Raw genomic sequence first — 70,393 nt, forward strand, 5'->3', positions numbered from 1 at the left:
GCTGCCACCACCACCGGGGACTGCCACATGCCGGCCTGGGAGGGTGTGGACGCACCCAGCCCGACCTCGGCAGCCAGGCCCGGAGTCCAGTGCCCCGGGTACCGTCGGCGGGCTTGGGCACATCACCGCAGGTCCCCCTTATCTCCTCTGGCCTAGATGCTCAGTCACAATACCAAGGAAACCACACCGCCTGCGTCCCGGCCACCACGGCACGAGGAGCTGCCTCGTCTTACTAATCACCGCCCGGCATTCATGCAAAGGAGCAAACCTTGCACCCAAAATACACCAGAGAAGGTCTGGGGGGAAAAAAAAAACTCCCCTTTTCCAAACCAGCCTTTGAAAATCAGCTGTCCTGTTCAGCCTCGTGCCACCGGGTGGCCAGGCCACCGAGTGGACGTGGGGAACAGACAGGAGCCATGTTCATTAACAAACCAACCGTCTTCTTTTTTATTAGAGATAAAAACAGAGTAGTCCCACATACCACACCCTCGGGAAAACAGGACGGCAGAGGGGGGCTATTTACAAGAGCTGCAGCAGGACACGGGTGGCCTCGGGCCCCGAGGGCGGCTGCGGACCCCGGTGCGGCTTCCGGGGGGGCGGGGATGCCTGCAGGTCAGTGGCAAAGGGCGATGGTTTCCATATTGAGGAAGCGGACGTGCATCTTGGTCTCGATGTCTATTCCCTGCCAGATCTGCAACGGACAGAGCAGCAGCACTGAGCACGCGTCCCTGCCGCCACCGGGCCCGCGTCCCCGCCCTCCCCTCCACCAGGACAGGTGACAACCAGAGGGCCGGTTTCAAGGCTGTGAGCCGAGCGAGGAAAAGAAACTTCCACCTGCCTTTCTGCGGGTTAATTTGGCTCTGACGCGTGGATCCTTTCCGACGCCGTCACAGCAGGTTGTTATTAAGTGCTGGACCCAAGCTCTTCACTCCAAGTCATTCCCGTCCCACCCACCACACTTCAGGCTCTGCGATTTTCACGCAAGTTCCTTAACCCCAGTAAACCTCTTCATCAGCACCACGCCGGGACCACCACCTGCACTGCCCACGTTAAGTCACGCGATGTCGGGGGCTCAGAGGGGATCACCCGTGGAAACATTCTGTAAACTATTAGGCGCTGTGCGTTAGTCGCACCGTTTCATTAAGCCATCCTCGCTAATTAAAAGGTCACGACCGTTTGGTGTTTACAGCCTCCCTGGGATAAGCCACCTCTGTTCTACGTAGCCAAGCTCACGCCCGGGAAAGGGCAAAGATGTCCACAGGCACGTACCTGGCACGGGTTCTGCCGTGACAGTCCACCCTGGCCACGGCCCCGGGGGACATCTGACCCCAACTGCCACGCTACGAGCCCCCCCACTCCCAGGACTGCGCTTGCCAGCTCTTTGGCCACTCGGCGCGGCGGGGAGGCCCGAGAGGGCCGCAGACGGAGAAACGGCCAGACCTGGCTCGGCCTCCCCGCTTGTGAGAACTTCTAACACTCAAGCTGTCGCCTGCAGCATCTCCAGGGCCTGCCACCAGGCTGCAGTCAGAGTCCTGCCGGCACCCAAGCTGCTTTCTGGGATCCTGCACCTGTTCTTGGTGTGGTGCCGGGAGGGGGCAGAGAAAACAGACCCGGTTCCTGGGGAAGGTCGTGGGGCACCCGGGGTGCTTTCTGCTAAATGCCAGGTGGGAACAGGGTCACCGGCAAGGCCCAGGGGAGGGGAGGGGCCGGCCGGTCAGGAAGGGCCCCCACGGGGTGGGGACAGGCTTGGGGAACACTGGAGGCCTCGGGTGGGGGGCAGAGGGAGCCTTCCCGGGAAGAAGCTGGGTCTCACAGGCTCTTCGCCCTGCCCGGCCCCGGTGGGTACAAGGTGGAAGAGGCTGCCCACCCCCCTTCCTGCAGAGCTGGCAGCTGACTGGCCAGGTTAGGAGCACAGCCCGGGCGGAGTGCCCATCGAGCTGCCCCCGGGCTCCATGGGGCCGTGACCGCCCAAGTCCCGGCCCGGCTCCAGGCCCGGGCCCATCAGCGCCCTCGGGCGGGTCAGAGGCTGGCGCGGCAGGCTGGACTGGGACCTCTGGGTCGTGTTCCCCTGACTTCCTGTCCTAATCCTAGAATGAGCCTGGTGGCCTGCTGTCGGGGCACTCGGCACCAGGCAGGCAGGTTCATCTCCCTCCGCCGGGCACCTGCCAGTCCGAGCAGTGAGGGGGTCCCGGTTCCCAACCTCGGAGCACGTTTGTGACGGCAGGGGCCTGGTGTCCACCCGTGGGGGCTGGGAGAATGGGCAGCTAGGTCCAAGGCACGGGAGAAGCGAGGGGCTAAACCCCACTCCGCTGACTCCACTATGTGACTCGCAGGCATAGAACATTCCAGAACCCGGTTCCGACTGTCGGCAGTGACGCTTCTGACACGGGGACCGGGGACTTGTGGGGGAGAAACGGTATCGTTGCGGCCCTTTTGTACGGCTCTAGTTGCTCTGACCACGTGTGACTATTGCCCTCCCGATAAAAATAAGTACAGCCGTGCGTGCCCCCTCTCCACAGAGGTGCCAGTCTCCTCCTGCCCAGCGGGCAGGAACCCCCCTCAGCCCCCACCTCTGCTCCTAGACACCCACCTTCAGGAAGTCGTCGAAGGTGATCCCCTCGTACACCTGGTCAGGCTCCTGGGGACAGAGCACACGCAGAGTGAGCCGCCTCCCCCGGGGGGACCCCCATCCCCCCCCCCCCCCCTGCCGCCCCGGGACGCAGATGGTCGGGCCCATTCAGTCACGAGAAGCAGGGGTCCCTCCGGACCTGCTGCTTCCAGTCGGAAGCCAGTCCCTCTGAATTCCATCTCGGACTGGAAGGGAGGGTGTGGGCTGACCAGGGCCCCGAGGCCCCCAGGGAGAACCTGGTGGGTGAGGGTGGAAAGGAAGGCGGTGGGCACAGAGGCACGGGCTCCCCTTCCCCCCAGCCGCCCTGCTGCCATTTCCCGGTCCTGCGTCACCATGCCCGCACTGACCCTCTGAGCTCCCAGACCACTGGGGCAAGGGGGGTCAAGGGCCGGCCCGTGCGGCCCACCCCTCTCGCCCAGTGAGTCACCGTGATAATGCCTGCCCGCTGGGCCTCTCACCCACCTAGTCATGGCCAGTGCCAGTCTCCACCTGTGTCCTTCCTGCTCTGGGCACACGTGACCTCATGAGACCAGAGGTGGGGCTCCTGCCCCTCGTACGACTATCTCGGGCTCTGGCACAGCTAAGGCTCCCCAGACCTCACCCCTGCCTGCAGCACTCTGACCGAAAGCCCGGCTGCCGTCCCGTGTCCATCAACAGAAGACTGGCTAAATAAATCGTGGTCCTCCATGCTATTGATTACCAAGCATCCATTAAGAAGGAAGGGGTCGATCCCTCCATGCAGATATGGAAAAGGCTCCAAGATGCATAGTGGAAAAAAACAAACACGCAGAAAGAGGTCTGCAGATCCGTGCTTCTTCCTGTATCGCTAACCAGACTGTCGCCATCTGCCCTGGGGACGTGTGGGGTCAGCAGAGGCAAAGGAGTCTGGTCAGTTCCATTGTGTGCACGTCAAAAATAAAAGACACACGTGTACGTCGGTGTGTGTTGGAAAATAAACTCCAGCAAGGATGCTTCCCTCTAGGGAGGAGTGGTTGAGGGGGAGAAGGGCACGGAGAATTCACCTCTCTTCCTATACCTCCCTGCAATTTTTTTTTAACCTTTTTAATGTTCTATTTGTTGAGAGTGAGAGAGTGAGAGAGTGAGAGAGTGAGAGAGTGAGAGAGTGAGAGAGAGAGAGAGAGAGCGTGAGTGGTGGCAGGCAGGGGAGGAGGGAGGCAGAGAGAGAGGGAGACACAGAATCAGACACAGGTTCCAGGCTCTGAGCTGTCAGCACAGAGCCCGATGCGGGGCTCGAACTCACAAACCGCGAGATCATGACCTGAGCCGAAGTTGGATGCTTAACCGACTCAGCCACCCAGGCGCCCCTAGAGTTGTTCTGATGTGTATTTAGTAGCAGGCGCTCAGTGTCTGCTATTCGGGTTCTGTTCTCAGTCCCATTTTACAGATAAGGCCACTGAGGTGCACAGAGGCAAGGCCACCTGCCTGCCCAGCTGGGAGTAGCACGGCTGACTCCCAAGTGTCTGATAGGATTCTTCACCCTCTGGGGTTTCTTTACACTTGTTTTTAACACAGAAAACAAATCTATATATGCGTCTTAATTTTGTAAATGTGACCAGTTCTCCAATCCCCGGGCAGGTCCCTGGGGCTCCCTGCTCCTCCCGCCCAGGGGCGCAGGGAGAGGTGGGTGCCCCCTCTCTGAAGGCAACCCCCGGGTCCCCTGGGGCAGCCGAGGGGAGCTAATTATAGACCAGGCTCTGTATCCTGGGGGGAGGGGGGGAACCCAAGCTGAGACCCCAGCCAAGCAGCCCCACCCTCAAGCCACAAGACCGTCCAGAGAAAGCACTCTGGGAAGAAAGCACTGCCCCGATCAATAACCGGCTCTGGAAGTCCATTAACGCGGGGCGATGGATGGGCTGGCTTCGGTGGGCTGCACAGGCTGGAACGCTCGGCGTCCTCGGAGGCCGGATGGTATTGAACCGCGCGGCCGGCCCTCACCCTGTGCGTGCGTGTGCATAGCTCACGTTTATCCGGCTGACGTTGACACGAGAAAACATTTTCAGGGCACACGGGGGACCCGTAAGTAGAGAGAGAGGCTCGGGACACACACCCGGGAGGCGGCCACGGGCTCTCAGATACCCCCGCTTCTGAGGTCGTGTGCCTTTTATGCAGATGAGCAGCTGCCAGCTGCCAACAGTTTCACTGCAGCAAATTAAGGAAACTGTCACCGGTTGCCACCGGAGCGAGACGGGGAGCAATTTGGAGGAGGAGAGTGTAATTAAGTCAAATGGGAATTTGGCTCCGCGGCACGGCAGGGGGATCCCTGCGCTCTCCACGGAGGTCGCCAGCCCTTTCTGCCGCAGTTAATCTGCTGAGTGGGGGGGTGGTTTCACCAAAGCCAGACGCCTCCCCCTGGGCCGCAGAAGCAGACCGATAAAATGCAGGCCAATAAAATGACCACAGCCCCTGCCTCTGGGAGCAGGCCCCGGGCGTGCCAGGACCCTCGATGGCAGGCCGGGGGCACAGACAGCAGGTCCCGGCGGGAACACACCCCTCCACTCGGGCCGTGCTGAACCCAACGCCATAAAGGCATCTAGAGCCACAGCCGCTTTAAGCACAAGGTATGAGGAGGTTGACGGTTTGGTGGGACCCACCGAAACCCTCAGGGAACGCAGTCATCGAGATGGTCGGGTGCCCGTCCTGTCCTCAAGGTCCCCCGGGGCTCAAAGCCACTGTGCCGGGCTAGCCAGGCTAGACCCGGTCCTACGAGAGTGTGTCCAGCGGGCACAGTAAAGATCACTGCCCCCAATTCCAGAAAGTTCCTTATGTCCTCGGGCCTCAGTTTCCCCACCAGTAAAATGGGACTAAAAACCTATGAAACAACGCACGTCTGCACAGGCCGTGCGGTCACACTCAGGGAGAGGAGCCTACCTGCGGGTGCCCCACACGCCCGACAGCCACCGCTCGCCGGGCCCAGTGCGGCGACCGCTCGGCTCACCGTCTGTTTCTGGGCCCCTCCAGTTAATGGCTCTTCACTGGGGACCATCCCGGCCTCCTGCCAGGGACATCTGGCCACGTCTGGGGACACCCTTGGTTGTCACGACTAGGAGGGGGTGACTGACGTCTAGTGGGTGAAGGCCAGGGGCGGGGCTAAACACCCTACGACACACAGGACAGTCCCCACCACGGACGGCTGTCCCGCGTGGCACTCTGAGAAATGACCCAGCCGTTTCCTACCAGCGCAGCCCCGACGAGCACGTGTGTGGAGGCTCCAATGCTCCTGCCTGTCCTCCTCCCCCGTCAGCCTTGCCCCAGGCCCTCGGCAGCCACACGTCCCCCTCCACGGCTACCTGCCTCTGGCCCCCGCATCACTTCTGGGGCCGGCCGGGGGCTCCCCCTCCACAGTCGCCATCCCCGAGGTCAACACCCCCCTCCTCTGTCCCGTTTTCATGTGCCCCCCACTCCCGGCTCCACACGGGTCCCCAGACTAGGTGGCCCTGCTGACCCCTTCTCCAGACCAGAAATGCCCTCCCAGCCACTCGTCGTCAACTGCGTGTGGCACGCTGACAGCAGGGCTCGGGGGGGTGGGAGGCTACAAACTGCGGGGGCTTCCTGGCGGGGCCTCCACTCCAGGGGTCTCCCCGGGGCGGGAAAGCAGTGGGGTAAGAGCAGCGAGTCGGACAGGCACCACCAGGCCTTCCAGAAACACGGACCACAAGCAGGGCAAGGTGTGGGAGTTAGCCAAGGGGCAGGGGAGGGGACCGGAGATCCTGGGGACCTGGCTCCCCCTCCCCGCCCCCCTCGGGGACCTGGCTCACCATCTGCCCCACGCACACGCTGGCCGCCTCCATCATGGCCCCGTCGGCGATGGAGCGGGCCGACTCCTTCTCGATGTGCGGGTTTCCCGACAGCAGCTCCTCTACCACCTGCCGGGCGAGTAGACACAGGGTGACCTTGGGCCTCCGTCCAGGCCACCGGGCGGGGAGGTGCCAGGAGCCCTGGCCCGTGGGCAGAGGAGCATACTTTACATTTCGATATTCCTCCAGGGTGATGCGGCCGTCGCTGTCCGAGTCATACATGTGGAACAGAACTGGGGGCGGCGGCGGGGGGAGAGAGAAGGGCTTGGTCAGACGAGCCAGGAGGGGACCCCCGGGTCCTCCTGCTCCCCCAACCTTCCTGCTCAGAAAGCTACCTCCAAATGAGCAAAAGACACCCATAATGAACCCTAAACGGCAACCGTAGGGGTCAAGGGCAAAGGCCATGGGTCCAGACCGCCTACTTCCTGGCGGGTGACCTTGGGCAAGTGACCTAACTTCTGAGCCTCGGCTCGCCCACCTATAAAACGAGAGCAACAACAACAACAGTGTCCACTTCGAGGCGTCCCGAGGGCTCAGTGAGCCACCGAGCTGGGGGGTTAGGACCAGCGGTCCCGGCACACTGTCAGCGCAGATGCGACACTCTCGTCGAAGTGAGGACAAATCAACATGATCCCCAAATGTCATTTCCTCAAAGACCCGAGAAGGCAGCTACCATCGGCAGGTCGTGGACCCCGCTGCCCATGTTCCGACCCCTGGCCGGTCTGAGCCGGTCCCTGGTGGGCCCGAAGGACACCAGCGCCTCCTCTCCTCTGGTTATCCCACTTGGTGACAGTCCTTTGTTCCTTTACTGGCATCACGCAGCATCCGGCAGCCCAAAGAGGCCAGGAGCCGAAGGGGGCAAGCCCTGCCCCAGCGGCTCACCCTCAAACTCACAAAGTCCCCGGCCTTAACCCCGCAGGGATCAGACGCCCTGAGCCACGCAGCGTGTGGCAAACGTCATTTCTTCTCATCCACACGTGACCCCGTGAGGCAAGGCTGCCCTGAGCCCGTTTCACAGACTGCACCGTCGAAGCTCAGACAAGTTAACGTGTTTGCCCACGGCTGCCCCATGAAGGGAAGGGAAACCAGGGGCCCCCACGACCTCTGACCTGGCCCTTGGAGCAGGTGGGCAGCTGGGCCGCCACCAGGCTGCCCCCGGTCCAGGATGCCGTCGGAAGGCCTCGGGCCACCCAGCCCGGGGAAGTTCCCGGCAGCCCTCCCGTCTGCATTCCAGAGCTAAATACAGCCCAGTCCCCGTGTTTACATGTTCCTGCCGATGAGGCTGAGCCTCGGGTGGGGTGGGGGTGGGATGTCAGGAGTCGTGGGAAAGTCCACACGGGGGACGGACATGTGGCGCAGGGGACCCTGGGACCCTGTGCTGCTTGGCCAGCCCGGATCACAGCCAACCCCGCTCCAGAGCCCGGAGGCCCGGGGGGTTCCTCCAGGACATACCAGCCAGAGGCTCGTCCCATGAACTTGGCATTTGAGGCGCCTCGAGGACGAGGGAAGCCAGGGTCTCTGCCTACGTGACCTCACTGAGCCTCACAACGGGCTGTGTTCACCATCAGCACGTGTCCTGGTTCAAGGCCACACGTCTGCCTAGTGGAAGGGGCCCGACTGGAGCCCAGGTCCTGGCTCTGTTCCCGTCACCCACTCCACCCCCCGCCTTTCCCCCAAAACACCAGCTGCTGGGGGGTGTCCACGAGGAGGCCACCACGGCGCGGCCTGGGAGGAGAAACACCAGTGGGGGCCTTCCCGGGTGCCGTAACCTGGGACCGGCGTCCCCCCACCCACCCCACCCCCCGTGCTCGCCCACCGCCTGCCGCAGGGGCGCGACCCCCATGCTCACGCACATCTCAGCTTCTCCTTCCGGCACAGCTGCACCTGCTCCTCGTCCATGGTGGTGTCGATGGGCCGGAAGTAGGACATGATGGTCAGGAAGTCCTCAAAGTTGATCTCGTCGGCCAGGCCACTGGATCCCTTGCGCAGGTTCCTGTGGGAGCAGAGACGGGAAGTCAGCAACGGATTAAACGCCGGATCTTACCCTTTGAGCACCGATGCTTCCGAGAACTCGGCCCTTCTGGGCACACGCCCCGCCCACGGGGGCCGTCCTAGCCTTGGGGTCTGTTTCCCAGCAACCTGCTTATGGGGTGCGGGGCAGCGGGGGGGGGGGGATGGTGGATGGGGGTGGGGAGGAGGTGCTGCCCTCCCCGAGCTCAGCATGAGGGGGGCAGGGGGAGACACAGTTGCACTGCTGTTGGTGAAGGCCGGGGTGGAGGGCTGCCTGGGTGCTACAGTGCGCAGGGCGGGGCCCTCAAGGGTGGGGAAACCAAGGCACCAAGCACTTCAGTAACTCACCAAACTGACCCTTTCCTTCAGATCCAGGGCGGGCAACCGCGGCCCGCGGGCCAAACCCTGCCTGCGGCCGATTTTTGCACGGTTTGTGAACCGAGAAGGGCTTTTATGTTTTCGAATGGTTGCAAATAGGTTTTCGGGGAGAAAAAAACCCGAAACGGCAGCAGCACTTCATGACAAACTTTGGTAAAAATCACATAACATTTGCAAGTCAACGTCTGTAAATAAAGTTTTATTGGCACACAGCCACGCCCATTCATTTGCTGTCTGTGGCTGCTTTCCTGCTACCAAGGCAGAGCTGAGCAGCCCTGACAGACACCGCGTGGCCCACGAAGCCTAAAATATTTACTCTGTGGCCTTTTGCAGAAAAAGTTTGCCGACTCCTGCTGTCTATCAGCTGCCTCAAACTCCAGCACGGTGGTCAGCTTGGCTGAGTAATCGCTTTACTACCAAAGTGAAAAGTCTACTCTTAATTTCAGGGGTTTTTTTTAGCAAGTCAAGGCGGGCTCCAGGTGGTCGCTGCTGACCTGCTTTTCAGAAGGGGCAAGAAGGGTTCGTGTTCCAAGTGAGGCTCAAGCTGGGTCAGCCTCGTGGCCGGCCCGGTGCCAGGCATACAGCAGGCGCTCAGCAGATGGGCAGTTTCCCTTCTCTTCTGCAAAGATGCCCAGCTCAGACACTATTTTTCAATCCTTAACTTCCCGAGGATCCCGTAAGATGGAACCCTTCGAGGTGGGGAAGGACCCTGCTCACACCGCCCTCCAGACCGGCTTCTCCGTCCACAGTCCTGTTCCTGAAGGGTCTCGGGAGGCAAGGCTGACCGTGGTATTTCGTGGGAAGAAAATTCTGTCTCTGGCCTCCCCGCTCCAAAGTCCTTCTTCACCACGCCCCTCGGAACTTCTAGGACGAGGAGTGAAGAACTATGGGATGTACAGGCTCTCAGCTGCAGCGTCCGGGCTGTTCTGGGGACTCGCTGGGGGAGCCCTTCCTCAGTCGTCCCCTCTTCAGAGACTTCCAGGCTGCCTGCCCACTCGCCTACCTGCCATGGCCACCCAGCTCCGCCATTCCCAGCAGGACCCTCCCCCGCTGTGCTCCAAGAGCAGCCACGTGGGCTTTTGCAAAACGCAGATCAGACCCCACTGCTCCCCTGCCCGAAGCCGTCCAGAGGCATCGGTTCTCAGGGTAACCCCAGCTCCCCCACCTGCTATCCCAGGCCCGGAAGGCAGGTATTGGTCTCACCAGCCACCCCAGCCCTGGACGACCCTTCCTGCCGCACTCCGGCCCCCACAGGCTTGTCCGGATGTCTATCTTCTGGACACTCGATATCCCCCGACCGCCTGACATCACTTCCTTCCTCCTGTGGCAGCACCGCGTCTGCACCAGCCCTCCGCCAGCTGTCCTAACTCCGGACCCTCCGAGGAAGGGGGGGCCTTGTCCCTCCTGCCTCTCACTGACCGCCCCGAAGTCCAGTCCCCGAGCCAGACGGAGGCCTCAGCTCCGCCCCGCTCCCACGCCCCGTCCCCTCAGCCGACACCGGAATGCCACCCGAGAGCTGAAAAACCAGCTCCTGAGGCCGCTCCCAGTTCCCACGGGTGACGGACGAAAGCCAAGCTGCGACCTCGGGTCAGATTTAAGGCCCCCAAACGTTCTCGCCCACGCCAGGAGTGCCCTCTCTCTCTCTCGTCCGAATACGCTCCCTGCTAGGCCAGTGGGGAGGAATGAAGGACCAGCCTGCGGGTTCCCGGCCCAGGCTGGCTCCCGCAGGCCCCGGGGAGCCGGCTTTGCTGGTCCCTCCGGGGCCACCACCCTCTCCCCACCCGAGTGGACCTCGTGCTACGGGAGACACTGGCCCCTCCAGCTCCACCCCACGGAAGGCTGGGTCCCTGGTGCCCGGCCAGCTACCCAGGTGGCCAGGTCCGCACGGAGCCTTTTGGAAACAAGCATCCCCTTACAGACCCACACGCGGCAGGCACGCGGACAACACGCACACATCCTCACCCCCCCTTGTCGCGCCAGGCACCACTAGGCTCTGGTCACCCTCTGCCATCTTCCTGTGACACCTTTCAACCCTAGACCCCCCCGACCCATATCAACTCCCCCGGCACCCCCTCCCGCCACCTGTCAGCCTCACTGCCCACCGAGGCCTCCCTCCGAGACCCTTCACGCAGAACCAGGGTTACAAGGAGGTGGGGGCTCTGAATTCCAGCCCCACCTCCACCACGGACCGTGCGCCTTCCCCCCGGCGACGGGACAATCCGCCGTGAAGGTTCCTTCAGCGCTGCTCGTCACCTCCAACCCCGGACCAGACTCTCACTCCGTCCTCTGGCATCCCCTTCCCGGTGGCGCAAAGCTGCCCACGGCTCTCCGGCTCCCCTCAGCAGCCCTGCCTCCAGCCTGGGGGACCGCAGGACGCCGCCCTCCCGGGCCCCTACAACGCGCTGGCGGCCAGAGTGTGCACTCCACACCCCACCTTAAACCCATCAGCGCCCCCCCCCCTGCCCCCGCCACTGCTCTCAGGTTGAGGTCAAGACCCCTCTTACTGGTCAAGAGGCCGCACGATGCAGCTCTGCCCTCCGCACCCCTCTCCTCTTGCGTGGCCTGTGCTCCGGCCAGACCTCCTTTCTGCCACACACACTCGCTGTACTTTCTTGTGCCGCAGGGCCTTTGTACATGCAGTTCTGTCCTCCCAGAACACCTCTTCTCTCTGCTTTGCCTCATTAACTCTTGGTCACTGTCTCAGGCCTTGCCCCGCATCTTCCAGGGCAGCTGAGGACTCCTACCCCTACCCCACAAACCTGAAACCTGTCCGGAAGTCACTGCCCATCTTCTGGCCACAGCATGGCTGTTCCCTTCCTCCCTCTTTCTGCCGGTTCTCCCGGTTTCTCGGCCATCTCTGCAGACACTGGCTGTCAGGCATATGGTCCTCGTGTGTTTGCCCACAGGCCCTGGCAGCCTGGAGAGGGCGTACCCGACCCGAATCTTGCTGGAGCCTCAGACAGAGCGAGCCCCCATCCAGTCACGCGAGTCTCGCAACTCCAACAACACTGGACGGTTGAGGACACGAGCTCTGCTTGGAGCCTCAGCTCTGGGACACTGGCCCAGGTGCACCGCCTCCCTGTGCCTCAGTTTCCCGGTAAGTCAGGGCAATGAGAATGATAGCCAACCTGGTACACATCAGATCAGTGTACCCTCAGCAATCCTGCGAGGCAGATGCTATCGTTACACCCGTTTTACAGGTAAGGAAACTGAGGTAGCCTCTGAAATCATCCTCAACGATCCCCACCTCCTGGCACTCAGCCCTGTGTGGTCCCCTCTCCTCGTGTGGGAGGCCCTGGTGACTCACTTCTCATGAAGAGGACACAGAAAAACTGATGGGAGGTCCCTGAAGTGGGGCCTGCCGGCAGCCACGTGTGTGAGCTTGGAAACAGAGCCGCCCCCCGTCGAGCCTTCAGATTGCTGGAGCCCCAGTGCCTTTGAACCCGAGAACTCAGATAGTTTGCCCATGGGTCCCTCATGTACAGAAACAGTGAGGTGGTATTTGTTTTAAACCGCTAAGTACTGGGATAATTTGTCACGCAGTCATAGCTAACTAATACACAGGCCTAGAGGGACTGAGTGAGCTGCCCAGAGTCAACGAGCCAGAGTTGTCTGACCCCAAGCTGTGCTCATAACTCCTACTCAAAGCAACCCCCTCCTCTGCTCAATGGCTTAAGGAGACATTCGGAGCACACAGCACCATAAGAAGGTACAAAGGGAAAACACTCCCTCAAGGCCAAAGTCATCTGCCATCGGGCCGGTTCAGGGACAAGGGCCCACCTGTTGTCGAAGAAGGCACGGACGATTTTGGAGCGGATCGGGTTGAGCTCCAGGTCAGGAACATTGTTGAAGTTCTCTTTGCTGAGTTCCAGGAAGGAGAAGCACCAGGAAAAGAAAGAGGGGGGGAAAAAATCAAATGTCAGATGGCAGGTCCACCACTTATCGGGCTGTATTTTTAATCCTGAGCCAATCCCACAAGAAGAGTCCAGAGAGGAGACTGGAACGTGCTGCATTGATCTGCCCCCACTCTAACCTTTGACTGGCAGGAGCTGGGAGGATTCGGAGGCTCAAAGATGCTACGTGTCTTCGACGTTCACCCTCAGAAAAACACGGAGACACAAGATGTGCACCCCACCCCGAGGACTCCGAGGCCACCGGAGGCCCATCCCAGACCCCCAGGTAAGGAGACCCTGGTTGGGCCATTCTGGAACTGGGGCAGCAGAATGGTGGCTTGGACACCAGAAGATAGTCTGACGAGTCCTCAGTGGGTGGCATGGAGAGTTACTGCGTGCCCCAGCAATTCCACTCCCAGATATACGGCCAAGAGAAACGAAAACACGCATCCACGTAAAGACTCGTACGTGCGTGGTACAGCGGCCTTACTCATAAGAGCCACAAAGTGGGAATCTCCCAAGTGTCTGTGAACCGATAAGTCGATAAATCGCGGTCGATTCTCCAGCCATAAAAAGGAAAGAAGTAGGGATCCACGCTGCAACACAGAGGAGCCTTGAAAACACTAGATGTGCTGAGTAAAAGCAGCCAGACGCCAAAGACCACACAGTGTGATTCCATCTACACGAAACATCTAGAACGGGTAAATCCGTAGAGACGGAAAGTAGACCGGTGGTTGCCAGGGGCTGGGAGAATGACGGAAAGGGACAGCAAAGGTACAAGGTTTCTTTAGAGGATGATCAAAATATTCTGAAATTGACTGTGGGGCTGGACACACACCTTCAAGGATTCTAAAAGCCACGGAATTATATACACTTTTTTAAGATTTTATTTTTAAGTGATCTATACCCAACGTGGGGCTTGAACTCACAACCCCGAGATCAAGAGTCGCCTGCTCTACCCACTGAGGCAGCCAGGCACCCCTGGAATTATACATTTTAATGGGCAAGACGTATGGTATGTGACCTGTATTTCGGTAAAGATGTTTAAAACAACAAAAAAACAAACAACAACAAAAAAAACGATGCTGGCTTGGGGTGGGAGAGGGTGAATTTCAAACCCAGCTACCCTGTCACTGGGTCATACAGGCTGCGGGTCCACAGTCCAACCTTCCCACATGAGGCCATCCTCTGTTCTCAGAACCTGCTTCCTACTCACCTCTTTCTTCTGTTCCATGGACTTCAAGGAGTAGTAGCCTTGAAAGGGACCCAAGGCACAGGCTGGTAACCCCGGGGAGCAAGGAGGCACCCAGGCCAGGGAAGAGGAAATAGCAGCTACTTAAAATGAGAATGTCCAGGGGTGGGATATTCATCAGATCTGGAACTCAAAACTAGAACAAAGCCATGCTGGGAAGGAGGAAGTGCCACATACCTGGAGAATTAAGCACTGTTTGAGTTGGAAGCTTCCCGAAGCACATGGCTGACCCCTGTCCCGCCCCCACCCTACCGATGGGGAGACTGAGGCCCAGAGGCAAACGGAGACCTGGTCCTGGCGTTCAGAATCCCCTGCCCCCGTGAGCCCACCCCGACCCACACACTCCTTTCTGTCTTTTTCCTGATGCTCCTGGCCGGGCTGGCTGGTGGGGCGCCGGGCCAAACTCAGGAGCCAGTGTCAGTGGATGCCCGCGTTTTAGATTCCTAAGATCCCAGGTCCAAAGAAGGGGTGCACTCGGGACAGTCGCCTGGGGGATGGAATACTGTTTGGCCATGACAGGGAATGTAGTACGGATACATGCTACGATGTAGACCAACCTTGAAGACATGGCACTAAGTGAAGGAAGCCAGGCACGGGATGCTTGGGTGGTGCAAGCAGTTGAGCATCTGGCTCTTGATTTTGGCTCAGGCTGTGATCTCGCGGTTTGTGAGTTTGAGCCCCGCACCCGGCTCGGTGCTGACAGCTCAGAGCCTGAGGCTGCTTTGGATTCTGTGTCTCCCTCTCTCTCTGCCCCTCGCTCACTTGTGTTTTTTTTTTTCTCTCTCTCTCTCAAAAGTAATTAAACATAAAAAAAAAGAAGGGAAGGGAAGGGAAAAGAAAAGAAAAGAGGAGCAGCCTGGCTCAAAAGGGCCACGTATGAGAGGACCCATTTATACTTGGTGACTGGAAGAGATAAATCCATAGAGACTGAAAGAAGACGACTGGTTGCCAGGGGTAGGGTGCTAGAGGGGTTGATGGCTAATTAGTACAGGGTTTCTTTGGGGGGTGGTGACAGAAATGTCCTCAAATTGATTGCATACTTTCTTTTAATATGCTTTTAAAAATTCTTTTAAATGTTTATTCTTAGAGACAGAGTGTGAGCAGGGGAGGGGCAGGGAGAGAAGGGGAGACACAGAATCCGGGGCAGGCTCCAGGCTCTGAGCTGTCAGCACAGAGCCTGATGCAGGGCTCGAACCCATGAACCATGAGATCATGACCTGAACCAAAGTTGGAAGCTCAACCAAGCCACCCAGGTGCTCCTAATTACATACTTTAAATGGGTAAACTGTACAATAACGTGCATTATATCTCAGTACTGCATTTTTAAAAAATCCCCGAAAATACATTTAAAAACCAAAAAGCAAAGAACCACTGCACTGTGACCGTATTTACGTAAAGAACAAAAGGTACCAACACTAAGCCCTGCAGCTCGAAGTCAGGATACAGGTCAACTGCTTTCGGGGAGGGTGACCAGGAGGGGCCGTGGGGAGGCTTTGAGGCTGAGAACGTTCTGCTCTAGATCTGGGTGTCGGTCATGGGTATGTTCAATCCATGAAAGTCCCTCTCTGTGACCCGACACATTTCTGCTCTTCTCTGTGCACATCATACCCAACTGGAGACAAGAGACAGAATGCCCAGAGACCCCGCATGGGAACACGTCAAGTCAAAGGGGCCACGTGGAGCCGGAGAGAGAATTCTGGGAGAATGGAAAAGCAGCAACCAGCTGCTCCGTGGCGAGTTAGTACATGAGACCCCAAGCCCCCTCTGGCTTTCGTTGGCCAGAGGGTCACGGCTAATTCCTCCTCAGCCTCAGTTTCCTCATCTGTAAAGCAGGCACACAGACGCCATAGACGGAAGCTTTCACACGCCCGAGAGCATGCAGCATGGGGACAGGGACTCTCATTTCCGTAGCCCCACATTCTCAACCTCATACGGCTGGGGGCATCACAGGTGCTCAGGGAGCGGAGTGGAAGGGGTGGTGAGCACGGGTGGGGCTCGCCTCCCGGTTCATTCTGTCCTGAGCACCTGGCTGGCACCAGGCTCAGTTCCCCTCCCAGGTGCCCAGACCTTTAGCTGCTCCCAGGACTTCCCCTTGGATCCTTGGAGACCATCAACCCCCAGCTGTGGCTTGCTGAGCTGGGGAATGGGCTACCAGAGGAGCTGTCCCCCAGAGCTGCTGGAAGGAGCATATTGGGGGACACACCCGGGAAATGGATCTGGTTAATTCCCCGGAAGGGAACAGAGACCATCGACAGGGAAACTGCGGGTTCTAGGGGGTTGGGAGAAACCCGGGCCTATGCTGACTCTGGAAGGAGGCAGGATAGAGGGAAGAAGGACCTCACAGAGCCTGACCAGTGTCTACAGAAGAACGGTAATAAGAAAAGAAGGCTGACCTCCCACTGACAGCAGAGGAGGTGAGGCAGATACTAGGACTCGGACGAGGGCAGTGTCCTGGGTCCTGGCATCACAGCCTTTGGCGGGTCCGTGCAGGTATCTCAGAAGCCCAGCTGCCCTTGCTCCTTCTCTCCGTGGGTGCCTGCTGGATTCCCCCTCAAATCTCAGCTCTCCCTCACACGGGCACCTTACCGATGCCCCGTGCCTCAGTTTCTTCATCTGTGAATTTGGTGAACACCTAGCACCGCCCACGGCCAAGGGGATGTGAAATCAAGTGTACCCGGGGTCTGGTTCAGGATCTGCTCCTCACCAGGCCCATCATCTTGGGTGAGCCTCTCCACATCTCAGAGCCTCAATTTCTCCTCTGTGAAATGGGGATCAGGGGAATGCCTAGGCAGTATCATGGGGTTAACGAAATTATTAAATCCGATAAACGCACATAAGGTACTTAGGACGTTGCCTGACACACAGCGAGCTCTTAATTTTAAAATGAGAATAATAGGGGTGCCTGGGTGACTCAGTTGGTTAAGCCTCCGACTCTTGGTTTCGGCTCAGGTCATGATCTCGCAGTTCTTGGGTTCGAGCCCCGCGTGAGGCTTCTCACTGACAGCGTGGAGCCTGCTTGGGATTCTCTCTCTCCCTCTCTCTGTCCCTCCCCCACTTGCTCTCTGTCGGTCTCAAAATAAATGAATAAAAACTTAAAGTAAATAAATATATATGTATACACACACACACACACACGTATGTGTGTATTTAAAAGTAGAATAATAATACCAGCTAACCTATTACTCCCAAGGTGTCTGGTAAGTGCTCTAAGAGATTTACCTTATTCTCCTATAAGGCAGACACTCATCCCCATGTTAAAGATGGGGGAGGGGCGCCTGGGTGGCCCAGTCGGTTGAGCGGCCGACTTCGGCTCAGGTCATGATCTCGCGGTCTGTGAGTTCGAGCCCCGCGTTGGGCTCTGTGCTGACAGCTCGGAGCCTGGAGCCTGTTTCCGATTCTGTGTCTCCCTCTCTCTGACCCTCCCCCGTTCATGCTCTGTCTCTCTCTGTCTCAAAAATAAATAAACGTTAAAAAAAAAATTTTTTTTTAAAAAGATGGGGGAAACTGAGGCAGAGAGCTAAAGAAATGTCTTGTGGCAAAAAAAAAAAAAAAAAAAAAAAAAGACACAGGCAGAACTCAGAATCCCCAGGGAGCAGATGCTAGCAAGACTTCGGTCCTGGCTGCCGGTCTCGGGGACACCCGGATATTTGCCAACCTCCTTTTTGAACGAGTCGATTGCAGGCCTCGAGTCCAGAGCCTGGGAGAGGCTGACCGCAGTTTAATGTCCCATAAACGCCGGTTTCGGTCTTGTTTTCCTTCCTCCTCCACCCCCCCACCCCCGCCAGGTGCCCACTGGGCTGGTAGAACCGGCTCAGCTGAAGGTGTCGGGCCCAGGCTGCAGCCCGGGAAGGGCTCTGCCCCACCCAAGCCCAGGGCTCTGGGGCCACAGCTGATATGCGGTGGCCGGGGGTCGGCCATGGGGCCCCTGTGACCAGCGGGGACCCCAGGGGCACACAACTTGCACACCTGCTCTGGGTGGGGTGGGGGATCGAACCCCGGGGTTTAAGGATCCTCTGCACCCCCCTCGCCCGCATCCTGAGGGCTTTCCCGGGGCCAGGCTGTGCTAAGCGCTTTGCAAACACCGCCGTGTTTGATCCGCCCCACATACGCACAGTCCCCATCGTGCAGGTGAGGAAAGGAGGCCCCGGGAGGCCAAGTGAGGAGGCCACAGCCCCACAGCTAGGAGGACAGCTTTGAATCCGGCTCTAACCGCCCTGTGCGCTTCCTCACACTTGCTACTTCCTCTGGGTTGCACGGTTTTACTTGAAAGAGAGCACACAACTGAAATCTTGGTCGGGGATCTGCCCCCACCCAGCCCCGAGAGGCCCCATCCGGGACCCAGAAAGAAGGCAAGACAAGCGTCCAGCCCGCAAGGGAAGGAAAGACTGAGCAACCACCAAGGAGGGGCTCCTCCGCAAGCCTCGTCGTGGGGGCCGGTTTCCGGCAGCTCTGAGGGCCAGCTTCTCTGCCAGGCCCTCGTCATCCTCAGCCCCCACCGGGCCTGACCCACCGGGAGCTGAGGACCCAGTGAGGTCCCAACGGCTCCCAGCCTGGAACTCCAGCCTCCCTGCTCTCACCGGCCCATCGGAGAAGGGTCTCTACCGTGGGGGCTGCCTGCCCGACTCTCCTGGAGGCCCCACCCTGGGGAAACTGGGGACCCATGGGGACTCACAAAGGAGGAACCAAGAGTCACTTACCGCGTGTCTCCCCGGGCAATGCTGAGCAGCTCAAAGTGTCATCCCTGGACCAGGAGCATCAGTCTCACTTGGTGTGTGACACACAGAGCCCTTAGCTGGCCCGGAATCAGAGCCTGCATTTTAACGTGATCCCTGGGGAACTCACGTGAAGGTTAACGTTTAAGAAACGCTAGGAATTCCCTAACCACGCCAGGCGTTTCTCCCGTCCACGTGCCTTTGCACGAAAGATCTGGCACAGGAGCACCTGGGTGGCTCAGTCGGTTAAGCGTCCAACTCTTGACTTCGGCTCAGGTCATGATCTTGCAGTTCGTGGGATCGAGCCCTGCATCAGGCTCTGCACAGTGTGCAGCCTGCTTAGGAGTTCCTCTCCTACCCTCTCTCTCTGCCCTTCCCCAGCTCATGTACACATTCTTACTCTCAAAATAAACACTAAATATGTGACCAGAAAAAGCCCTGGTCCCCTTGCCACCAGGCAAATGCCTCTTTCAGTGACTGGGGCGGCGTCACCAACATCACCCTTCCCCACCACACGCTTTCTCAACTTCTCCTGTATCTGCTCCAGGCCCGTACCCAGCTGTCCTCTCAACACCTGCCATGTACTAATCACAGGGACCTTCCACGTGCCAGACCTGCTTCCAGGTGCTGGCTTCAGCAGTGAGTGGGACAGACATCACCCCTCCTGGGATTCCAGCAGGGGAAATGAGACAGAGGGAAAATGACCTGTCTCGGGCAGCAATGAGCACTTTGCAACCACACCAAGCAGAGACAGGACAGAGACCCCAGAGAATCAGATCAAGTCTCAGTGGGGCGACCAGGAAAGGTGACACACGGCAGAGAGCAGAGTGTGGTGAGTTCTCAAACCCCCAGGGAACACGGGGCCATGTCTGGGGACCTTTTCGGTAGTCACCCGGTGGGGGGGGGGGGTCCCAGAATGTGCTCTACACCCTACCATGCACAGAACACCCCTGCCCCCACACACATTCTCCAGCCCCAAGTGCCAATAGAAACCCCGCTCTGGAGAAAAGCATTCTAGAAAGCAGGTCACGAGTGTGTTCTAGAGCTCCGAGGCGGGAACAGCAGGAACAGCCCCGTGCCCGGCACATGCCAGCCCTCAGCTAACGGCAGCTGGGGCTCCTATGTATGCACCTGACTGTGAGCAGACCTTTAACTTGACAAAGCAGGGGTGAGTGCTGCCGGGGGATGCAAAACAGGACGCAGAGTTGGGACTGGAGCAGGAGGCTGACAGGTCAGGAGGGAGGTAGGGACGAAGGCCCATCGCACAGGGGTCTGCCACTGCCTCGCGCCCCTTCCCTCTTGTCATCACACAGAGCTCCTTCTGTCCCTTCTGTTCTAGTCCAAACATGGCCACCTACCCCAAGGTCCTTCTCCCACCACGGTCCCAAAGCATGCACCCTCCCTGTCCTGTTTCCTTCCCTCATCTCACATGTGATGAGCTTGTGGGACGCGTGGGTGGCTCAATCGGTTAAGCATCCGACTTCCGCTCAGGTCATGATTTCACTCTTTGTAAGTTCAAGGCCCGCGGTGGGTTTTGTGCTGACAGCTCAGAGCCTGGAGCCTGCTTTGGATTGTGTCTCCCTCTCTCCCCTATTCATGCTCTTTTTCTCTCAAAAATAAACAAACACTAAAAAAAAAACTAAAGATTACATATAATGAACTTGTGTGCATGCTAGTTCCCTCTCCGGTCCTCCCTCCCCGCACCCCCACCCATGTCCCCACTCCAAACAGAAGCCCCCACTACCTGCTTCTGCAAGCAAGGGCTGAGTCCTTCAACTTCCGGGGGAAAGAGTCTCTGTAAAAACTTTCTATTCGAGACTTGCGAATTATTCGGGTCCATTTAGAAAGCTTCGTCCTGTTTCAGGGACACCTTGCACCCCTCACACTGAAGGGACCCCTGCACGGCTCTCCGGGTCACCTGAACAGACAGGAGAGCGGGCCCGCTTGTGCCCACTGTGGCCTGGGGAGTTTTACAAGCAACTGTGGGCTCTTCTCTTTCAGATGAACATGTGCCATCCAAGCCGAAGCCTTAAAGGGAAGATGCGTTAACTCCCGGAACCTGTTAAACACTGACAGCAAAATGGCCTGAGGATGAAGGCAGGGCCTCAACTCTTCACTGTTGTGAGTACTTAAAGAAAGAAAAAAAAGGAAATTTCTAGCTATTTGACAAGTTAAAAGCAAAGCTACTAGATTAAAATGACTTACTTTAGACAAATGCAGTATGATCACTGTAGGCTCTGGCTTTTCTTCTAAGCAGGGAACACCCTCCCTAAGTAAACCCATCAAAAGATACAGCTTTAAACATTTTTTTTTTTTAATGTTTGCTTATTTTTGAGAGAGTGAGACAGAGTGCGAGTGGGGGAGGAACAGAGAGAGGGAGACACAGCAATGGAAGCAGACTCCAGGCTCTGAGCCGCCAGCACAGAGCCAGATGCGCGGCTTCATCTCACAACACCGTGAGCTCATGACCTGAGCTGAAACCAAGGCTAGGACGCCCAACCAACTGAGCCACCTAGGTGTCCCTACAAGATACAAATTTTAAATAGGAAACTATTTGGGGGCCTCCAGCTCTGCCTCTGAACCCCAGCCCTGCTGGCTGACCTTATCCTCTTTAGCCTCAGTTTCTCAATCTGGAAGATGGGATAATGGTGTGAACTTCACAGGCTCCCTGAGACTCCTAGGACCCCACGTGTGGCCATTCAGCCCCGTGCCCGGCACATGCCAGCCCTCAGCTAACGGCAGCTGGGGCTCCTACGTACGCACTTGACTGTGAGCAGACCTTTAACTCGACAGAGCCGGGGTGAGTGCCGCCGGGGGATGCAAAACAGGACGCGGAGTCAGGGCTTTGTCGGTGCCCTGGCGGGCAGCCTGTCCGAAGGCTGCCGTATGCTTTGGTGACGAACAACGAACACCACTCCCCGCCTTCGCCTCGTATGTCCGTGGTTCCGTTCACGCCACGACTCACTCCACACTCGGGGGCCTGGTGAATCTACAAATATTTTTGCGGTGTGGCTTTACCTAATCAGCCCTCCTACCGGCCTGCAGCACGATGTCTGACGTATGGCACAGCGTCTATTTCTGGGGCTTCGAGAGCCTGCCGCGGGAGCTCTCAGGAAGTCAAATTTGCTGTTTAAGACATTCACCAGTCGAGTGGCCCGACTTCAGAAAGAAAAAGTGCACGCAGCAATTATTGTATTTTCCTCACTACCTGCAATCCGGATCTGTTCATGGGTTTCCTTGGGGAGGGGCTTCCCTGCTAGAAGAAGAAAACGTTTTGAGGACAGAAGTCTCTGCATAGGATTGGTACTCGATGTGTCACATGACCATTTTCTACTCAAGCATTTCTCCAAGAGGCCACGGAGCTCAGTGCTCTGTGGTCAGGGTGGATTCAGGTTTTGGGGGGCCCTTAAAGAAAAATAATACAGCATTATGAATTTTTGTTTAAAAAAATTTTTTTTTAACATTTATTCATTTTTTGATAGAGACAGATGTGAGTAGGGGAGGGGCAGAGAGAGAAGGAGACACAGAATCCAAAGCAGGCTCCAGGCTCAGAACTGACAGCACAGAGCCCGATGTGGGGCTCGAACACACAGACCCTGAGATCATGAACGGAGCCGAAGCTGGATGCCCAACCGACTAAGCCAACCAGGTGCCCCGAATTTTTGTTTTTTAAATCAGATGCTGGACTTTGTAAGACACACACACACACACACACACACACACACACAGAGCGGGAGTCCTGACACATCAGCTTTGAGGCCTCAGGGGTGAGGCCATCCCTGCACATCCTAGGATAATTTTTAGAAGGAGAGGAGACCAACCAAACATGGATAGGAAAATGGTGGGTTAACATTAAATCCGTTTTGGCAGTTTTTACTCGGTTTTGATTTTTTTTTTTTAAGCTATATACAACTTATCAAAGTCACAAATTCAGAAACTCAATTCTTCATTAATAAAATTTTATATTTTTTTAAGTTTATTTATTTTGAAAGAGAGCAAGTGGGGGAGGGGCAGAGAGAGAGGGAGAGCGAGAATCCCAAGCAGGCTCCCCACTATCCACGCAGAGTCGAACCCACGAACCGTGGAGATCATGACCTGAGCCCCTCTTCATTTTTTAATGCAACTTACAAAACTTATCAGGTCTATGTTTAAAGCCTTCAGGTTTAAATGGCCACTTTTAAGGGGCCTTTTGCACTGGAGGTATTTTCCCCTCCCCCCCCAACCCCTGCCCCATGGGATCCTAGGCTCTCGGGCACCTTCATTTTCTGAGAGGCAGGGGCAAAGGGTGCTGCCTCCCACACCCCTCACAGACTGCGGTGCTGGGGGCCTCGCCCAGCGGACCCCAGTCAGTGCCTTTCGCCAAACTCAACCCTAAGGAAGCAAAAGCTCCTTTCCCTACTCTGAAACCGCAGCCTAGTCCACAGCCCCCCAGGTGTGCCCAGGTATCAGAGAGGCCCCCCCTAGGGTCACTCGGGAACCCCCTGGCAGTGTGGGGATGGTGCTAGGGACCAGATCACAGCCCAGGGCTGCTCATCCTTCTGCCCTAGGAGGGTGGGCAGGAAAGCCCGCAGGACCAAAAACCTGCCCAATCACCCTTTTCCGGGTCCTGAGAGACAGATTAGGATCAGGCAAAGTGGGTCTGGGAGGGGCTTTTCAGGCAGGCCTGTTTGCATAGAACACTGTGGCCTGTCACCTCCTTCCTGCTGGGTAGGGCTGTCACCATGTGCAGCTGACGCTACCCTCCCAGCAGAGACTAGGAAATTAGGGAGCAGGGGCTTTGGTGGTGGTAATTATACATGCCCACCACGGGATGGTAAGGGTCCTCAGACGGCAGACGAGGGTGACTGAGGCCCCGAGACCACTCGCAAGAAATGTCCACAACTTCCTTACAGAGGCATCTCAGCACTGAGCTCCTCCACTTACGAGCTGTGTGACTCAGGCACAGGTACACGACCTCTCTGAGCCTCCCGTCTGTAAAATGGGGAGAACAGGTGTTCCTACCACTGCTTCCTGTGGGGTTTTTATGAGGCTCAAGTAACATGCTCAGATAATAACAGCTTACATCGGTGAGCAGTTCCTATGAGCCAGGCCCCAGATAAATTCTTTCCCGGGAATATGTACACCCTCTGGAGGGAAACAGTATTAACAACAACGGGTCTCATGTACACCATGCTTCATGGCGTATAAAGAGAACTTTGGTAGTCCTGGGGTGCCTGGGTGGCTCAGTTGGTTAAGCCTCCGATCTTTAGTTCATGAGTTTGAGCCCCACATTGGGCTCTGGGCTGACAGCTCAGAGCCTGGACCCTGCTTCAGATTCTGTCTCTCTCTCCCCTCCCTCCCTCTCTCAAAAATAAACATTAAAAACGATTTTAAAGAATTTTGGTAGTTCTTATACTCACTTTTGCCTCATTACTTTGGTCTCATTCATTCATTCATTCGTTCGTTCAACCCGCCAGTTGTACCCCCGAGCATCTAGAACGTTACCAGCCCTGAACTGAGCACTAGGCCCAAGAAACAAAGCCCCAGTTCCTGCCCTGCACGGGGCCAGCTGTCTATTAGGGGCACAGTTGCAATTCTGTAAGTGGCAGGTTGGGGCACCCCCAGGAGGAGGCCATGGGAGGACAGGAGGTAGGGGGGTTATCCTGCAGGACGTGGTGTCCACACTGAGACCTCAGCAAAGCAAAAGCCAGCATCTAAAGACCTTGGCGGACCCCAGCTAGAGTACGGATGTCACCTTAAAGGCACAGGGGAGCCCCCAAAGCTGGAGCAAGGGCTGCTCACTGGGTCTCGGCAGATGCGCAAAGGGTGAGGTGTGCGGTGGTCCTGGGGGTGGGCAGGCAGAGCCGAGGGCTCGTATTCCCACGCCCTGGCCTAGCCCACGAGTGGGAGGTAGGAGTCTCCGTGCCTGAGAGGGTGCAGCCTCCACCCATAGAACCCGGGGGGCCCACTGGGCACCATCCTCCGTGCTGGGGAGGCCGACCTGCCCATGACCACCCATGCTTGTTGGAAATGCAGAGTCTCGGGCCCGGCTCCAGACCCGTGAATCAAATCCTGCCTTTGAACCAGGCTCCCAGGTGATTCACACACACATTCACAGCCGGCGTCCCACCGGGAGGCGAACTGGAGTCACCCCATGCGGCTACAGAGAAGATGTGCGGGGCCCAGGGAGCCTGACGGGGCGCTGACCGGGTCGGGGGCATCGTCCAGGCAGACTTGGCTGGAGAAACGCTGCTAAGGCCCAACAGCCGGGACGGGTTTAGTCAGAGGGATGTGAGGCAAGGGAGGGAGGCCACGGGCCTGAGGGGAGTGGAGGAGGTTGGGAATACCACACAGACTGACGTCTGAGGCCGGGGGCGGGAGAGCTGGTCAGTGGCAGAGAGAAAGGCAGCTGCATTTGCTGAGTGAGCACTTAACTGTGCCCCGGGGCACCGTGCTGGCCCCTGGGGGCCCTGCGACCCCCAGTGAAATGCAGAGTCTCAGGCCCCACCCACCTGCTGAGGCCGAGCCTGCATTAGGAACATTCTCGAGTGATCCACGCACACGCTCAAGCTGGGAAAGAATGTGTGCAGGTCACAGTGTTTCAGTTCGTCCTCGCAGAGGCCCCGGAGGGGCCGCTGGGCGACACCGGGCTCGGATGCTAGAACCTCGAAGTGGGAGGGGCTCCGAGGGCCTCACAGCCCCCTCCCCACACAGCACCTGTGCTCCCCGCCTCCACTCCCGCCCCACGGTCAGACATCTGCTAACAGGCATCTCAGGGTGGGTCCCCGAGACCTCACCCACCGTGGGGAGGATGGCAGCCGGGCTGCCCAACCGGCTCAAAGTGGGATCTTCCCGCATGGTACCTGCTTACGTTCCGCACCCAAATCACTTTACAGATGAGGACGGAGGCTCAGAGACAGAGAGCAACTAACGCAAACACACACAGCCCCTCCTATACAGGAGGCCGATGCAAACGGTTTCTCAAGTCTGGGTTTTTGCCTCTGTTTCCCCCAAGTCTGGAAATTAAACACACGCGGCACGGGAACTTACAACCTCTCAAGAGGCAAGACCCAGAGACCCCCGACTAGAGCAGCTTCTTCCGGGGCTTACTGGAAGACTATCTTGAGAAAGGGGGCCCCGCCTTCACACGCCACCCACGGTAGGCTTCATCCAGCAGCACAGGTACCAAGCACCTGGTACAGAGCACATGCACAGAAGCTCCCGAAGTAAGGGGGGTGCCCTTGACACTTCCAGGTTCCAACATTCAGGTGCACAGACGCGGCCTCTCCTTAGACTCCCAGGTGTCCGGCCAAGGTGTGCCCACACGGCCCTGGGAAAGCACTCCAGTCTCCACCCTGGCTGATGGCCCAGCCCCGCTCTGTCACTGCTCTGGGAAAAACCAATTTGCATCTCTAGCCCTGGCCACGGTGACCGGCTCCGACTCGGACATGGAACGCTCTCGGAGCCGATGAGAAGCCAGGTGACTTTCCCCTGGGCTCACTCCCTCTCCTTCACGGGGCTTACCCAGGTGTCACGGACAGAATTGACCACAACACTCCTAACTGGCTTTAATTCTGCCTTGGATACAATCAAACTGAGACAGGAGGCCACAGGAACCAAGAGATCACCAGAATCTAAGCTCTGGAAACGGATGCTTTGAAAACATGACGCGTGGGATCGACAACATGCTTTTGTTTAGACAGACCAAGGAAAGTGATTATTGTTTCTGTCAATTTCCATAAAGCTTAGGTGAAATTTTAGTCTGTTGGCTAAGAAGAAGGACGTTTCCCTGGGTTATTAAAAGTTATTATTATTTTTAAATTTTAATATTTTTAATATTCTTAAATTATTATTAAGTATTATTAAATGTTGGAAGTTCAAAGACTGTAACCTGAAGACCTTGCATATTTATTTTAGGAAACTCCATCTGTTTGAAAGTCTGTGGTAGAACGCTGTTTACTGTGCATCGGGGACCCCGCTTGCTACACTTTAACTCGAAGCTTCCTCCCCAACTGTGCAATGACCAAACATGCTAACTAGGATCGCTCACTAACCTAGCTCTATAGAACTCAACCAGCATGGAAGACTGAACACACTCTCTCTTGGGGTAAGGAGGACAGTTTAGGGCATTCCTCCTCATAAAGAAATAACCTGGGGCACATGGGTGGCTCAGTCGGTTGGGCGTCTGACTTCGGCCCAGGTCATGATCTCACAGTCTGTGAGTTCAAGCCCTGCGCCGGGCTCTGTGCTGACAGCTCAGAGCCTGGTGCCTGCTTCGGATTCTGTGTCTCCCTCTCTCTCTCTGCCCCTCCCCCACTCACGCTCTGTCTCTCAAAAATAAACAAACATTAAAAAAAACTTTTTTAAAGGCAATGTAGGATGGCCAGTCTGACTTCTGTCAAGAAATCAGTCTGCTGCCCGCCATCTTGCCTGAGGCCGGAACTAACAACAGAGAGGAAGCAGAATGAAGAGACCTTCAACGAGGTCTTCAAGTTACATATACCTGAGATTCTAAGCACAGAGGCCAGGAGCATGTCCCATTTGAGGAAGCCAGGGCAGGGTACATGTGGCTGACTGGCCCCCTGTCTTCACTCTAGACAGACATTCCTGATCCCAACAAGTATGGCTCTAGAACATCTTATCTAGAGGGACCAAAAGAATGACAACTGCAAGTTTGCCACAGGAAATGGGGCCACCCAGGGGCTCTTCCAGAGTCATGCTGAACTCAGGGAAAGAGAGAGAAGAGAAATCCTCAAGGGCCATGGAGCTGCCCAAGGCCCAAACCCAACTGCAGATCTTACCGAATGGTGGGCTGGTCTCCACTCAGCTGCTTAAACCTCCGGTGGAGCTGCTCGATCTGGTCTGAGGAGACTGGGAAACAGGGGAGGGAGGGAGAGAAAGAGAGAGAGAAGACATCACTGACCGCTGAACTTGAGCCACCAGCAGGAGGCTGGTGACATTCTCCCACACTTCCCAGGCGGGCAACACCGACCACCACCAGACGAAGAAACCGACAAAGGGCGTCCCATTCTTCCTGGCAGTGCACCCCTGGGGTCATTACCTCCGATCCCCCGGCAAGACAGCCTGTGCTACGAACGGCAGCTGCCGGGACAGCACGAAAGTGAACCAGCTCATTTTCCCCTTCCCCCTAAAGGGATCACATCCGTGTGACTTCTTCCCCTCCTGCTCCCGAAGACAGGGGGAGCAGGAGCAAGGGGCTTCATACGGTCACGTACGGAGAGACAGAGGGGCATGGCAGGGCAAAGGGGTTCGGGCTGCTGCTGGAAGTCACTTGGGAGACACGTAGTAGGACGCGGAAGGAGAATCTGGTGCAGCAAGGGGATTGGAAGGAGAAGAAAGAGAATTTTGATCATTGCGCTGTGGAGGACGTATTTAGATCTTCCCAGTAGTTCTAGAAAACCTTAAGTACAGTTTTTCGTAATTACCATTTCGGGCTGGCGGGCCGCTGTGTCTTCCCCAGTAAGATGGGGCCTTGCACATTCCGGGTTTCATAAGGGCTCCACCCCCACGAGGGCCTGTTTTATGAAGCACACAGTATGACACCCGGACCTGCATTGTCTCCCCTCATCCACGACACATCCTGCATAAGGGAGCAGATGTGCTTTTCTCTGTGGGATAATTTGCAAACTGCAGCTCAGAGCACTCGAGACCGCACGACCGGTGACTGGTGGAGTGGGGTCCATGTCCTGACCCCGCCTTCAACCTGCCTTCACTCGGTATCGCCTGCCTGCCCACATATCCTGGTGCTCCAAGGCCTTGAGGGCCGGTTCCCCGGGGACTATACACGGTTCGGGCAAAACTTTCCAAACAGCCATCCCCCCTCCCCCCAGCTCCTCCCGGCATTTCCCATGCCCTATTATAAATGTCTTTTCTTGTTCCAGAGACAGCTAATTTCTGGGACCAGCTGGTCATCTCATTTGCTGTTGCTTTTTTTTCAAGTATTACAAGAAAAAAAAATGTTTATTTTAGAGAGAGAGAGAGAGAGTGTGTGTGTGTGCGTGCACGAGGGGGGAAAGGGGCAGAGGGAGAGAGAATCCCAAGCAGTCTCCACGCTCAGCACGGAGCCCAACGTGGGGCTCGATCCCACGACCCTGGGATCATGACCTGAGCCGAAATCAAGAGTCAGACACTCAGCTGACTGAGCCACCTAGGCACCCCCTTTTTAAGTAATCTAAGTAATCTCTATACCCAATGCAGGGCTCAAACTACAACCCCCAGATCAAGAGTCACATGCTCCACCGGCTGAGCTAGCCAGGTGTCCTCCTCATCTTTTTTTTTGGGGGGGTGGGGGGGGGGGGGTCTCAGGCTCAGGTTGTATCACTTTAAGAATACGTAGCTCAAGGGCTCCTGGGTGGCTCAGTCAGTTGAGCGTCTGACTTCCGCCCAAGTCATGATCTCACGGTTTGTGAATTCGAGCCCCACGTCAGGCTCACTGCTGTCTGCGCAGAGCCTGCTGCAGATCCTCTGTCCCCCTCTCTCTGCCCCTCCCCTGCTTGTGCTCTTCCCAAAGTAAATAAGTATTTTAAAAAAAAAAGAATCTATAGCTCAGAATTCTCCAGCCTCCCTAGAAGCTGTTGGTGAGGAAATACTCCTCAGGACGGCCAACAGCTGTGAAGGGTTCTCCGTGTACCAGAGGCGCATCTCCACACATCAGTGCACCTGTTCCCCACGGCACCCTGGGATAGGGCTTGTATTCCCATTACAGATGTAGAAACTGACTCTTGGAAAAGTGGGATGACCGTGAGGGGCAATAACCACCTTTCTGGAGGAGGACATGGCCATTCCTATCATGTGTGTATCAGCAAGGACATCCGAATACTCCACAGGGTTGAGCGATTGCAGTCCTGGGCACACACCCAACAGAAACGCACCCTTGCGCTCATCAGAAGAGGTACAGAAAGAAGGAGAGGTTCACAGCAGTGCGGTTCCAACAGCCCTAGACTGGAACCTATCCAAATGCCCGACAGTAGCAGAATCAAGTGTTGAGGTGCAGTCTATTCAAGCAATGGAATAGTATACAGCAAGGAAAACGAGCAGACGTTGCGTGCCATAACCTGGGTGAGCTTCAGAAACATAAAATCAAGGAAAAGAAGTCAGATGCCAAAGAGCAAGTACGTTAGGATTCCATTTAAATGGAGCTCGAAAACGGGTAAAAAGTCCTCTGTAGGGTTAGAAGTCGGGATGGAAAGGCCGCGCACTGTAAGATTCTACTATAGGACCTCCTGGAAAAGGCAAAACCGCGAAGGCAAGAGAAAGGTCTCTGTGTCCGAGTCTGGGGATGAGGAATGAACAGGCAGAGCACAGAGGGTTTCCGGAGCAGTTAAACTATCCTGTGGGTCCCATCATGACGGACACACGTCGCTGAACATACGTCCAGACTTGCAGAAGGTGCACCACCACAGGTGAACCCTAATGTGAACAATGGACTCCGGGCGATAATGAAGTGTCGATACAGGTTCATCGACTGTATCAAACGTACCACACTGGTGGGGGCCACGGATAAGGCGGGAGGCTATGGCACATGTTGGGGTGAGGGCATAGGCAAAAACTAACTTCCTCTGAATTTTGCTATGAACCTATCTAAAACTTGTCTGGTAATAGTAATGACAAGGTGGTGCCTGGGTGGCACAGAGAGTGGAGTGTCCGACCCTTGATATCGGCTCGGGTCATGATCCCAGGGTCATGGGAGCAAGCCCCACGTCAGGCTCCACATTAGCATGGGGCCTGCTGGAGATATTCATTCTCTCTCTCTCTCTCTCTCTCTCTCTCTCTCTCTCTCTCTCTCCCCCTCCCCCACTCATGCACTCTCTAAAAGAAAAAAAAAAAGACTTTAAAAAATATAATAAAAATGATGATGATGTTGTCTTATTTTTTTTAAGAAAGAGAAGCCAGAATAGTGGTTGCTCCCGAACGGGGAGTAGTGATTTGAATGGGGCGTGAGGGGCGCCTCTGGGTAGTGGGAATATTCTATTTCTTCATCCAGGTTCAGGTTACACACACGTGTGCTCAGCAAGGACATGGAACTCTATGCTCACGGGTGATGTACTTTTCTGTACCTGATATTACGATAAAAGGTTTACCTGAAAATTTCAGTGATTCTACCTGGCAGGAAAAAATAAATCCAATGAGTACAAAAGACAAATACATAAATGTGTCTACCCGTGGATTCTTAACAGCTTAAAAAATGGACTCGACCTAAGTGCTCACCCAAAGCAGATTGGTCAAATATTTTACGGAAGGCTTAGCCAATTTAAAAAAAAAAAAAAAAAGCAAGCTGCTTTTGAGAAGTGACAGTTATATATCGGACATGAAAATACGTTCCACAGAGAATGTTTAAAAGTCAGGGCGCCTGGGTAGCTCAGTTGAGGGTCCCACTCTTGATTTCAGCTCAAGTCATGATCTCATGGTTTGTGAGTTCGAGCCCTGTCAATGCAAAGCCTGCTTGGGATTGTGTGTGTGTGTGTGTGTGTGTGTGTGTGTGTGTGTGTGTGTGTCTCTTGCTCAAAATGAACTTTAAAAATGTTTAAAACAGCTTGCTATGGGGTGCCTGGCTGGCTCAGCGGGCAGAGCCTGCCCCTCTCAGTCTTGGGGTTGTGAGGTCAAGCCCCACACTGGGCATGGACCTTACTTAAAACACAAGCGCCTGCTACAAAAATAGCATGACCTCATGCTGGGGAAAACATGTAGATATACACAAATGTATAGAAGTAAGGAAAGAAAATCCGGACTCCCTTTCCCCAAAATAATAATAGCAATGGTCTTTCTCAGTAGAGGGATTAAAGGCTTTGTTTTGGTTTCATTCATCTATATCTTCTAAATTTCCTCTAATACACAATGCATATTTATTAGTGATGTAATGAATATTTTAGGCACACTATATGGTAGCACATGGGACAGCCGAGGGATCTCGGAAATACTGCTACTGATGAATCATCTGTTAGCTGAGCACCACATCCTGGGCACACGTGGTCTTATTTAACCCTTACCATGACCGTATAATGGAAGGACTGCTCCCATTTTCCAGAAGAGCAAACTGAGGATCTGAGGCGTTAGGTGACTTGAAGGTCAGGCCCTAAACTTGAAAGGGAGACCCAGGATTTAAGCTCAGTTTGTCTGGCAGAACGTGTGCGGTTTTATGTTCGTGGGTTACCGATCAAAGGCAGCCCAGCACTCAACCGCAGATCAAAAAAAAAAACCCCAAAAACAAAAAAAACAAAAAACAAAAGCACACGGACGAGAAATAACCATAGAAATTGCAGCCACATGTGTGCTCCTAACATTGCATGAATCCATTTATAGGAGATGCTCAGGGAGGCAAATCCAAACTAGACCAGGGCTTGCCTGGGGCTAGGCAAGGTTGGGGAGTCATGCTGATAGGTACTGAGCCTCTTGGGGGAGGGCGGGGGGGAGGGGAGGAAAATGTTCCAAAGTTAGATCGTGAGGGACGCCCAGCCCTGTGATTATACTAAAACCCGAGTATACTTTGAATGGGTGAGATGTAGGGAACGTGTTACGTCTCAAAAGCGCCATCAGGAAAATGAATTACGTGCCTAATCCTGGGAACCACAGCAGTCCACGTCAATTGAGCGCTGACTGTCCAGGGCTGAATTCTGCATCCAAAGCGCACGCACGGGTGCCCACACCCTTCCCTGTCGTGCCTGACTGAAAGCAGAGGGATGAGGAAAACAGCCTCCCATCTCTGGACCCCTGTCTTCGGCACCCAAATCCCCTGAGCCAAGAGCTCGGAGCTCAACTCGGGGAAGCCTCCCCGGGCTCAGGGACTGGGAGAAGGAACATCTTAGGCCTCACGAACTGACTTCCGAAGACCTCACGCGCTCTCAGGTTCCGGGGTCCCCCAGAGGACGTGTCCTGTGGGCACTTACACCTGTGTGCAGAGCGCCCTCGGGGGCTCCAAGGACGGAAGCTCTTCTGGTCTCCCTGCTCCTCCCTCAGCCCTTCTCCAGGTCCCCAGGCGGTCACGGGTGCCATGGAGACAAGAGGCAGAGTCACTTGGGTGCCTGGCACGTTGACCTCGTTACCTTTGGTTTTAGATTTCAGCCTGAGGGTTGAGGTCACACCCTTCCACAGGCTGGTGGGAGTTTAACTGGCCCAATCTGTGTGTGTGTGTGTGTGTGTGTGTGTGTGTGTGTGTGTGTGTGTAGTCCAAGCTGGGACCGGAGGTATGAAATTGTGTAAAATACACACCAGCTTCCAAAGACTGAGTACAAAAAAGAATGCACACAGTCTCCATAATTTTTATATTGGTCATACGCTGAAATATTTTAGAAGTAAAATATTAAAATTAACTGTATCTTGTTTCTTTTCTAAACATGGCTACTACAGGGGCGCTGCCTGGGTGGCTCAGTCAGTTAAGCGGCCGACTTCGGCTCAGGTCACGATCTCGCGGTCTGTGAATTCGAGCCCCGCGTCGGGCTCTGTGCTGTCGGCTCGGAGCCTGGATCCTGCTTCGGATTCTGTGTCTCCCCATCTCTCTGCCCCTTCCCCCCCCCCCCGCTCGTGCTTTCCCTCAAAAATAAACATTACAAAAATTTTTTTAAAGCATGGCTACTAGAAAACGTAGAATTACATATGTAGCTTCTGAAAACATTTAGAATTATTCCACCTTGCATTATAATTTGCACTGGACAGTGCTGGTATCTGTGCTTTTAACCAGCAACTTGATCCCTAGGAACAAATACTGAGGAACTGAGACGAGTGTACAGAGATAAACAGGTAACCGTCATCATCCTGGCCTGTTTAAAACAGTAAAAAACTGGGTCACCTGGGTGGCTCAGTCAGTTAAGCACATGACTCTTGACTTCAGCTCATGATCTAACTGGGAGACAGAGCCCAGCGTCGGGCTCTGCACTGACAGCGTGGAGCCTGCTTGGGATTCTCTCTCTCCCCCTCCCCTGCTCCTGTGCCCGCGCTCTCTCTCCCTCCCTCACTCTCTCAAAATAAATAAACTCATGGGACACCTGGGTGGTTCAGTGGCTTAAGCATCTGATTCCTGATTTCAGCTCAGGTCACGATCTCATGGTTAGCGGGTACCAGCCCTGCGTCAGGCTTCATGCAGAGCCTGCTATGGATTCTCGTGTGCTCTTGCTCTTTATCTGCCCCTCCCCTGCTTGCATGCTCTTTCTCTCTCAAAATAAACTTTAAAAAAAAAATCTATAAATAAGTATGTAAATAAGCAAACTTTAAAATTGGGGAAGTGGTGAGCTATAAGGAAACGGGTTGAAATAAATAAACGGGTACATCCCAAAGGCAGTATACTACAGAGCCTTAAGAAACATTTTAAAAATATTTAGGGGAGGCTGGGTGGCTCAGTTGGTTAAGGATCCGATTTCAGCTCAAGTCATGACCCCGGGTTTGAGCCCCGTGTTAGGCTCTGTGCAGACAGCTCAGAGCCTGGAGACTGGTTTGGATTCCGTCTCTGTCTCCCTCTCTGCTCCTCCCTCGTTCACACTCTGTCTCTCCCTCTCTCTCAAAGATAAACATTAAAATAATTTTTTTAAAATATTTAGAACACAGAAAAATTTTCATGGGATATCGCTACAGGGAAAAACCAACAGGCCACAAGATCTCACGTCCATGAAAGTCCGTAATGATATAGTTGTGTGCACAGGAAAAAATAGGAAAGGATGAACAAAATAGCACATTGTTTCCAGGTTTACAGGAAGCAGGTTTACAGGTTTACAGGACATCCCTCTCTTCCTCTTGTCCCTTATCTTTGCTGATCGGTCCCTTAACTTTTCTGTAATTATCAGAGATGCCTTGTATAATCTTCAATTTCAACTTTGATGGCTAGGATGAAAGATAAAACCTACAGTAACAAGCGCTGGTGAGACTGCGGAGAAACTGACATCCTCGTGCGCTGCTGATGGGAATGTCACACACTGCAGCCACCGTGGGACACAATTCCGTGGATCCTCAATAAATTAGATTCACTATGTAATCCAGAAATCTTCCTCCCAAATACGTACCCGAGATACATGAAAACCACGTCCACACATAAACCCATAAACGAGCGTTCACAGCGGCACTGTTCACAATAGCCTAGAGGGAACAACGCAAACGTCCAACGATAGATGAAACTATAAACAAAACGTGGTCTGTCCATACAGTGGCATAGGATTCGGTCACAAGTGGAACGAAGCGTGGACACGTGCTCCGACATCCATGAACCCTGAATACATAACGCCAAGGAGAGAAGCCGGACGCAGCCACGTATCGTAGGATTCCACGTATGTGAAACGTCCAGAGTAGGCAAATCTCGCCACAGAAAGTAGATTAAGGGGTTGCCAGGGTTCGGGGTCGAGAGGAATGTGGAGTGATGTGGACACGGGGTTTCTGCCTGGTCCTGGCCTCCCCTGTCGGGCTGTGGGAGCCACCTTACAGCCTCGCTGTGCTGAGCAAGGGGTCACCGGGCAGGAGGAGGGTCCGGGAGGTCAGAGACAACCCTCAAGGAGGTGGAGGCAGGAGCCCGGGTGGAGGCAGGAGACCCAGAAAAGGGGCATGAAATCCGTCACGAGGCCCAGCCTCCCTCATCTGACTCTGGAGGAGATCGAGCATCAGCCTTCACCACACCCACTATGGGGTGGCCAGGATCACTGGAGCCTGTATCTCCAGGGGCCCGAGTCTGGTGGCAAAGGACACCTAAAATAGCACTTGGTCCTTCCCAAATCCACGCTGGCTCCCAGGGGTGTGGGGAGACCTGACTGACTCCATCTGAGGGATGCTGTTCACTAAGAGACATTTACTGGGGCGTCCGGTAGATGCTGGGGCTACAGACACAAGCAGAGCCCTTATCTACTGGAAACGCACGTCACCTCCCTGGGGTCCAGGGTAAGAAACGTGGTGTCAGCTTGCCAAGGAGCACCCATAGGGAGCGGATGCCCTGTGGGATCCTGAAGGCTGAGGGCCAGGCCGGGGAGGGGAGGGCAGGGCTGGCAGATCAGGGTGGGCAGAGCTCAGGAAGCCCCAGGTTCTTCAGCCCAGGCAGAAGGCAGGCTGAGGACAGCGGAGAAAGGAGGTAAGTAGCGGCAGTCACACATACTGAACTCAAGCATTCAGACCTCACCCTGAGTTTACATAGGACGCTAAGGGAAGGGACAAGATCGCATGTGCCTGGTGACAGTATGCAGGGTGGATGCAGAGGACAGGATGCAGGGAACCCGTTGAGGGGTCGGCTGGTGTAGCCGTCCGGGGGTGGGGGTGGGGGTCTCAAAACGCAGTTGCAAGGACAAGGGCGGCTGACATTATGCACCTGATCTCTCCAGGGGCTCTGCAGGAACCACCCTGCCTCCCCGTCTCCCCAGCCGTGCCGCCCTGGATACAGGCCCCAGGACGCCAAGTGGCATCCCTGGGAAGGTCTCGGTGGCTTCCAGGGCCCCCAAAGCTCTCCTGCTTGCCATGTCCTCACAGACCGGCCAGGACTGAACCCAAGCACCAGCCAAAGTCCCCAAATACAGAGGTGAGCCAGGCCAGACAGAAAGGTGAGCTAACAACATCTCTGCCAAGAGCTGCTGGCTCGGTCCCCAGCTTCCCGTCCCACTAAACGGTCCCCGCCGCCCCCGGAATACAGAGATCACAAGAGCACCACCCTCCTGAAGCTGTCCACGCCCCGGAAAACAATCAGAGTCGCAGACACGCCATGCGCGATCCCCGGAGGGTAGGGACACCCAAGCGTGCATCAAGTGGTCGACAGATGAACCAAACGGGGTAGCTCTGCGCAGCCCGACATCATCCCACCACAGAAAGGAAGGAAGCACGGACACCTGCTGCAGCACAGACGACCTTGAAAACAGGATGCCAAGCACCCAAGGCCACCGCTGTAGCCTGCCATTTACACGGAGCATCCAAAAAGGCGAGTCCACGGGTTCAGAAAGCAGATTTGTGGTTGCCACGGGCTGTGCGCGGGGGGGATTTCAGGGGCAGCTAATGGGCACGAAGTTTCTTTTTTTTTGGGGGGGGGGGCGCGGTGAGGATGCCCTGGAACTGATGGCCGCACAACACCGTGGATGTGCTTAACTAAGCCAGCGAACTGTAGGTTCAAAAATGGTGACTATGGGAAGTTTTAGGTTGTGTGAGTCTTTCCCCAATTAAATAAAAAAAATCAGGGGCGCCTGGGTGGCTCCGTGGGTTGGGCGTCCGACTTCGGCTCGGTTCGTGATCTCGGGGTTCGTGAGTTCAAGCCCCACATGGGGCTCTGTGCTGACAGCTCGGAGCCCGGAGTCGGCTTCGGATTCTGTGCCTCCCTCTCTCTCTGCCCCTCACCCACTCACATTCTGTCTCGGTCTCTCTCAAAAATAAACATTAAAAAAATAAATAAACATTAACAATTTTTTTTTTAAATTTTAAATAAAGAAAATCACATGTATTTTGCACCGGGCCCAGCGGGAAGAGCTGAGACACCAGAGTTGCCACTGGAGCTATGACGATGCCCTTAAAGTAATAATCCTGTGGTACCTACTCTGCTCCTCCGAGGTCTCCCAGCTCACTCACAGGGGAGGGAAGAGGCAACTGCACGCTGCCTGGGGCTACAGCCAAAGCAATGACTAATCCTGGGCCTCGGGAGGGAGGTGGGGGGAGGAGGGGTAAGAGTGGATGGAGACCTCCACAGCCTGGAAAGGGACCAGCCCATCGTACAGAAGATGCTTCGCGTGGCTTCACGGACGCCCTGCTTCCGTCCTTCCCCTGCGCCACACGCTCAGTGTGGACCCATCAGGGACCACGCCTCACCGCCGGGATTTGTAAATAAACCAGCGATGCAGGGCGCCTGGGTGGCTCATTTGGGTAAGCGTCCCAACTCGTGATCTCAGCTCAGGTCATGATCCCGCAGTTCGTGAGTTCGAGCGCCAAATCGGGCTCTGCGCTGGCAGCACGAAGCCCACTTGGGATGCTCTCTCTCCCTCTCTGCCCACTAGCCTCCCCCTGCGCTCATGAGCGTGCTCTCAAAAATAAGCAAACTTAAAAAAAAAAAACCCACCAAGACGCACTCGGCCTTGAGAAGGAAATTATCAAAGCCAATTCTAGTCTCCAAAGCAGAAGTAGGAACAAGGAGGTCCGCTACTGGCTTTTATCCAGCACCTTCGAACCCTTTTCATGCCAACTTCAACTCAGTCTCTAAGTTACGAGCCAAGGGACTCCTGGGAGGGGCTGCCCCAGGCCCCGGCCAGCACGGGGATGGCTTTTATTTTAGTCTCAAGTATGGAGGGTCTCCTAAGGATCTCTGTGGGTATCTTTCCTCTCAGAATGAATCTTCCATAGCAAAAGCTGAGACAGAATGAAGGGGCTTGACTTTGGAAACTATCCTTTTCCCATGAGCGATGAGGAACCTTGGCACCCGGTCAGAGTGGGTGAGCACCACTCTCGGAAGCACACAGCCTGGGCTTTGCTCATCTGTGCTCACCTTCCTACTGCTGTGCGCTTTGCCATTTGCCTGATCCCAGCAATAACTGCCATGTGGTAGCATTTACTCAGAGGCAGGAGCTGCTCTGTGCCCAAAGTTGAGGATGAGGGGGACAAGGAACCGTATCATTTACGTCACTAAAGAAACAAAGAGGTCTCCGTTGTAATAAGAAGACTAAAGACGGGGAAGGCGGGTGGGGGGAGATGTGAGTGAACCAGCAGAGATTTGAAGAGTGGGCGTCTTTCAGAACATCCAAGGAAACAAATGGCTTCCCACATCCTTCCAGAACTATCTTCAACTCCAGAATTAGATGGAGGCCAAATCAAGCGGAGACAGGCTCACCGAAAGCAGGAAGGCTTATTAGGTAAAGAACTCCAGTTCCTGCTACGTGCAACTAACACAGACCCTCCGTCCCAGCACAGATCCCTGAAGCACTGGATAAAATAGGAAAAACCTCACATACACCACTAAGCTCAAAAGCAAGGGACACTCTCAAGGCCAGAAGCAAGGAGGGACGTCACACCCAGCAGGGTGGGAGTATGAGATGCTGCTGAGGTGGCCCAGGGCTGTGAGAATGGTTACAGGCTCTAACAGCTAAGGGTAGGAAGCTTCCAGCCCACCGAGTGACAGAAGTGGCCATGGTTCTATGGAGGCTAGAAGGGAGACTCCTATCAGAAGCTGAAGCATAAAAGGCTGCTTCCCCATGGAAGATGGGCTAGAAAAAGTATTCCCTACTGTCTCCGACAATCAGCAAGGAAGTGGACTTGGCTAAGGAGGTGACCGGATGCAGGAGCAAGGGGGCAGGCCTGTGATGTACCAAGATGCCAAGTCTGTGCCGTGCACAGGTGCAAGATCCAAACCCGTGTGGTGCAGGAAAGCCAAATTGAGGAATCAATGCAAAAAGTGTTTCTAGACCAGTGACATCTCTAAGGTACTAGAAATAAATGAAAAGCACTGTGAGGGACCCTCATGGGAGAGGTACTTTATTTTTTTTTTTTATTTTTATTTTTTTAACGTTTATTTATTTTTGAGACAGAGAGAGACAGAGCATGAACGGGGGAGGGTCAGAGAGAGAGAGGGAGACACAGAATCTGAAACAGGCTCCAGGCTCTGAGCTGTCAGCCCAGAGCCCGACGCGGGGCTCGAACTCACGGACCGTGAGATCATGACCTGAGCCGAAGTCGGCCGCTTAACCGACTGAGCCACCCAGGCGCCCCAGGAGAGGTACTTTAGATAAGCCCTTCTCCACTTGGTTTGGCCTCAGCATAAATCGGGCACTGAAGATAGTTCCAAGAGGATGTGAAAACCAGGGGAGGCAGCCCAGTCGAACATGAGCTCATAATCAAAAATCAAACCACACAGGCAAATGAATCACCGTAAGGGACCATCAGCAGACACAATTAACAAAAGGAAGGGCACCCTTTTTGTTTTAAATGTGTTAATAACATCACGATCTGGTGGGATTTATTCCAGGGATGCAAGGGTGTTTCAATATTTGCAAATCAATCAAAGTGATACATCACACTAACAAGAGAAAAGATAAAAGCCTTGTGATCATAACAAAAGATGCAGAAAAAGCATTTGACAAGATATCCATTCAGGATTAAAACTCTTAAGGGGATTTAGAGAGAACATACCCGAACGTAACAAAGTCCATAGTCGAAAAACTCACAGCTAACATCATACTCAATGGTGAAAAACTGAGAACTTTTACTCTAAGATCAGGAACAAGACAGGGTTGTCCTCTCTCACCACTTTTCTTCAACATAGGAAGTCCTCCTAGCTGCAGCAGTCAGACATGAAACAAAATGAATTCCAGTAAAGTTGTAGGATACAGAATATACAGAAATCTGTTGCAATTCTATACACTAATAATGAAGTGGCAGATAAAGAAATTAAGAAAACAACCCCATTTATAACTGCACCAAAAAGAATAAACTTAACCAAGGAAGGAAAGACATATACTGTGAATATACCATAAGATGCTGATAAATGAAATTCAAGAGGACACAGATAGGAAGATATACCATCTTCATGGATTGGCAGAATATTGTTCAATGTCTCTACTACCCAAAGTAATCTATAGATTCAAAGCAATGCCTATCAAAACAGCAGAAAGCATTTTTCACGGAACTACAACAAATCAGCCTAAAATTTGTATGGAACCATGAAAGACCCGAAATAGCAAAAGCAATCTTGAGAAAGATGGACTTACAGGTTCCAGATTTCAAAACCTACTACAAAGCTCTAATACTCAAAACAGTAGAATACTGGCAAAAAAAAATAGACACCTACGTCACTGCAACAGGAACAAGGGCCCAGAAATAAACTTATGCTCCTGTGGTCAATTAATCTATGACAAAGGAGGCAAGAATACACAATGGGGAAGAAACAGTCTTTCCAATAAGCAGTGTTGGGAAAACTCGGACAGCTACGTGCAAAAAAAAAAAAAATAGAACTGGACTACTTGCTCACACCATACCCAAAAAAACAAACTCAAAATGGGTTAAAGACCTAAATACGAGACCTGAAACTATAAAAGCCCCGAGAGAAAACACGGGCAATAATCTCTCGGACATCAAGCTTAGAAACAAATGGGACCACTAAACTAAACTAAAAAGCTTTTGCATAGCAAAAGAAGCCATCAACAAAACCAAAAGGCAACCTACCAAATGGGAGAAGATATTTGCAAATGGCACGTGCATTAAGAGGTTAATATCCAAGGTATATAAAGAACTCATACAATTTAACACCAACCCCCTCCCCCCCCAACGCCAAACAATTCTATTTAAAAAACAAGCAGAGGACCTGAATGGACCTTTTTTTCGCAAAGAGAAAAGATGGCCAGGGGAGCCTGGGTGGTTCAGTCAGTTCAGTGTCTGACTTCGGCTCAGGTCATGGTCTCAAGGTTCATGAGTTTGAGCCCTGTGTCGGACTCAGCTCTCAGCGTGGAGCCCATCTAAGATCTTCTAACCCCTCCTCTCTCTGCCCCTTCCCCACTCGTACTCTCCCTATCTCCAAAATAAACATTAAGAAGATATATAAGAAAAGTGATGGCCATCAGACGTGAAAAGATGTTTAATATCATTCCTCAGGGAAACGCAAATTTAAACCACAATGAGAGATCACCTCACACCAGTGAGAATGGTTAATATCAAAAAAACAAATGAGTGGTGGTGAGGGTGTGGAGAAAAGGGACTCTCGAGCACTGCCGGTAAGAATGTAAATTGGCATAACAGCCGTGGAAAACAGCATGAAGTTTCCTCAAAAAAAAAAAAAAAAAAAAAAATCACACGAGCCAGTAATTCCACTCCTGGGTATTTTACCCAAAGAAAATGGAAACACGAATTTGAAAACACACGCACCCCTATGTTGATCGCAGCACTATTTACAATGGCCAAAATACGGAAGCACCCAAGTGTCGCCGACGACAAGATCCGACAATACAAGATCCAGGATGGACCTAGAGGGAATTATGCGAAGTGAAATAAGTCGGAGAAAGACAAATACCATAGGATTTCACTGCTATGTAGTATCTAGAAAACAAAACAGACTCTTGAATACAAGGAGCTGGTAGTTGCCAGAGAGAAGGTGTGGGAGGAGGAATGGGTGAAAGGGATTAAGGCTCACAAACTTTCGGTCACAGAGATGAAAGGTAGGCGTGCGGAATAGAGACAATACTATCGTCATGACACCGTATGGTGATAAACGGTGACCACACTTACTGTGCTGAGCACTGAGTAATGTCCAGAATTGGCAAATCACTAGATCACTTACTAACATTGTATGTCAATTATACTTCAAGAAATTTTTTTCAATAAAAAAATCGGGGGGCGCCTGGGTGGCTCAATTGGTTAAACATCCGACTTCGCTCGGGTCGTGATCTCACAGTTCGTGAGTTCAAGCCCCACGTCGGGCTCTATGCTGACAGCTTGGAGCCTGGAAGCTTCAGATTCTGTGTCTCCCTCTCTCTGCCCCTCACCTGCTCACACTCTGTCTCTCTCGGTCTCTCAAACATAAATAAACATTTAAAAAAAAATTTTTTAAAAATCGGGAGTGGGGGGGCATGCCTGGCTGGCTCAGTCGGTAGAGCACCTAACTCTTGATCTTGGGGTTGTAAGTTTGAGCCCCACGTTGGGGGTAGAGTTTACTTAAATTTTTTCTTTAATTTTAACAAGGAATGGCACCACAAGAGGGTGAAACAGAAGAAACCATGTAGTAAGCGTTAAATTTTTACAAATAACGAAAGAACACTATGACAAAAGCAGTGAGTTTGAAAACCATATAGAACTTGTAAAAAAAAAAAATGTTTTAAGTTTTTTTGAGACATAGTGTGCACACACAGGAGCAGGAGAAGGGCAGAGAGAGAGAGAGAGGAAGAGAGAAAATCCCAAGCAGGCTCCACATGATCAGTGCAGAGCCCAATGTGGGCCTGATCTCACAACCATGAGATCAGGACCTGAGCTGAAATCAAGAGTCAGTCGTTTAACTGACTGGGCTACCCAGGTGACCCGTGTTTTTTTTTTTTTAAAGTCATTGGAACTTGAAAACTTAAGGGGCAGCAAGATTTAAAATTTTTTAATGTTTATTTTTGAGAGAGACAGAGCACAAGCGGGGGAGGGGCAGAGAGAGAGAGGGAGACACAGAATCCGAAGCAGGCTCCGGGCTCCGAGCTGTCAGCACAGAGCCCGATGTGGGGCTTGAACTCACTGATGGGAAGATCATGACCTGAGCCGAAGCTGGATGCCCAACCGACTGAGCCACCCAGGCACCCTGGGGCGGCAAGATTTTAATAGCTAAAGAGAGAATTAGTGAAGTGGAAGAGAGACCTAAGAAAAAGACTCCAAATACAGCAAAAAGCAGTAAAATGATAGAAAATATCAGAGAGGAGTAAAGAGGCATTCAGGACAGAATGACATGGTCCAACATATTTCTGTTTTTTTAATTTTTTTTAATGTTTATTTATTTTTGAGACAGAGAGAGACAGAGCATGAGCAGGGGAGGGTCAGAGAGAGGGGGAGACACAGAATCTGAAGCAGGCTCCAAGCTGTCAGCACAGAGCCCGACGTGGGGCTCGAACTCACAGATGGTGAGATCATGACCTGAGCCAAAGCGAGACACTTAACCGACTGAGCCACCCAGGCACCCCAGTCCAATGTATTTCTAATAGGAATTACTGAAGAAGAAAATAAAGAGAAGGGTCGGGGAGAGAACATTTTTCATACTGTAAGACCTAAGCCTTCTTCAGAATAAAAGAGCATAAACCATTCTCAAGCAGGACAAATAAAACAAATCCACCTAGACAAAGTGCAGTTAAAAACAAAAACAAAACCCCAAAAATCTCAGAGGTACAAAAGCAGATTTCACACAAAAGAATCAGACCAAAGAGCTGACTTCTCAACAGCAACAAGGGACCAAAACCAAAGTGTTGAGAGAAGATATAGCCAGCCAGTGATCCCAGGAGGATCCTGGCAAAATCTAGTCACTTTCAGACAGCTGCTGACTCAGAGACTCACTGAAAAAACCTATGGAAAGGTGGAACACATAAGAAAATGAGATCTGTGGGGGAAAACTGTTCCAAGAATTAATAGGGTCTGCGTATAGGAATAATCAAACCAATGAGTGGCTTTCAAAAACAGAAAAAGTACCACAGAGTGATGCAAATTAAGGCGTGTTAAGGTCCCTGATCATCAGTACAGGGAAAGACAAAGACTAACGTCACTTGTGTCATACGGCGGCCATGTCAAAAAATGAAATGAATTAGCGAAGTTACAGAATGCCCTAAAAGGGAAAAACTGTATGGGGCGCCTGGGTGGTTCTGTCGGTTAAGCATCCAACTCTCGATCTGGGCTCAGGTCACCATCCCAGGGTCGTGGGATGAAGCCCGTATCGGGCTCCACACTGAGCATGGAGCCTGAAGATTCTCTCTCTGCCTCTGCCCCGCTCCCCCACTCTCCACAAAATGAAAAATGAAATGAAACTTTAAAAAGGGAGGAACACAGCCAGCCCCTGAATGGTTCCTTTTTTTTGTTATTTATTTATTTTTAATTTATTTTTAATTTTTTTTTAAAGTTTATTTATTTTTGAGACAGAGAGAGACAGAGCATGAACGGGGGAGGGTCAGAGAGAGAGGGAGACACAGAATCTGAAACAGGCTCCAAGCTCTGAGCTGTCAGCACAGAGCCCGATGCGGGGCTCGAACTCACAGACGGTGAGATCATGACCTGAGCCAAAGTCGGACGCTTAACCGACTGAGCCACCCAGGCGCCGCTTAACGTTTATTTATTTTTGAGAGAGAGAGAGAGAGAGAGAGTGTGTGAGCGGGGGAGGAAAAGAGAGACAGGGAGACACAGAATCTGAAACAGGCTCCAGGCTCCGAGCTGTCGGCACAGAGCCCGACGCGGGGCTCGAAACCACAGACCGCGAGATCACGACCTGAGCTGAAGTCGGACGCTCAACTGACTGAGCCACCCAGGCTCCCCTGCCTCCGAGTGGTTTCTAATGGAATTAGTACTTGCCAACAGCTACTGAACACTTACGATGTGTCAAGGGCTTTGCTAAAATTCTCATTTAATCCTCCCAATAGCCCTGCAACACGTGCCCATCTGACAGATGAGAAAACCAAGACGTGGAAGCAAAGTTACTCGCCCAGACAGGGAAAGGCGGTGCCACAGTTCAAAGCCGCATCTATCTGCTGCTATGGGCCAAGGTCGGGGGAGGCCAGCATGTGCCTGTGTGGGACCCTGGCTGCAGTCTTGGGGGATGCAGGTGAGGACAAGACAAGAGAACCCCCGGGAACATCAGGTGTGTTGGGCCTAACTGCTAAGTGCTCACTTGAGGGCTCTTTGACCACTGGGACCCCAGCATGAACGCTCAGGAGGAAGGAAGGGAACCCCCCTTCTAACCTCAGCCCACAAAGTCCTTGGCCGTGGCCACCTTCTCCCTCCATCACGGTCTAGGACTCAGCCACGCCGGTAATGAGGTCTCCTGCTGGCCGCCTGCCTGTCCTCCCAGAGGCACCTGATCCCCGAGACCTGAATGTGCCTTCTCGCCTCCTAGGGAGCCGCGCCAAGAGCCCAAGACCCACTTCTGACAGCTTGCCCATCCGCAAAGGTCACACTGCTGGAACAACAAAGGGCCTTTTTGTCCTCGCGCTTAAGGTGGCTGCCACCACCGGCGCAAATCACCCACTCGACCTTCTGGCTTTATGAATTAATAATAAAGTTGGAACGGGGAGCAGGGAGGCTCACGGGCCCAGACGCCGCCTCCTCTCCATCCCCTCGCCTGGTCCCACCAACGTGGGTACGAGAGGGCCCCTCGCCCTATCTCCCCAAAGCAGTGGGCACCTCTGAGCCAAAAACACCATGTTCCTGCCACTTGAGATAGCAGATACCGGAGGGCTCTGCGAGAGTAAAAAGCACCTTATCGACACGACACTCGAGGTATTCCGTCTGGATGATTGGGTCCTGCGGCATGTCTGGGCATTGGTGACAGTCCATGCTGCATTCCAGGGGCCATTAACTCACAAAAAGAGATCCTGCCCGAGTGGGGCTGGGGGTGGGGGTGGGGTGAGAAAGAAAGACGCATAAGGGATCTGGTTACTCCTAATTCGCGGAGCTATAGGAAGTCTTGAGCGGACTGCCAATTACTTTCCTGCAGGGAAAATACAGATTCTTCCTCTGAAACAGACGTGAGCCACCCAGTAAGACCCCACGGAGCGGAGAGGGCAGCACATTCCAGCTCTCGCTCTCAGAGCCCCCAATTCCCCCTCGTGATGCCCCCTCACCGAGCTTGTCCTCCCTGGGGACAGCCCACAGTTCATAGCGCAAAACCAAGCCTGTCTGCCTCAAGGTCCAATTCTCCCTCTGCCAACTTAGTAAACGAGCATGGGGGACTCTGTCAACGAGGTCACGGTGTAATGGCGTGGCCTCTCCCAGACATGCAAGATCCTTGGTCTCTGTCCAGCTTGTGTGGGGCTTAGGTCACATGGGAGAGTCAGCTTCGAATTTGGGTTCCACACTCAGCATTTAAGTGACCTTGAGCAGTCCCTTCGGGTGTCTGAGCCTCCATTTCCTCATCTGTAAATTGGCAACATATGCTACCATAAAAGTGGAGAGGATCCGGCCCAGCCGGAGTACAAAGGATTAGCAGTGCTGGGCCAGAGGGCAGAGGTGCTTACGAATTAAGTGCATTTCCCACCCGGCCCTTTTAAAGGCTTCCAGAAGCAGCCTGCACATTTCCGCACCGCAAGCACCCCGGGATGAGCAGGGGTGGAAGAATCTGGATACTGCCCACCTTACCAAGCTCTGGAGGGCTCCCGAGGGCCGGGACCACTGTGCCCACATCACCACCAGACCACGGGCCTCAGCCCACCCCGAGAGCTCGGCCTGTGGTGACAGATCCTCCCCAGGCCCCACAGACGTGCTTATTCCTCCTTGCCCAGAGGCCACTTTTCGTCTTGTCCTAAAAAAATGTTTTTAATTATTTTCTTATTACGGGAGGATTTAGGATTTACATGAGTCTGATGAGCGCTGGGGGTCTGGTCCCAACCCCACCCCGCCAGAGCCCCACAGACACAGCAGTGCACCCTATTTCTTGGGGCTTACAGAGTGACCCCGGAGCCCAGGGCAAAAGCCATAATCCACCCGCGGGAAACAGAAAGGGGGCTGGGTAGGTGCTATCGGTCGTTTGACTTCACAGGCCTCGGCGGATGACCGGAGGAACTCAGTGGTACCGGCCAGGGCGCCTGCACCCCTCAAAGGCCCTGAGCTCCTGGAGGGCCGGGAAGGGGTCCGGTCCGCCTGGCCATCCAGAGGGAACAGAACGCACGGCAAATAGGCCGAGGTTGTGGTCTGGGGCCGCTCGAGGACTTTATGACCTCAGAGTAGTGCCCGGAGGCCAGAGGCCAGTGGAAAATGCAGTGCCACCCACACCCGCCCGTGTGGGCCACACAAGCCTCCGTCCCTGGTGAAGAGGTCTGGGGAGCAGACCAGAAACCCAACCCCGGCTCGACTTCTCAGTAGCCTGTGGCCTCGGGCAAGGGGCCCGCTCCCCGAAGCTTCCAGGGCCTCATCCGAGAAACGGGAATCTACGGTGTACCTGGGGGGAGGGGGGGCGGAGCGGGGGGCCCGAGAGCAGCTGTGCACGTAAACCGCACGGCTCGGCTCCGAGTTCGGCAGATGACGGGCGCCTGGTGCACACTCACTGTCATCATGACGAGGTCCAACTCTAGATCCGGGACGTTGTTTTTCCTTCGTCCTTCTGGCAGCTTCTTGGCATGTACATAGATAGGCCTGTGGAGCTGTTTGGGAGCCTGAAGGAAAAAATAGACCCTCCACCTTTCCCAGAATTCTTCATTTATTATTTCCTTCGCAGCCTCAGGAGCAGACCAGATTGGGGGGGCGGGGGGGGGGGGGGAGGGAGGTGGGTGGCAGGAAGGGGCCACGCCTGCTCAAGGTGGTGAAGGGGAGCGGACGGACACCTTCGGTGAGTGATTCCCAAGGGGCCTCTCTTCCCGTCAGGGGGCCCCCGTCACACCTCGGGACTGATCCCGCTGTGGAAGGAGAAAGGCCAGCTCAGGGTTTAAGGTGAATTTTAACAATCTAGGTAGTCAGCCTTCTCGGCTCAGAAGAGATGGTTGGATGACTTTTTTTAGGTTTTAAATCAATCAAGGAGACTCTCGCAGGCAAGGGGAGGTGGGCGTGGAACCCAGAGATGCCCTGTGTGGGCGAGCTTGCGCTCAGGCCTATTTTTGGCGGGGCTGGCTCAGCGCTGAAGCCCACAGACTGGATCTCACGGTGCCGGGCGGGCGTGGCGGAGGCCGGCCAGTGGGGTGGCACCGGGGGTCGCTCCCGGGCAACACCCCTTGGGTTGTAAAGTCCCCGGGTTCTCCGCCCCTCCAACACGAGCGGCTTGTGGCCCGAGGACCACGCACACACACAAAGGTGAATGAGAAAGACATCACGTCTCCTGCAGTTGAGAAGCGCCAAGCTTCGAGGGGGTGGCTGGTGACAGAGCTGACAGTTCCACCGGGGTGTGATGTGTGCTATAACGGGAGGGGACGCGGGGGGGCGTGGCCATCTCGAGGATGCACATTAACCCTCAAAGGCTGGATGGAGAGTAACCAGGGCGGCTTCTGGAAGGGCGCCACAGAGCCCTGAACCACGACGAAGGGGTTTGCAAAGAGGCCTGAGGGGAAGTGTTTGCCATATTAACCTGGCTGCTGGTTACAGAAGCATCTCCTTACATAAACGCCAAATTATGCACAGTCGAGGGAAGAGTGCTCCAGGCAGAGGGAATGGCTTGCACCACGGCCCGGAGGTGAGAAAAAGAGATGAGCAACCTGTTCCTACCCCTTCTGCGTTCCTAGACATCAGAGAGGCAACTCAACACAGTGAAAACACAGTGAAAGCACAGTGTCGGAGGAAATGGACTTAGGGATCCTCTGAGCCCCTGCTCCTCCACTCATGACCCCCGGGGCTGCCACCTTGGAGGCTTCACCCCTCCAAGCCTCAGTTTCCTTATCCATAAAATGGCCACATGGCCATCTTCCATGGAGGGTTATTATGAAGATTCCACCAGAATGCGCGCAGAGGGTTCAGCACAGAGCCCGGTGCTCAAGGAATCATGCCCACTGTCACCATCTCGTGCTCATCAGTTCCAGATGGAGTCCTCAGAGAGGGGCCAGGCTGACCCTTCAAATTAGGGACCATCTTGGTCCTCAAAGAGGCCGGGGAGCCCAGCGACGTTGTGGGCACAGCCCGTTCCTTGGCTGACTGGGCCTTTAGGCTGAATGCTTCCCACGGATTCTTGTGGGAGCAGGATCCTGGGAGCTGACCTTCCCATGCCAAGCCAAGCCCTTGACATACATATATACATCATGTCACTGAATCCACGTAACCGCCCCAGAATCCAGACGGGGACACTGACGCTCAGAGGTACAAGGACTTGTTTAAGGTCACGCAGCTGGGAAGAAGTAGGACCAAGCTTTAACTCTTAGCCGTGGTTCAGACTGATGGGGACAAATGGGTCTAAAACACGGCCAATAGTACCAAACACTCGCCCAAAGCCACACACCTAGCAAGACCCCTTTAAATCAGGCTCCTCCCACAAACTGAGCCCTCACTATGGCTGCACCCTCCTCTCACACAATTCTCATTTATTGTCCTCAACGTCTTCCCGCCACAGGGCCCTTGCACTGCCTGTTCCCTCTGCCCAAAATGTACTTTTTGCTGACCTGCACGTAGCTGGTTCCTTCCTATTTAGGTTTCTGTTCCATTTTTGCCTCTGCAGAGAAGCCCTCCTGATCCTCTCTAAAGAATTGTTCCCTTGCCCTTCCTCGGACTCTCATGCCACTGTGTAACTTCCCTCAGGGACATCAGCCTCTAAATCTCCAAGTCCCTGGTCAACAAATACTCACTGAACGGGTAAAAGCACCAGACTGTACCAGCCCCTATCAGAGAACTAGGTGGAACTTTCCACCTGCTGAAAGTTCAGAGAACTGAAGGCATTCATTCTCCTTTCTGACTTCAGAACCCCTTTCCTGACCCCCCCCCCATCTCTCTTCTCCCTTTGGGGCACAAAACTAGAATCCTGGGGCCACAAGAAGGGAAGCCACATCAGCCATTTGTAGGAAAGCTACAGGGGGAACACTCAGCATCAGTCTTCTCCCCCCACCCCCTACCCCATACGTTAGGGACCCAGGAAACTGACAAGATTCCCATCATGCTCTGCAGTGCCATCACCTGTCAAACTCACAAACAGATGGAATCCCCCGCAACCGCCTGTGTGGGGGCTGCCTGAGTGATGGAGGCTGGTGGCCAGCCCACCCTTCTGGCAGAAATCCCAGCTCCAGGGAACCCTGATTTCAACCAGTCCAGACACAAGGCAGCAAGAGAGTGTGCAGCTAACCGGGGAAACCCAACAAAGAGGGGAATCCTACCTCCTCTCTCATGTTAGCCTTCGGGTTGAACTGGACTTAAAACTCTTTGAAGTAAAATATTCATACATTGTTCAAAAATGAAAATATTTTAAAAAACTATAATGAAAAGCTCCCTCTCCCTTCATCCCTCCCACCAAACCTCCAAGTATTCATTATTCTTCCTTGTGGATCCTTCCAGAGTCCTTGATGTAAACAAAGCGATTATAAACATAGGTTCTTATTTTTTTTTAATGTTTATTTATTTTTGAGACAGAGAGAGACAGAGCACGAATGGGGGAGGGTCAGAGAGGGAGACACAGAATCGAAAGCAGGCTCCAGGCTCTGAGCTGTCAGCACAGAGCCCGACGCAGGGCTCGAACTCACAGACCGCGAGATCACGACCTGAGCCGAAGTCGGCCGCTCAACCAAGTGAGCCACCCAGGCGCCCCCTTATTATTATTTTTAAACCAAAAAGTGTTCCATATTATATATACTGCACACTTTTCCCCCCTCCAGTCGCAAATACTCTTGTATTTGTCCACGGGAAGATATACACATGTATGTACGTGGTGTGTGTGAATGTGTGTATGCACGCATGCGTGTACACACACACGTGTACGTACACACACACACACACACACACACACACACACACACCCTCCCCAGACCAGTTATTAAGGTGTTTTCTGTAATTTTCACCCAATTCTCCTGGAAAGAGCTGTTCAGATTAGGATCAGCAGGGGTCGCCTTTCAGCCTGGGCACAAGTGGCTGGGTCACCTCCACCCCCACCCAGGTGACCAATTATGGACCTGGCTGACTGCACAAAATTCAAAGCAGGTGCCAGCTCTTTCCTTGAAATAACACTGCAGCTCCCATATCTTGGGCATCTAGCAGGTACTAGCAGAACTCTCGTTCTAGAGAAAAGGAAACAGAGAGAGGAAGTGACTAGCCCAAGGTCACACAGCCAGAAAGCGGTGTCGGCAGGATTCACATCGCCCTGTCCAGCGCGCCCCCTCGCACTGGGGACCCGGCCTCCCTCGGTCTTCAGTCTACGCCCCCCTTCACGGCGGGTGGCAGAACCCGGCACCCCGAGGTCAGAGCCCAGGGTCAAGTTCCCAGCTGGGCTGGACTGGGGCGGACAAACGCTTCCGCCGTCACTTCCCTGCGGTCAGCTCGGGGGCCCCCCGCGGCCAGACCGCTCCGTGCGCCCAGCCTCGGGCCGGATGCGGGGCGCGCAGCCTCTGCGGGTCCCAGGAGCCCGGGCGAGCTTGAGGAAGGTCGCCGGGCTCCAGCCCAGGGCTCCCCGGGCTCTGCCAGCTACGCGGAGAGGTGGGCCCGCCTGAACCCACTTTACAGACGGGAGGACAAAGGCGCAGGGGGAGGCGCTCACCCGCCCGAGGTCACACGGCCGGAGAACGCCCGGCTGCCACCCAGGTCCCGTCGACTTCAAAACTTTCCGGCCCCTGCGCCTCGCGAACCCGAACGACTTTCAGGTGCGGAGCGCGCACACCGGCTGGGCGGCCCGGGCGCTCAACCCTCCCGGCCGGGACGCCCGCCCAGCCCTGCTCCCTCCCGGGTCCGCAGTCCCCAGGCCCCGGGGGCTCCCTGCCAACCCCGAGGGCGCCGAGGCTGAGCGGCCGCGGCACTTACTCAGCATCGCCGCGGAGCTCCTCGCCGCAGCCTGCAAAGTGGCCGGCGGGGACCCATTTGCAGGAGGGGGAGACTGAGGCGCAGAGAGGGCCAGCTGCCGGCCCAAGGTCACACAGCGCGGCGGCGCGGAGCCGGCCGGGCGGCAGTGGGCTGGGAGCCCCGCGCCAGCCGGCCGGCCGGCCGGCCGCCGGTCCCCGCCCGCGTCCCCGCGGATACTCACAGCCGGTCTTGCCCACGAGCTCCCGCACCTCCTCGGACGCGGAGTGGGCAGCGCCCATGGTGCCCGCGGCGGGGACCCCGGGGCGCGCGTCCCTCGCAGGCCCCGGGCTGGCGTCGGCTGCGCCGCGTTGGGTCCGGCCTCGGGTCCGGCGCGAGTCGGGACGCCGGGGACGGTTCTGAGCCGCGGGTTCCGCGTGGGGCGCGAGCGCGGCCTCTTATAGCGGCGGAGGGCGGCGCGCCGCGGTCCTAGCGCGCGCCGGCTTCGAGCGCCGCGGGGAGGAGGGCGAGCGCCCTGCCCCCGGCAAGAAACGGTGGGGAGGGGTGGAAGGGGGTGCAGGGCCTAGGAGCCCACCGGCTAAGGTTCCCCCGTCCCCCACGCAGCGGCCGGGCTCCTCGCGGCTCGGCACCACCTCCGCAGCGCCGCCGGCTTTGGAAAGAGGCAGGTGTGAACAGAGTTGGGGTGTAGGTGGGCGGGAGCAGCCCCCTGGGAGGTTCCGTGTTCACCCCCACCCCGCTTCCACCACACCCTCCCAGATCTCAGGAGGGAAACTCACCTGGGACAGTGAAGAAACACAGCCAGGGTTAACTAGCTCGATGGCGAACAGCAGTGAAGGTAACATAATAATAGTAATCCCACTTAAATGCGCACCGGGTGCTTGGCTTGACTTTGTTCCAGGAAAAGTCCTTGGCCCCTCCCCCAGCACCTTGATGAAGCGGACAAACCCCAGGCCAGAGCGGCCCATCCTAGTAACACAGCCCAGGAGCCCGGGGTGGGGGGTGGGGTTCTCAAACTTGAGGGGCAGGGGACTCCCCCTTCCCCCACCATTCTGACTGAGGCAGGCCCGGGAGGCTGCATTTCCAAAATGCCAGAAAGAATGTAAAGAGGGTGGTCCCTGAGCCTCCTGGGAGAAGTTTTGCCTTAAATTGGTTTAAGGAATTGATGCTGTGGTCAGCCTGGATGACCTGGGCTAGTCCTGCCACCTGTTTGACCCTGATTCCTTCTAGTTAAAATGGGGAGATGACAGTCAATGACAGGTCTATCAGAAGGGCCTGGCATGGGACGGACGAAGCACAAGGCAGTTGCTGTGGAATCACGTCCATTTTACAAGGGAGGAACCGATTCTCAGAAAGGCCACACAGCCAGGGCAGAAATTCAAAGTCAGCATCTTCTAGGTCTCAAGGCCAGGCCATTGGGCTCCACAGTGCTTGGTGATGTGGCCGTCAATGTTCAGCACGTACTTGGTGTATGTCCCGGATGCCAGGCTCTGTGACAGTGTAGGTGCTCACAAACACCTAGATGGGCCCACCTACAGCAGCTTCACAGGGCACTGGGGAGGGCACTGCCCATTCGTCCCGATCACAGGTCCAAAGTGAGAGTCACAGCCCTGGGGTGGGGGGAGGGGGCAGTGTCCTGCAACCAGCCAGAGCTGCGGAAAGAAGGAAAGGGACCCCCCTCCTAGGTGAAGATCCAGATGCCCGTCTGGAGCAGCACCTGGAATCTGCGTTTCCAAAGCACTCTTGGGCAGTGCCGAGATAGCCAAGCTGGGGGAGTGTTGGCTGTGGGGCATCAGCTGGTCGGAGTTAACTGGACCCAGAGTTTGCATTTCAAGGCAAGAAGGAATCTAGAAATCCAGATTGGCCTCAGGACCAGGAAAGGGGTTCTAGGGCCCCTTCGGAATTACCCACAATTGCGGGACACAATTTTATTCTCATTTAAAATACCCGTTCCTAAAAAAAAAAAAAAAAAAAAAAAAGTACCTGTTCCTGGGGCACCTGGGTGGCTCAGTCGATTGAGCACTGGACTCCTGATTCCGGCTCAGGTCATGATCTCATGGTTCGTGAGTCTGAGCCTCACATCCTCAGGCTCTGTGCTGGTAGCACAGAGCCTGCTTGGGATTTTGTGTCTCCTTCTCTCTCTGCCCTTCCCCTGCTCTCCCTCTTTCTCTCTCTCTCAACATAAATAAATAAACTTTAGGGGCACCTGGTGGTTCAGTTGGTTAAGCAGCGAAGCGTCCTACTTCGGCTCAGGTCATGATCTTATGATTTGTACGTTCGAGCCCTGGAGCCCTGCGTTGGGCTCTGTGCTGACAGCTCAGAGCCTGGAGCCTGCTTCGGATTCTGTGTCTCCCTCTCTCTCTCTGTCCCTCCCCCGCTCACGCTCTGTCTCTCTCTCAAAAATAAACAAACATTAAAATTTTTTTAAAATAAGTAAACAAAGTTTGGAATAAAGTAAAATACCAGTTCCTGGAATTTTATTATATTAAATTATCCAAGGGTTAAATGATGGGGCTTTCTGCTGAAGACACAGAAAATAGCATTTTCAGGACCGCACCTCCGCCCCCTCGGCATAGCTGCTCCCAGAGCTAGAGACAGTGCAGGTGGGTGGGAAAGAAAGCTCTGGGGCAGTCGGGGGGGGGGGGGGGGCATGGCTCTGCTCTGCCCCTCAGTGATACCAAGAGGCCCCAGAGTGTGGGATGTCTGTCTTCACTCTATGACCTGTCTACACGGTCACCCCAAGCCCCACTGGCTCCTGTCAGCTCCTAGATGAGTCCTGGCACTTGTCCCTTCCCCTCCCTCTTCCTACAGCTGGGGCTTCCTCTTCAGATCTCAGTGTAAACATCACCTCCTCTGAGAGGCCTCCTCAAGGCCTCCCTCCGCCCTCCTGGGTCTGTTGCCAACAAGCCACCTTCAGGAGCCAGCAGGGAGCTGGAGGAGGGGGTGCCTGGGACGTGATGACCAGGGGGGGGGTATTTATTCCTGACTGCAAGCCTTGGGGAGATACTCAGGAGTTCCTTGTGGCAGCAGGAAGGTGGAGAGGCCAAGGCCAAGTGTTCGTTCATTCATCCATTTCACATTTATTGAAACCCTGACGTGTTGCAACCCCTGGCTGGGTCCTGGGGCCACAAACCAGGAACAATCAGGAGTCACCCTTTGGCTCCTAAGGAACTCCTGGAGGAATGGGCAGACAGACACACAGGAGGTGACAAGGCAGAGGGGTCAAGCACGGGCTGACTTAGGCCAGGAAAGATCCGGAATGTTCAAGCCAGAATGGTTCCTGGAAAGACTCTTGTCATCCCTTAAGCCGAGCTTCAGGGAATCCAGGACTAGCCCCAGCTGCGAGCCCAAATGGGCAGGCCGGAGGCACACACTGGGTGGACAGCTGTATCTGTGAGGTGTGGGGGGCCTGGGCCTTGCCCCCCTGCTCTGGCGGTGATGCACGAACGCAGCATGGGCTCTCCCCCACACGAAGCCTGCTGCTGCCTGTTCTAGGGCGTCACGGCTTTAATTCCATCCTAGCAGTGGCTCTGGTGGCGTCAGAGCAGGAAGGAGGTCTGGAGCCTCGCGTGGGGTCTGGCTCGGCTGATTGCATCTGGAGCCCTGCAAAAGGGGCACCCCGTGTGGGGATCTTTAGGTTTGCTTTACACGGCGTGCCCTTCCGGGGGCTGGAAAACACTTCGGTCACCAGGCAACTGCCTCTCTTCTCCCCGAGGAGCTGATTAAAACGGGTGGCCGAGATTAGAATGGCTGGGAACTGTGAGTCCACAAAGGACAGCGGTGCCCAGAGACTTCAAGGATGATATTCCTGCGGCTCTCCCACCTTCCCGTTAGGGAAGGCTCCCAGACCATATGTGCGCAAGTGACTTCCCCTCCCTGGGCCTCAGTTTCCCCATCTGTAAAATGGCAATAATAATGGTGCCTTCCTCCGGGTGGCGTGAGGGCGAAACGTGGGTATTTGAAAGGGCTTAAAACAGTGCCTGACGGGGGAAGCTCTATCTAGTGGTATGCAGGTAAAGCTGGGGACGCCCTACTTTGTAGCATTTGCCCATATCCGTGGTGTAAATATTCCATCAGTTTCAAGCTACCAATAGTTTGACAAGGGGCTTGCAAAATTCCTGAACGTCTGACGATTCCATCTTGCAAGCCGGTCTGAGCCCACTGCAGCACCACCACACGGTAGACCATTATTCATAGGTTCATTCGTTATTTTTTTTAAGTTTATTTATTTAGTAATCTCTATGCCCAACATGAGGCTGGAAGCCAGGACCCTGAGATCAAGAGTCGCACGCTATTCTGGCTGAGCCAGCCAGGGGCCCTCGTTCATCTGCTTTGGGTGCCAGGAATTTTTTTTTTTAAGTTTATTTATTTTGAGAGAGACAGACACAGCTCAAGTGGAGAGGGGCAGAGAGAGAGAGAGAGAGAGAGAGAGAATCCCAAGCAGGCTCTGTGCTGCCAGCTATGGAGTCCAACACGAGGACTCGAACCCAAGAACTGTGGGATCATGATCTGAGCCGAAACCAAGAGTCAGACGCTTAACCGACTGAGCCACCCAGGTGCTCCTTAAATACTACAGTAAAGGAGCCAGTTCCTGACCTTGGAGGATCCCGGAGTCAGGAAGGAAAGAGGTATAAACAGACCATCCCAGTACAGCTAATGGATACCAGCTGCTGTGGGAGTCTGGAGGAGGGGCACCTAACACATGCCCATTTTATTGATGGGAAAACCAAGGTATTCAGAATGTATGGTAAACCAGAATCAGAATGCAGGTGTGAAGCTGGATAAATGGCAGTTCCTATCATTCATCTGTGTCGATTCCTTTTCCCTCTAATCACTTAGGGGTGCTCCCAAGGCTCCACAATGTTCTGGGAGCAAACAAAATGCCTTGATCTTCAGGCCCCTGCTCTAAGAAATTTACAGGTAATACAAGTGCCACCTGGCTTAGCCTCAGACTTAGAGAAGAGCACATCTAAACCACTTCAAACAAGTAAGGATTAGTGATGCTCCCATAAAATATGTTGAGGCGGGAAGGGAGGGGATCCCTGCAGGTGCCCACACCCACGTCTAGTCTCTAACACGGGCAGTTTTTCTCTTAAGCTCATTAAGGCTCCTGCTGGTCTCATGAATGGAATCAGAGAAGAATCATCCCCAATCTGCCCTTTTTTTCTTATGTTTATTTATTTTTGAGATAGAGAATGAGACGGAGTGCAAGCAGGGGAGGGGCAGAGAGGGAGGGAGACACAGAATCCCAAGCAGGGTCCAGGCTCCCAGCTGTCAGGGCAGAGCCCGATGCGGGGCTCAAACCCATGAACCATGAGATCATGACCTGAACTGAAGTCTGAGGCTCAATCAACTGAGCCACTCAGGCGCCCCCACCCCCAATCTGTCATTTGAATTAAAGTTGCCCTTTTGGTTATCTTTTAAACAATCCTTTCTTGCCCGAGGCACCCTGATCTTTTAGGTGAACCTTGGGCGACAGCGTGTTCTAGCAGACAGGCATCGGATCCCCCGCAACGGCTCTGGCATTCCTGGTTATGTGCCCCAAGGGTTGCCTGCTTTACCCTCTGAACCTTGATGTCCTCATCGGTAGAAGGGGTCCACAGCCCCATCTTTCTCGAGAGGACTCAGCAAGGGGAACGGCTGACACGGAACAAGGCCTCCACACCTGGCCATTCCCTTTCTTGGGGGACAAGAGCAGGACCTTGTAGCCAGGCTGACTCTCCTGTCTCTCCATCGCTCTCCTCCCTGCAATACCCCGTGAGACAATTAAACGGAACTCGCGCTCGAACTTTGGTCTTACCTCCACTTGTTAAATCATTTGCAGTCTCGAAGAGCATTTTGCAAGCATTGCTCCCTCTCTTCATCTCCGAGACTCCCCACCCCCCCCCAACCTTAGCTGGAAAATCATGTCCTCTCGACTGCCTGGGATAAGGATCCTTCCGGGTGGCCAAGTTCCCCGGATCCTTCACGCCCCCCACCCTCCCGGGCTGCCCCCAGCATCTCCAACCTAACCCGTAGCTGGAGCCCACTGCCCGGACCACAGAGGGACGCAGCTCCATGGGAGGGAGGGCCGGCTGCCTAAAAATAGGAGACAGGGGCTCTTTGGGGAGGGCGGCCTTCTCTCATTTATATAATTATAAATAGTGACCTATTGCCGGAGTTTGCAGGGGGCAGATGGAAGCCTGTCCCTGGATGGGCGTCAAACGGCCCTGTTGTCCGAGAAACAGGCTCACCGGAGAAGCAGAAAGAGGTGGCAGGGGCCCAGAATCTATTTTAACTTCGCTGTCGCCATCGATTCACATCGAGCGGCGCGGCAGGCTTTGCAGAGAGAGTCATCATCAGTGTGTGGGAGGGTCTGGTAGGACTGCTTCTCAGACCCGAATGCAGCCACCCCGTGGGGGCTCCAAATGGCACTGCTTTGATTTACTCAGGATCTGTGCTGTGTGGAGAGGCATCCTACACACTGAGCAGCAGGACTGTATGGAAGGCAGAATCACGGCCCCCAAAGGCGTCCACGTTCTTATCCCTGGAACCTGTGAGCACGCCAGCCGACCCGGAGACGGGGAGGTTATCCTGGACCATGCGGGTGGGCCCAACAGAATCACGAGGGTCTTTGCATGTGAAAGAGGAAGCCAGGAGGGGGTCAGGGTCAAGAGTGACGTCCACTAGGCATCGCTAGCTTTGGATCGGAGGAAGGGTCCGCAAGCAGAGGGGTGCAGGCGGCCTCCGGAAGCTGGAAAATGCAAGGAAACGGATCCTTCCCCAGAGGCTCCAGAAAGGAACACAGCCCTGCTGACGGCAATGGCAGCCCAGTGAGGCCCGTTCCCGACTTCTGACCTCCAGAACTGTGGGTCAAGACATTTGTGTTGCTGCCAGCCATCAAGTTTGGGGTCATCTGTTACAACAGCCTTAGGAAATTACCGGAGCGTGGGTTTGCATCTGCAAATACCCCAGTGCCGAGGGAACCAGCCTTGACCAGACTGTCTTCCCAGGGGGATGGCTCTTTAGATTCTGTGTGCATGCACATCACCTGGTGTTCTTGCTGAAATTCAGATTCCTGGGCCCCCTGCACGGTCCAGACTCAGCAGGCCGAGGAATGCATGTGAAATGAGAACTCCAGGTGATTCTGATACCGGTGGCCTTTTATTTTCGGTACTGGCTATATCGAGATGTCATCCACATACCAGACAACTCCCCGTTTAGAGCATACAATTCAGCGGTTTTCGGTATCTCCAAAGAGTTGGGCAACCATCGCTATAATCAATTTTAGAACATTTGCGCTGTCCCCCAAAGAAACCCCACACCCTTAACCTGTCACCCCTCGGTCACCCATTCTCTCTGACCCCAGACAACCACCAATTACTCTCCCGTCTCTATGGATTTGCCTCTTCTGGACATTTCATGTAAGTGGAGTCTGTAATATGTGACCTTCTGTGTCTGGCTTCTTTCACTTAGCGGGATGGTTTCAAGGGTCGTCGCTTTGTGGCAGGGGGCAGCATGGCACTCCTTTTAGTTGCCGGGGAATACAGCGTTGTGCGGGTGTACCGCATTTTCTCTCTTCATCCATCCATTGAGGAACACTTGAGTATCGGCATGGCTTTCCTTAAAGAATCTCACTCAGCCACTGCAGCCGAATGACGGGGGGGTTTGGCAATCTAGCATTCCCATTTTGTAGACGTGGAAACTGAGGCTCATAGGGCTCAAATCGCATGCTCAAGTTCACGTGCTCTGTAAGCGAGGCCCCGGTGGGTCCGAGACCCTGGCGCATGAACCAGTGACACGTCTTGCTGGGGTCTCCACTGAGACTCTTCTGTGACCTGCCAGCCAGGTGACAGAGCTGGCAAAAGAGGGAAGAAAATGGAAAATCCACTTCTTGCCTCTGCTGAATCAGTTGGCCATAATTTCACTGTGCTACTGAGTAACGACCCAGGCGATGCCCTTCACCGAGGGCTAAGCCCTTTATTGTATTTACCTCTGGATCCTATGACAACACGTGGGATCTGCATTCCTCACTCCTCTCCATCCCCATTATAAGCACGAGGAACTCAGGGCTTGGAGAGTCCAAGCTCTTGGCCGCCACATGGGTGGTTCTTTTTTTTTTTTTTAATTTTTTTTTTTTTTTTTCAACGTTTTTTATTTTATTTTTGGGACAGAGAGAGACAGAGCATGAACTGGGGAGGGGCAGAGAGAGAGAGGGAGACACAGAATCGGAAACAGGCTCCAGGCTCCGGGCCATCAGCCCAGAGCCCGACGCGGGGCTCGAACTCACGGACCGCGAGATCATGACCTGGCTGAAGTCGGACACTTAACCGACTGCGCCACCCAGGCGCCCCACACATGGGTGGTTCTTAAATGGTTTTGTGCCTCAGCGTTACATAAAGGGCGTGGCCCAGGAATCTGCATTTTTAACGAGGGCCCCAGCTGTTTCTGATGCAGGTCACCTGGGGACCACACACACGAAGGCTTGCACCGTCCCCAAACGTCTGGGGCAGGATGCAGACATGACTGTGCTCCCACGAGACCCCTTCGGGCACTTCCCCAAATCCTTTCAGGAAAGGTGTGCGGGTTGGGGGTCCAAGACTGCGCTGGGGACTGAGACACTGGCTTCTCACATCCTCACTGTCCCCGGGCCCCTGTGGGAACAGACTCCACATTCGGGTGCAGGGAGAGAGACCCTTCCCAAAAGCCCACCTCTGTGGCTGCAAACAAGTACAGACGGTGAAGAAAACTGGGCTCTGGTACACCTTCTACCAAGACTGACTGTCCCCTCGGCTGCCTGGCCCTCAGGCAGGTCCCCACCTCCAGTGTGCTGGTAGGTGGCAGGGCAGCCATCTCGGGGACCACGAGCTGACCGGCAGGGCAGGACACGGGCTGGGATTCTGCCACCCGCTCAGTCTTAGCATCTCGCCACCTCCCACCGCCCTCTCTCCCTCCCTCCTCCCCTTCCCTCCAGGACGGCTGCTGCGTGTTCAAGCAAGACCCCAGCTGAGCGCCTGGAAGGCAGGATGATAAATACACGTTGGGGTTCGGAATCGGCGCAGTCAATAATTTGGGGCTTACTTGGGAGAGGACGCAGCAGGCACCTACCATTAGGGCAGCTGGCGGCGGAGGGCGCGGGCGGGCGCGGAGGTGGGGGTAGGAGGTGGGCCCAGGGCCTCCCGCTCCCCGTGTTGACTCAGCAGAGCTCAGGGCCTGCTCCAGCTGACCGGGCGCCCTTCCCAGATGTCCACTCTGGGCTGTCTCTTAGACCTCTCCTGGGGCTGGCTGCGGAGAGCAGAGATGGGAACCAGATCCGGCTCTCCTGCCTCATGAAAAGGAAGGATGTGAGTGTGAGGGAAAGGCAGGAGGTCCTTTAGGCTGGGGAGGCTTCCTCTGTGCCTGAGACTCCAGGGGGTGGGTGGGTGGGGAAGGGACGTGGCTTGGAGGCTTCTCAGTCCCACTGGGTGTGGAGGCAGGTGCAAATCCTGGGCAGGGGTCAGCGTTTTGACCTGGCAGAGGGGCCTGCCGGGAGAAAGCCCGAAAGAGAGCCCCCTCTCTCTTCCCTCCGTCACGCTGGATGGGAGCCAAGCTGGAGGGCTCGAAGCAGAACTGAAAAAGCTCCCTGCAATTGGTTAGCTCAGTGCTCTCATTTTCCCAGGACAGGAAGCTCAGAGAGGTCAAGGTCATGCAGCAAGGACAACCCTGGCTGGGCCCAGAAGAGGCCCTGAGACTCAGAGCAGGGTGAGGGGAGGGCTGGTCCCCGGGCCATTTATGTCAGGGTCTCCTGCATTCTTGTACAGAGGTGCAGGCTCCTGGGACCTATTGGGCTGATTTTTATGTACTCTCAAATTTGGGAGCCTCTGCTGCAGAGGTTGGGGTGGGGTTGGAGATATGGTTCAAATCTTGTTTTCGGCCTCAGGCCACGACTTGCCTGGGGAACCGTTGGTCCCCATCTGTGAAATGGGTACCTGAGACTTCACATGAAGTGCTCACACCGTGCTGGCGCATGGAGGGTGCTCAGCCTCGGGCAGGTCTCTGGGCTAGCCCGGGGCCAACCAGCTGCCTGTCCTGGCTGCCTCTAGGTGGGGACTGGCAGAGGGCAGGCTCCCTGCACCAGCTGGCACGTGTGCACTGGGGGGAGTGTGCAGAGGGAAGAAGCTGTGTGCAGCTTGTGATGAGGAGGACGCTGGGGCTCATCCCCTGGGGCCAGGCTAAGCCCCACAGAAGGAGGGAGTAAGATAGGAAGGGCCAAAGAGGCCATGCCTCCTGGATCTTGTCAAGCCTGGGCCCCAAGCCCAGAGACCAAATGCTACAGGGTGAAGAGAGGGCCTGTGGATTTCCGGGGAGAGGGAGGCTGGTGCAGACAGCAACGAATCGAGCACTGCGGTGGGTCCCCGTGGGCTTGCAGGTCAACAGGAACGGAGTGTGCGTGTTGGGAAGGGTCCCGGGAGCCGGGGCATCCAGAAGGAGGCATCCCTCCCTGGGGACCTCACTCAGGCCAGGGCACGATTCAAGGGCACAAGGGAGACAGCCCTTGGTGCGCTCAGATCCTGCAGTGTGCACTTGAGGGCTGATGAACCAGGACCTCCCCCCCCCCACCCCCCACCCCGCAGAGATGAGTGGTGAGGCCTGGCGGTTGGCTTACAGCAAAGGCCCCCTTCCCTCTGTCTCTGCCCACAAAGCACAGTAGAATGGGGCACGTTTTCATGCCACTCATGCTGAGTGTTATTTCCTGTTCAGGGAGGGGCAGCCAGAAGACTTACTGCTTCGGATTGACTTCTTCTTGACATTCAGAAGCCGAGAACAGAGTTTTCTGGAGACGCTTATCTATATATGAGCAGCAACACGGGACCGAAGTCTCTTTCGGGAGGACTCTGCAAGGGCAGGGCAGCCCTGTCTGTAGGGGATCAGGGGTGGGGCCAAGAGTCCGGATGCAGAACGAACCAGAACCGTGTTCTCCAACCGGGCCACACGTTTGAATCACCTGGGGGAGCATTTCAAGACCCTAATGCCCAGGCCACACCCCCGGCCCCAATTAAATCAGGCTGGGGTGGGAGAGGGCCGCAGTTTAACCTCCCAGATAATTCCAATACACAGGAGAGTTTGAGAAATGCTGTCTCCACCCCAAGCTGCAAGTTAGGCTCGCCTGGGGCGCTCCTAAAGCAAACAGGGGCAGGCTGCGTCCTGGGCGCAAGGAATCGGAAACTCTGGGGGTGGGGGCTCCGGGGTTGGTGGCTTTGAAGAGGCCGCCAGGGTGGGGAGTCACAAATCGCGTCAACGTGGCGGTGGCATTCCTCCGCCACCTGGTAGCACGGGTGCACACGTATCAGTATTCTCTTGGTGAGTTCTGGTAGTGTGACCTTGGACCAGCTGCTCGCCAGCTGTGCTGAAAGATGTGGCTCATTAACCCCGTGTCCCAGAGACTCCAGTGGCATATCAGCCTGGAGGGCGCGTGGCCAGGGCACCAGGGACGCCCCACAGGTGGCCTCCTGTCTTTCCACTCAGGGTACATGTGGGTCCTCGGGCGGTAGGGACAATCCTGGTAAAGGGAGCGTGAGTAATCTGGGGGAGGCTGTCAGTGCGACCTTGGGTAAGTAGCTTCTCTTCTCTGGCTTCAGTGTGCCTTTGTTAAAAAAAAAATGAAGAAGAAGAAAGAAACGAAAGAAAGAAAATCTGCCTTTATCCTTCCTTGAAGGCAAAATGTGTAGGTGAAGGTTTTGGGCTCTCTGAAAGTCAGGTGTCACGAGTTTTAAAGATGATTTGTCGGGGCACCCGGGTGGCTCGGTCGGTTGAGTGTCATAACTAACTCTTGATTTCGGCTCAGGTCATGATCTCACGGTTTGAATTTGAGCCCCGCATCCGGCTCTGTGCTGATGGTGGGAACCTGCTGGGGATTCTCTCTCCCCCTCTCTCTCTGTCCCTCCCCCACTTGTGTCGTGTGTGTGTGTGTGTGTGTGTGTGTGTGTGTGTGTGTGTGTCTCAAAAATAAATGAATAAACTTAAAACAATTCATATTAAACAAAAAAGATGATTTATGTAGCCCCAACTGAATGTTTGAAGGCAGAACCACACCGGTGAAAGGGGGAAATTGAGGTTTGGGGGCTAGATTGTGTGGAGCCAGGGTGCAAGGTCAGAATCGTCACGTGCAGCCCCAATATCCTCGAAAATCCCCCAGGGGCCATCAAGTATGGTGCGCAGAGCTTTGCGGATAACGAATCAACTCAAACGGGCAGAGCCTGAAAACAGCAAGACATCATTTGAAACAGTGTTTTGAGTTTTGTTTAAACTGTTCCCTTCTCCTTTCTCTCCCCCTAGCCCTCCCAACTCCTCCAAAACCTCCACTAGGAGCTCACAGCTCCTGGCGGGGGGGGGGGTGGGGGGGGGGGGTGGGGGGGGGGTGGGGGGCACCACAATTTAGCCTTGGGAGGACTTCATCTCTGTACTCTAGCCCCAGAATTTATTTTGACTTCAGAAAAAGTCAGGGGTCACCCTGCTGGCGCTCTGAGCAAGTTCCAAACTCAGTGTGCATTGAGAAGTGTCTGGTGTGGTGGGCAGGGGTGGGGGACCGGGGTCTGCTCCCGTTAGAAGCCCCCCCACTGAGGGATGGAGAGGCAGGGGTGAGCAGGATGATGGCACCTATGTTCCAAATCCCAGGACCTGGCCTGTGCCCTCCCCTGCTGACTTCTGCTCCAACAGCAGGGTGGTCAAACAGCAGGACGGTGAGGAAGGGGGGAAGTGACACATTAGGAACCCGCAGACTGGGGCGCCTGGGTGGCTCAGTGGGTTAAGTGTCTGACTTCGGCTCAGGACATGATCTCACAGTTTGTGGGTTCAAGTCCTGCGTCGGGCTCTGAGCTGACAGCTCGGAGCCCGGAGCCTGCTTCGGATTCTGTGTCTCCCTCCCTCTCTCTCTCTGCCCCTCCCCCACTCATTCCCTCTGTCTCTCTAATAAATAAACATTAAAAATTTTAAAAAAAGAAAAGGAACTCGCAGACCGATGGAAACCCTGCTTGTCCCGGGATCACCAGACCCCTTCCTGTCCCTTCGTCACGCCCTCTCTGGAGGGAGGGTGGAGCCCTCCTGGGCAGATGTTGCAAAGCTGGAGGAAACCACGGCCCCGCCCCCAAGCTGCTGCTGTGCTCTGATGTCACCAGAAAGCCTCTCCCGTCAGCTATTCTTAGTCTGGAGAACACACCTCCGCCTGTTAGAAGTTTCTAGACTTCAGGCTCTTTATAAATAACTTAGAAACTTGTAGTGTGCCACCGGCTTAAGCACTTGCTTCTTCTATGCAGGATGTTCAGAGAATCTGGAAGCTGGGGCACCTGCTCCCTCCCCGGCGAACCTTGTAAATACTGTTCCTCTATCCGGAAGGCTGGCTTCCACTTCCATGCAGCCCTCCTGGAACTAGACCTCATCAGTACCAGCAGCTACCCAGGGAGTGGGTCGTGTACGGTGCTGGGCGCTAAGTGAGCGTTGAGGGATGTCGGAGGCAGTTCTGGTCGGGCCGAGGACCCGGGTTCAAATCCGGACCCCGCCCCTCACGGGTCAGGTGATCTCGAGAAGCCACTTTGCTGCTCTTTGCCTCCGTGTCTGCATCTGTGAAACCAGGACACGGGCTGTTGTGCAGGCGACAGGAATCAAAACACGGCACACACACACACAGCGTGCTTGGGGTGGCACAGGGGAGCTCTCTGAGGGCCCGTGTTGCTCCTGGGGTGAACGAGAAAGTGCTTTCAGAGGAGGGACTGTTCTCTCTGTTCACCCACAGGAAACAGAGACCCCGGCCTGCAGGTTAAACGACTTGCCCACACTTGCTCAATTAGTATCAGAAGTCGAATTTGAACCTGGGTCTCTGCCGCCAGAAGCACACAATTATGAAGTGCTGTTGCCCCCTAGGGCATGAGGAGGAATCAGAACCAAGTCTAGTGTGTGGGGGTGGGGTGGGGCGGGGGGACTCCCCATCTCTCCGAACCTGAGGGAACCATCCCTCTCCACCGTCTGTTTCTTTTCCCTTGAGACCTTGGGCAACTCAGTGCCCCTCACTGAGCCTCAGTTTCTCCATCTATAGAATGGGTTTATAATAAAAGCATCCACTCTGCAGAGGAGCATGAGGACTTTGAAAGGGGGGGCGCCCTCTTCGGCGTCCTGGATAGAGCAGACACCCCCCACCCCCACCCTCCCGCAAGACCAACTGACCTCCAAGATGCGCCAAGGTTGGAACGTTCCCGTCTTCCTCCGCACGTCCCTAGAGCCCTGGGCACCGATCCCGGGCGACTCGCATCGGTCGATTGTGTGCGTAAATACCTCCCTCGATGGACACGAAGGTTCTGCTGATGTCCTCGCCAGGGAGCAGGTGCCCAGGAGGATCGGAGCAAGGCTACTTCTCCAGCTGCCTCCCCTCACCACCCCCCTCCCTCCCTGGGGCGTTACGTACTAGCTCACTTTGCGTGGTGAAACACCATCTGGAGACTTTATCCAGGCGTTTCCCACATTTTTCCATGTTTGTGATGGAGCACCGCACGGGGTAGAATTCACGGCAAAGGCCAGTGCCTCTTGCTGGCGGCAGGAGGGAGTCGGGCATAGAGCAGAGTGACAGGACCCAAGGGGAGGGGAGCAGCCCCTTCCCCAGCCCCCTCCAGGCTGGCCGGCTCACTGAGCCCTTGCTCTGCGCATTCCAGGCTTACCAGTCCCGTGCTACCACCAGACGATGGAAGAGGGGGGCTCAGCAGGGACGAAGGCTGCTCACGAGGTGTGGGCCACGAAACCGTGTGGCCAGCTGCTGTTTCACTTATCAGACTCGAATGAGTTCCCCTCACCTCTCGAGCTTTCCTTCTCTTGGAGGCTCATTCTCCAAAGACCGGTTGTCAGTTCTCCTTTCTGGAAAATCCTTCTCTGCTGTCCCTGACTCCCACCACGCACTTCCTTCTCTGGAAATCTACAGGAGTAAGAGCCAGGAGGAGCCTGGGGTGCGCAATCATCAGGGCCCCAGGGTGCAGCATCAGCAGGGTGCGATGAAAGTTCTCAGCAGGAGTCGTGACCCTGGCAGGTGCGAAGAATTCAGTGCAGGAGGAAAGCCGTGCAGACGGCACAGTTCGGCAGCTCTGAAGAAAAAACGGGGGCTGGAGATTCAAGGGGGGGGTCAATTAGGGTATCTGCCATCGGACCCAGGGAATCTAGGCTTTGAGACCACAGCCCCACATGGAGAGTGAAGGGGACCCGGAATCTTCCATTGGCATAGTGACTACAATTAAGATTCAGCTGAGGTCCCTGGAAAAATCAATTCCTTCCTCCTGGCCAAAGAGCAGTTTGCAGACTTCTGTACTTCCCGGGAGCATCAGCTTGCTTGGGATTGCACGGCGCTTTTCTTAGGACTTTACTCCCCAGACGGGTTGTACTATTTAGTACGGAGATGAAAAACTAAAGCAAAGCCATAGTTCTTGGTCTTTATTTTCATCCTATCTTATATTGGAAAGCAACCTACGTATATTTTGTATTTTCAGTGCTTAACACATGGAAGAGAATTTGGCATCCTCAAACAGGAAGGCTTTGTGGTTCCCATTTTAAATGTACGGAGTCGTCAGTATGGCCAGATCTTCTTTCCTAAATGTGGCGAAACACACATGAACACAAAACTGACCTGCTTAACCCCTTTTAAGCGCACGTTTCGGCGGCGTGAAGCACATTCACATTGTATCGAGGCAGATTCTTAATTTGAAAGTTGTAAGTTTGCAGAGAGGATGTTACTGTTGAAGAGAACGGAGATTTGCCACATTCAAAAGTTCAACTTAGTGGATGTATAAGAATTCATGAGGGCCATCTGGGTGGCTAAGTCAGTTGAGCATCTGACTCTTGGTTCCAGCTCAGGTCATGATCTCGGGGTCGTGGGATTGAGCCCTGCTTGGGATTCTCTCTCTCTCCCTCTGCCCCTCTCCCCGACTTGTGCTCTATTTCTCTCTCTAAAATTAAAAAAAAAATTTTTTTTTAATTCATGAAGTACTTGGAAGGTTTTGAAAAGTGCTTAAGAAATCAAATATATTAAATTCATGAGTGCACTTAAAGTATTTAAGGGGAATTATTTTTTTTTTAAAAGAAGTGATTGTAAAATGCAGTCAATTTTATAAACAAAATGGATTCATAAATTCAACACAAAATCTTAGGGAAGAACTGTGTTTTGAATTTGTGTTTGTAAGAAATAGAATATTAATTGGAAAAAAACAACACAGAGGTCCCGAACCCCCTTTCACAAAAGGCTTTCAAGACAGCAAGTTGACAAAGAGTGTTCCCAGCCTTCAAACCATTTGTGCGTAAGAGCTCACTGTTCAGCAGTTCCCAAACTTGAGTGTGCATCACAAGCCCTTGGGGGGCGGCTTGTTCGCAAACAGATCTTGGGCTCCAGCCCCAGAGTTCCTGATCCAGTGGGTCTGGTGCCCAAGAGCCTGTGTTTCGTTTCTTTTTTCTCTTCTCTTCTCTTTTTTTTTCAAGATTTTATCTTTAAGCAATCTCTACACCCAGCGTGGGGCTCAAACTCACAACCCTGAGATCAAGAGTTGCACACTCTTCTGAATGAGCCAGCCAGGCACCCCAGAGCCTGTATTTCTAACAAGTTCCCAGGTGATGCTGATGTAGCTGGTCCAGGGACCAGACTTTGAAACCCAGGGTGTTAGGTCCACACAACGTACCCAGAGAGGCCAGGTGGTGGTTTTGTTTTTTGTTTTGTTTTGTTTTGAAGTAAGCTCGAAGCCCATCACGGGGCTTGAACTCATGATCGTGAGATCAAGTCGCGTGCTCTACGGACTAAGCCAGCCAGGCGCCCCCCATTTACTATGAACGATCAAGGGCTGGCTATGAGGGCAATACTTATGTACTGCCCACAAGTGGCCACGCCCAAAGCCCCTGGTCTCAGGGTCTTTCTCCAGGAAGGTGAGGGAGGTGATGGTGCCTAGTGACCGAAGACAGTGAGGACACCTTATATGCGCTGTTCCCCCAGCCTCGGCTTGCAGGGACGTGGGATTCCTTCCTGTCCGCGGAATGCCTAGCGAACGCAAAGGCAGAGCAGAGATGCTGGCCTGGTGGGAAGCGCCAGCCCCAGGGCAGGACGGGGGGCTGAGCAGACCAGCCGCACACAGGGGCGGCTGAGGAGCCAGGGACACGGGGCGTGAGTGGCCACCTGGCCGAGTGCCTGCCGCGGAGAACCCCGAGAGACGTAACCACCAGCTCATCGTCCGAGGAAAGAGTCCCTTTGAAGGTCGCCTGGTGACTTTTCAAATGTGGGCTGTCAGATTAGGGACTCCTGCTCTTCGGGTGCGGCCGCCGTCCCGATGGGGAGGTGGACATTCCCACGCCTGTTCCAGTTCCCTCAGAAGAGAGCCCTGGAGTTTTCTTCCCTGGCTGTTCTTGTGGGAGAATGTTCTGCCACCTCCCCCATGGCTCGCGCCATACTTTGTTCAGCTAGTTCTTGGATCGAAACGCAGAGGGATTACGTGAGTTGGGCTTCTCTAAGACTGACATGAGGAGACAGATGGCTCTCCCCAGCTGGGGCTCCTCAGGCCCCTGTCTCCCTGGTATCTACAGGGAACTTCTCCTCAGGGATTCTGCACATTTGGTTGGAAAGTGAACAGGGAGACATTCAAGATTGTGTAGCCACAGTAGGAGGAAACATATTAAGCTGCCTTCTCTTTGTACCAATGAGCATTTATGTATATAATAAGAATGATGCGTTATTTCGGTTATTTAGGACCTGTTAAGGCTCTAAGTAAAGAATACTTGTTTGGTGTAAACATCACAGGCAGATATTATCTCTCTTATTAAGAAGCTGGAGATGAGCATTTCCAGGGTTGGTACAGACGCTGAGCAAAGTTGGGGCCCTGGGCTGGCATTTCTGCAATCCTTTGGGCTCTCCCCTCATGGCTGTAATGTGGCTGCAGCAGCTCCAGACATCACATCCTCTCAAAATATAGGTATTCGGATCAGGATGGGAGGAGAGGCAGAAAGGAAAGGCTTCTCCTCTCATCAGGGAGCGAAATCTTACCAATATCTCTGTGCAGATGCATTGTGTGTCAGGCTGAGTCCCACACCCTCTCCCAGACCAATCACTGGCAAACTTGGCTTTAACCACTTGTAGTTAGTTCATATCTAACTGGGAGAGCTAGGTACCTTGCTGCCAGAACAAAGTTTGGGTTCTTTTTGTAAGAATGAAGGAGAACTAGCTATGGAACAGGCAACCAAGATGGAGTAAGCTGTCCCTGGGGTCCTGCTAGATCCCTGGCTTCATGTGATGTACTTTTCACCAACCGCCAACTATCTCCTGAGTGCCTCGTACCCCCTTGGCATGGTGCTAAGCACATGAAGATAATCTGGGGACAGAAGGGACTAGAGGCGGTCCCACTGACTAAGCATGCATTATTGCAGGTGTCGACAAAGCATGGCTGACCCCCAGTTTTGCAAAGAAAGTTTTATTGGAACACGGCCATGCCTGTTTGTTTAGGTCTCTGGCTGTTTCCCTCGTACCACAGCAGAGCTGAGCAGTTGCAACAGAGACCATCACGCCTGCAAAGCCTGTATTATTTACTATCCGGCCCTTCCTTTACAGAAGACATTTGTCAGTCTGGGCCTTGCCGTGCTACCCGTCATTATTGACAATTCGGAGGACTGCCTGCCCTCTGGGAAGATGACACGCGCAAAAGGAGAAAACAATAGACATGACCCATCACTCGAGTCTATGTGTCTGGAAAGGTGTGGGGGCAACT

At 54.5% G+C, this 70,393-nt stretch overlaps 1 protein-coding gene across 3 annotated transcripts; it reads right to left on the reverse strand.

Moving 5' to 3' along the window:
- Window positions 1-419: 419 nt before the first annotated feature.
- On the reverse strand, window positions 420-52,069 carry TESC (tescalcin). Of its 3 annotated transcripts, XM_042909846.1 has the most exons (9): window positions 51,895-52,069; window positions 27,470-27,539; window positions 12,613-12,693; window positions 8,298-8,437; window positions 6,616-6,677; window positions 6,406-6,513; window positions 2,769-2,865; window positions 2,591-2,638; window positions 649-691 (listed from the first exon to the last, which is right to left on the reverse strand). In XM_042909846.1, the coding sequence occupies exons 1-8, from the start codon at window positions 51,950-51,952 to the stop codon at window positions 2,631-2,633; spliced, it is 624 nt and encodes a 207-aa protein (XP_042765780.1). In that variant the 5' UTR covers window positions 51,953-52,069; the 3' UTR covers window positions 649-691; window positions 2,591-2,630. The 3 variants fall into 3 exon arrangements, with proteins under 3 accessions (XP_042765779.1, XP_042765781.1, XP_042765780.1); XM_042909845.1 differs by lacking the exon at window positions 2,769-2,865 and having other exon boundaries at window positions 420-691; XM_042909847.1 differs by lacking the exons at window positions 2,769-2,865; window positions 12,613-12,693 and having other exon boundaries at window positions 420-691.
- Window positions 52,070-70,393: the final 18,324 nt, after the last annotated feature.

This window comes from Panthera leo, chromosome D3 (genome assembly GCF_018350215.1).
Source record: "Panthera leo isolate Ple1 chromosome D3, P.leo_Ple1_pat1.1, whole genome shotgun sequence".
NCBI classification, from domain to species: Eukaryota; Metazoa; Chordata; class Mammalia; order Carnivora; family Felidae; genus Panthera; species Panthera leo.

Excerpts from the sequence above, each read along its gene's own strand:
- TESC (XM_042909845.1), bottom strand. The coding sequence starts at position 51,952 with ATGGGCGCTGCCCACTCCGCGTCCGAGGAGGTGCGGGAGCTCGTGGGC. Across the intron at positions 6,678-8,297 it reads CCGGAAGGAGAAGCTGAGAT|TTCTGTTCCACATGTATGAC; the intron begins GTGCGTGAGCAT and ends CGCCGCCCCCAG. Across the intron at positions 2,639-6,405 it reads GCGTGTGCGTGGGGCAGATG|GAGCCTGACCAGGTGTACGA; the intron begins GTGAGCCAGGTC and ends CTCTGTCCCCAG.